At 41.6% G+C, this 72,089-nt stretch overlaps 1 protein-coding gene across 2 annotated transcripts; it reads left to right on the forward strand.

The window, feature by feature from the left end:
• The first annotated feature begins 570 nt into the window (after positions 1-570).
• Positions 571-55,964, forward strand: prkd1 (protein kinase D1). 2 transcript variants are annotated; one of them, XM_064927863.1, is made up of 19 exons: positions 571-1,005; positions 32,145-32,283; positions 38,887-39,018; positions 39,627-39,790; positions 40,240-40,276; positions 40,487-40,717; positions 41,454-41,531; positions 41,942-42,134; positions 46,652-46,775; positions 48,901-48,978; positions 49,494-49,782; positions 50,049-50,101; positions 50,532-50,604; positions 50,890-50,996; positions 51,274-51,435; positions 51,910-52,008; positions 52,853-53,120; positions 54,798-54,883; positions 55,256-55,964. In XM_064927863.1, the coding sequence occupies exons 1-19, from the start codon at positions 799-801 to the stop codon at positions 55,496-55,498; spliced, it is 2,763 nt and encodes a 920-aa protein (XP_064783935.1). In that variant the 5' UTR covers positions 571-798; the 3' UTR covers positions 55,499-55,964. The 2 variants fall into 2 exon arrangements, with proteins under 2 accessions (XP_064783935.1, XP_064783934.1); XM_064927862.1 differs by having other exon boundaries at positions 40,240-40,263; positions 40,513-40,717.
• Positions 55,965-72,089: the final 16,125 nt, after the last annotated feature.

Consider the following 72,089-nt stretch of genomic DNA (forward strand, 5'->3'; position numbering starts at 1 on the left):
AATTCGTCAGCTATTCTGCGCTCTGGCACACTCAGACGAGAGTGCTCTGAAATCGGAGTAGAAAGCCAGTTTGAATTTACGAACGCACACTCAATTAGCCATACTTTGAATCTTGAGCTTTTTGGTGAATTCCTAAACACGGTTGTCAAATTGCCTTATCCTTAAAATGTACTTCTTTATTTGTCTCTAACAGAATGGAAGTCTAGTTGGTGGAAAATTATATTTTAATTGAGTCAATATTTCGGATGTTTGGCAGGATAGCCCAGTGGTACCCAAGCTTAATAAACTTTCGATAAGAAAGCATGAGGGGAAGGCCTAACCTCAATTTCGCTCTTCGTCACCGCTCAGCTGTCCATTCTTCTCCCACCACCCTGTCTCACTGATGAGAGTTATTGCCACGTTAACGTCCTAGTAGGAACTACGAAACTCAAAACATGTATGACTTGCTAACTGGTGGAACACGGCAAGTGTACCACCAGTTAGCAAGTAGGACATTTCAGAGTTCCGACTAGCACATGAACACGGCATAACATCAGCCATCCAGGCAGGAGGCGGGCTCTGATTACATCCGAACGTTCAAGCGTAACTGACGTATATGGCTTCATCATTATCGTATTTCACCGCTCAAAATATGATATTTTTCAACATGTCTTTGGTTTCTATCATTCGTTTTATTAGGCTAATAATCTCTCGTCATAATTTGCATTCATGACACGATCGGATATTTGAAGTTGTGGTTTGATATTCAAAACAGGCGTCTGTTTTGCGGTTAGACAAGTAGATTTACTCACCTACAGTATGTCGAGTCTGTATTGTTTTGACTCTCGAGAGATAAATATGAGTGCTCCGCCGGTGATCCGACCGTCGAGTCCCCTGTCCTCTGTGTCCAATGGCATCTCTTTCCAGATCCAGATCGGGCTGAGCCGCGAGCCCGTTCTGTTGGATTCTGTCGACTTCAGTCTCGCTCAAGTCCGGGAGATGGCATGTTACATCGTGGACCAGAAGGTAACTACAGTATATCCTATCACTTATGTAATGCCATCCTTGTAATTTAATTAGTTTAAATTAAGCACAGATATAGTTCTTAGTGCTTTATAAACTTTTGCACACGTTTGCATTCGGGTATTAGGTATTTAGTTTACTGTATGGCGTGACACAATCCATATGGGATTGAAAATTAGGCTATGTCTGACCCATACAGTAAATTAGGTATGAACTAAAACATTTCAATCGTTGTCGGTTCCATTTTTATGTTGCAATTAGCAACTCAGAAAAGTCCTTGATGTCACATTCAATAATTTATTCCAACAAGCAGGACAACAGTTCTATAAATTACTGTGTTTATTGATCATGGAAAGATGTAGGCCTAACAAATATGGTATCATGTAGAGAAAGGAAAAGTTCAACATAAGCTTATGAAATAGAGAATCCACATATTTAATAAAGTTGTAGTTGATCACTTATCAACAACATGGGAACTACACCATCCAACTACACCATCCTTTCCCTATAATCATCAGGCCTGTAGCCTATACAGTGTATGCATGACCATCTACAAAACATTAAAAATAATGTTTTATTGGCACACACTGGATAGATGCAGTGAAATTTGTTGTTTTACAGGGTCAGCCATAGTAGCACAGCGCCTCATGAGCGAATTAGGAGTAAGTGCCTTGCTCAAGGGCACATCGACCGATTTTTCACCTTGTGGGCTCGAATATTCGAACTAGCGACTTTTTGGTTACTGGCCAAACGCTCTAACCCTTAGGCTGCGGCTGGTGGCCTATAGGCAGGTAGCGTATAAGTTAGGATAGTTGGGCCAGTTACCGAAAGGTCGCTGGTTTGAATCCCCAAGCCAACTAGGTGAAAAATAAGTCTGTGCCCTTGAGCAAGGCACTAAACCCTAATTGCGCCTGTAAGTTGCTCTGAATAGGAGTGTCTGCTAAATAACAAAAATGTATTTACAAAATGTAAGTCTTAGGTAATATTAACCCCTTTCATATCTAAACATAAACCTGTCTCCTTTACCATTCCGTCTTCCTTATACTGAATTTTGTTCATATCTGAAAGGGGCAAGGGTTAAAAAACACGGTACCTTAAATCCGAAATGGAAAATTATATCTCAGACAGTTTTATGTAGGCTTACATATGTTGTAACTTCATAGTTTCATTTGGGGAAAACATCTTGATAGTCTCACTTCATTTGTTTATTTCCGTTTCAACATGATCATGTTTCCACAGGCCCCCCCCAGGTTATTCTAATTGGTATTATACGTTTTGGGTGATACATACAAAGTGCCAGGGTTGCACTTCTGTCATCCCCACTGTTATCCTATTGGTGTGTGAGGGTAAATGAGATTGTTCTTAATTAAGTAACGAACAGCTCCTATATGAACTACAGGTATAAGAGGCTATACCTCAACACCTTGTAGACAAATTTTATCACAGAGAGAGGATATCTTGTGTATAGCTGCTCAGTACACTTAACACTTTAAATAGTACGAAGTGAAATCTTTAATTTGTGTGTGGGTGTGTTTGTTTGCATATATGCTATGTAAAGTGAGACAGCTAGACTGTGAGGATGACGAGAAAATTAGTTTGATTTATACAGCAGCATATCCTGGATGGAATGAGTCAACTTGATAGAAGTTAGGATTTGTCCCTAAACCTTATGATAAAGTGGCTAGAATTAGATTAGTCATCTAATTGCAACTTTACTGAAAGCTAGTTTGGCATGATGATCGCACTTTCTAGGCTAAATTAACTCTTTGAATATGCAGTAGTTGCATCGCGTTTGACAGCTTCAATGTCCAATCAAAGTGTAGAGTACTACTCTGAGAGTTACTCTGGGTCTTCTTTGGATCAAAGTCAGCGGCGGCCAGCCCATTAAGGCGTTAGTAACGGCTCCCCAATTGTGATTGGTCAACAAAAAACACTTGGGATTGGTCCTGATTTTTTTCTTTGTATATATAATCACTACCATTAAAAAGTATGGGGTTACTTAGAAATGTCCTCGTTTTTGAAAGAAAAGCAATTTTTTGTCCATTAAAATAACATCAAATTGATCAGAAATACTGTGGAGACATTGTTAATGTTGTAAATTACTATAGTAGCTGGAATCGGCAGATGTTTTAAATGGAATATCTACATAGGCGTACAGAGGCCCACAATCAGCAACCATCACTCATGTGTTCCAATGGCACATTGTGTTAGCTAATCCAGTTTATCATTTTAAAAGACTAATTGATCATTAGTAAACCCCTTTGCAATTATGTTAGCACAGCTGAACACTTTTGTGCTCCTTAAAGAAGCAATAAAACTGGCCTTCTTTAGAAGTATCTGGAGCATCAGCATTTTTGGGTTCGATTACAGGATCAAAATGGCCAGACTGGTGTTTGTCAGCTGCCAGTTGAGGACCTGTGAGGCATCTGTTTCTCAAACTAGACCCTTTCATGTGCTTGTCCTCTTCCTCAGTTGTGCACCGGGGCCTCCCACTCCCACTAAGTTGACTGTGCCTTTAAACAGCTGGGAAAATTCCAGAAAATGATGTCATAGCGTTAGAAGCTTCTGATAGGCTAATTGACATAATTTGAGTCAATTGGAGGTGTACCTGTGGATGTATTTCAAGGCCTACCTTCAACCACAGTGCCTCTTTGCTTGACATCATGGGAAAATCAAAAGAAATCAGCCAAGACCTTAGAAAACATATAGTGGACCTCCACAAGTCTGGTTCATCCTTGGGAGCAATTTCCAAACGCCTGAAGGTACCACGTTCATCTGTACAAACAATAGTACGCAGGTATAAACACCATGGGACCACGCAGCCATCATACCGCTCAGGAAGGGTACGCATTCTGTCTCCTAGAGATGAATGCACTTTGGTATGAAAAGTGCAAATCAATCCCAGAACAACCGCAAAGGACCATGTGAAGATGCTGGAGGAAATAGGTACTAAAGTATCTAAAGTATCTACATCCACAATTAAATGAGTCCTATATCAACATAACCTGAAAGGCCGCTCAGCAAGGAAGAATTAAAAATCCAGACTACGGTTTGCAACTGCACATGGGGACAAAGATCGTACTTTTTGGAGAAATATCTTCTGGTCTGATGAAACAAAAATAGAACTTTTTGGCCATAATGACCATTGTTATGTTTGGAGGAAAAAGCGGGATGCTTGCAAGCCAAAGAACACCATCCCAACCCTGAAGCACGGTGGTGGCAGCATCATGTTGTGGGGGTGCTTTGCTGCAGGAGGGACTGGTTTCACTTCACAAAATAGATGGCGTCATGAGGTAGGGAAAATTATGTGGATATATTGAAGCAACTTTTCAAGACATCAGTCAGGAAGTTATAGCTTGGTTACAAATGGGTCTTCCAAATGGACATCACAAAGCCCTGACCTCAATCCTATAGAAAATTTGTGGGCAGAACTGAAAAAGCATGTGCGAGCAAGGAGACCTACAAATCTGACTCAGTTACACCAGCTCTGTCAGGAGGAATTGGCCAAAAGTCACCCAACTAATGGTGGGAAGCTTGTGGAAGGCTGCCCAAAACGTTTTACCCAAGTTAAACGATTTAAAGGCAATGTTACCAAATACTAATTGAGTGTATGTAAACTTCTGACCCACTGGGAATGTGATGAAAGAAACAAATGCTGAAATAAATAATTCTCTCTACTATTATTCTGACATTTCATATTCTTAAAATAAAGTGGTGATCCTAACTGACCTAAGACAGGTAATTTTTACTAGGATTAAATGTCAGGAATTGTTTAACTGAGTTTAAATGTATTCGGCTAAGGTGTATGTAAACTTCTTACTTCAACTGTAGATATCCCATAAAAGCCGTTCCCAGCTACAATAGTCATTTACAGCATTAATAATGTCTACACTGTATTTCTGAACGTTAGTGTACGTACAGTCACTGTGGGGACGACGTCATCGATGCACTTATTGATGAAGCCAGTGACTAATGTGGTGTACTCCTCAATGCCATTGGAAAAATCCTGGAACATATTCATATGTCTGTGCTAGCAAACAGTCCTGTAGCTTAGCATCTGCTTCATCTGACCACTTTTTTATTGACTGAGTCACTGGTGCTTCCTGCTTTAGTTTTTGCTTGTGAGCAGGGATCAGGAGGATAGAATTATGGTCAGATTTACAAAATGGAGGGCGAGGGAGAGCTTTGTATGCGTCTCTGTGTGTGGAGTAAAGGTGGTCTCGAGGTTTTATCCCTCTGGTTGCACATTTAACATGCTGGTAGAAATGAGGTAAAACTGATTTAAGTTTCCCTGGATTAATGTCCACAGCCGCTAGGAGCACCGCCTCTGGATGAGCGTTTTCCGTTTTGCTTATGGCGGAATACAGCTCATTGAGTGTGGCTTTAGTTCCAGCATCGGTTTGGTATTGGTATCTATTTTTTGGTATTTTATTAGGATCCCCATTAGCTGTTGCAAAAGCAGCAGCTACTCTTCCTGGGGTCCACACAAAACATGAAACATAATACAGAATGACATAATACAGATAAGAACAGCTCAAGGACAGAACTACATACATTTTTAAAAAGGCACACGTAGCTTACATATCAATGCATTCACAAACTATCTAATAGGTCAAATAAGGGAGAGGTGTTGTGCTGTGAGGTGTTGTTTTATCTGTTTTTTAAAACCAGGTTTGCTGTTTATTTGAGCAATATGAGATGGAATGAAGTTCTATGCAATAAGGGCTCTATATAATACTGTACGCTTTCTTGAATTTGTTGTGGATTTGTGAAAAGACTCCTGGTGGCATGTCAGGTGAGATAAGTGTGTGTGTCAGAGCTGTGTGTAAGTTGACTATGCAAACAATTTGGTATTTTCAACACAATGTTTCTTATAAAAAGAAGTAATGCAGTCAGTCTCTCCTCAACTCTTAGCCAAGAGAGACTGGCATGCATAGTATTTATATCAGCCCTCTGATTACAATGAAGAGCAGAACGTGCCGTTCTGTTCTGGGCCAGGTCTTTCCTAGGTCTTTCCTTGCAGCGCTGGACCACACGACTGGACAATAATCAAGATTAGACAACTAGAGCCCGAGGGACTTGCTTTTTGGAGTGTGGTGTCAAAAAAAGCAGAGCATCTCTTTATTATGGCCAGACCTCTCCCCATCTTTATAACCATTTAATTTATATGTTTTGACCATGACAGTTTACAATCTAAGGTAACGCCAAGTAATTTAGTCTCCTCAACTTGTTCAACAGCCACAACATTCATTACCAGATTCGGCTGAGGTATAGAACTTAAGGAGGGATTTGTACCAAATACAAAGCTCTCAGTTTTAGAGATGTTCAGGACCAGTTTATTCCTGGCTGTCACAGGTCAGGGTTTCTTCCTGGAGTGTACTACCTGTTGTTGCCACTGGAGAGCACCCTTGGGTTTCCTCTAGTATCCAGGTGACCCTAGTTGGACTTATTGGGATAACCTGCTGGATGACTATTTTGGTTCCTCTGTGGACTGGGCCAGTTGCTCAGGTCTCATGTTTTGTCCAGTGTTCTGATGTGCCCCTTCTTTGTTGTTTTGCTATGAAGACCTTCTGGATTTTCCCTTACCTCTGCCTGCTGTGTTTCTCTGCGCCTGGGTCCAAGTTCGTACTACCACTATTGTCACACTGGCCACCCATTTCAGAACAGACTGCAACTCTTTGTTAAGGGTTTCAGTGACTTCATTAGCTGTGGTTGCTGATGAGTATATGGTTGAATCATCAGCATACATGGACGCACATGCTGTGTTTAATGCCAGTGGCAGCTCATTGGTTAAAAATAGAAAAGAGTTGAGGGCCCAGAGAGTTGCCCTGCGCTACACCACAATTTACATGTTTGACGTTAGAGAAGCTTCCATTAAAGAAAACCCTTTGACCTACTATTCTACTAGATTTGACCTACTAGATTTGCAGTGGTCTGATACTCCTTCCATTTCAATATTATCACTTGCACAGTGCTCCTTGGGATGTTTAAAGCTTGGGAAATCTTTTTGTATCCAAATCCGGCTTTAAACTTCTTCACAACAGTATCTCGGAACTGCCTGGTGTGTTCCTTGTTCTTCATGATGCTCTCTGCGCTTTTAACGGACCTCTGAGACTATCACAGTGCAGGTGCATTTATACGGAGACTTGATTATACACAGGTGGATTGTATTTATCATCATTAGTCATTTAGGTCAACATTGGATCATTCAGAAATCCTCACTGAACTTCTGGAGAGAGTTTGCTGCACTGAAAGTAAAGGGGCTGAATAATTTTGCACACCCAATTTTTCAGTTTTTGATTTGTTAAAAAAATATGAAATATCCAATAAATGTCGTTCCACTTCATGATTGTGTCCCACTTGTTGTTGATTCTTCACAAAAAAATACAGTTTTATATCTTTATGTTTGAAGCCTGAAATGTGGCAAAAGGTCGCAAAGTTCAAGGAGGCCGAATACTTTCGCAAGGCACTGTATATAATTCATGGATTATATTTTAAATTCTCATAAACGTGTGTTAAATGTGTATATTTTCTAAACAAGCTGTTCAATAACTTACTAGTCACTACATATTTGTCGCCAAACCCACTGGCTCCAGGTCATCTATAAGTCTATGCTAGGTAAAGCCCCGCCATATTTCAGCTCACTGGTCACCAAAGCAACACCCACCTGTAGCACACGCTCCAGCAGGTATATTTCACTGGTCATCCCCAAAGCCAACACTTCCTTTGGCCGCCTTTCCTTCCAGTTCTCTGCTGCCAATGACTGGAACGAATTGCAAAAATCACTGAAGCTGGAGACTTATATCTCCTTCTCTAACTTTAAGCATCAGCTGTCAGAGCTGCTTACCGATCACTGTACCTGTACACAGCCAATCTGTAAATAGCACACTCAACTACCTCATCCCAGCAAATTTACACTGTTATACAAGCTGTACACTCACTACTTTACATTGTAGCAAAGTGTCATTTCTTCAGTGTTGTCACATGAAAATATATACTCAAATATTTACAAGAATGTGAGGGTTGTACTCACTTTTGTGATATACTGTAGATAATGTGTATTCACTTATTGCATCTGCATGCTTGTTGTGTTCTCCCTTTTACGATCGTTCGTGAGCTGGCTGCAAGTTCTAAATAGTAGAATCTAATCTGTTCAAAACAGTGCCGGTAATGTGCGGCGCAGCAGTGGTCATTCGGTTTTTGATATACAAGTGAAATGGGTGTATTTATGCTGTTCATTTGCACAGATCACTTCATATATCTTCTTAAAGAAACTGCCTGTAGTATGAAAAGTTGGAATCATATTTCTGTCATGCTGCTTTGTTGACTCCAACCACCTCGCGGGTATACAGCCAATCAGCAGCCGCCACTGACCAATTTATAGAGGATCTTACTGTGGCAAAGAGAGAATTAGATCATCAAAGGGCAAAGATGACATTGTTAGCCATGTCCTATGAGGAGTTCCTGGAAAGGATCTTATTATAGAACATAGAAGGATGTCTCTGTCTGATGCTGATACTGTCAAACTGGCCTTTTCAATTATGTAGAGGGATAATTACAGGTACGCAATTACATGCTGAACAAAGATTTACAGTAGTTATCTGTAGTTAAACAAATCGATACAATATGCAGGGATATGTGCGCATGATGCATAACGGATAGTCGTGTCATCCTCCTCTTGACATTCAAGTCCTGATCCAAATAAGATCTTGCAACCATGAACCAGCTTAACCATAACTATTGACATGTACAGTATCTATGAGTTTTGAACAGTCCTTTGATACATTTGCCTGATTTTGGACAATGACACGAGGACGGGCGCTTGTGTGCAGTCAACTCCTTGACATCTTTATCACTTCAACCACAGTTCTGGCTCCCATCAAAATGCTGTTTTACAGATCTAACAGACTGTGAACTGGCCATCTCATTGGAATCCATTAGAGCCAAGCGTTATAAGGACTAATTAAAAGAATGACGCCTTTGTTTGAAGTTTTACCACCTTTTTGCATTACCACTCTTTACCGCTCTTTTCTTTCAAGTGTCCTTATTAATCAGTTGGAAACACTTTGGTTTGTCACAGAGAGTGCTAACCTCCTTGCTCAGTCAGTGTCAGTCCATATGTAGAGCTGTGACGTGAGCAGGGTTCGGATCACTTATGGGGCTTTTCCACTGTAGGGCCGTGCCCTGCCGGACCGTGAATATCACGCTTCCTTATTTATTTTCCATTTGCTCATGGCCAGCTTGACTCCTTGAACCAAGTGAGATATTCAGTGATAGCTCCCCTGGCTGAGCCATAGGCTACACATCCATCCCACAAGTCCTTCAACCAACCGCATCCTTCCACCACCATTTCTTCTTCTTCACACCAATCCTTTCTTTATTTCGTCACCCACTATAAAGTTTAATCATATTCAAGACTGGGATGCTGTCATGCATTCATAGTGTCGTGGATACAGATGACTGCTTGGAAATCGGTTGGAGAAACAGACATAATGTATGTGTTATATATATATATATATATGAAGGTATAGATGGTAAATGATATATCATGATAATAACCAGTTATATTTCCGATTTCGACAGAAATATGGCTGAGACGCAAAGAAAGTTCAAGGAGAGGGGCTACAAGAATGATCAGATTAATATTGCCATTGAGAAAATTCAAAACAAAACGAGACATGACCTTTTTCAAGGTCAGTCTCGCAAAAAGACGCATTCTTGCGTTCTAACTACCCGCTATTCAAAGTGCTCTGAACAAATTAAGGGAATTGTTCACAAACATTGGCACATCCTAAAATCCGATGATAGTCTCGGTAATGTGTTTTCGGACCTTCCCTTGGTCGTATTCTCGCGGGGCAGAAATCTCAGAGACCAATTGGTACACTCTGATTTACCACCCCAAGATATTCCTGAACAACGTCTATTTGCGCCCCTACTGGATGGAAATTACAAATGTAATGGCTGTGCTCAATGCAATGGCACTTATAAATGTAGATCCTTCAAACACCCACAAACAGGGAAATCGATCCCAATAAAAGGTGTTATTACATGCTCCACTAAGGCAGTTATTTATCTTATAACTTGTCCTTGTGGTAAAAATTATGTAGGTAAAACAAAGCGCGAATTAAAAGTACGTATCTCAGAGCATCGTAGCACCATTAGGTGTAAAAACTTGACTTATCCAGTTGCGGCCCACTTTTTGGAGGCAGGCCACTCGATTTCGTCTCTGCGTTATATTGGCATCGAACATGTCACCCTCCCTAGGAGAGGGGGTGACCTTGATAATTTATGTTAAAACGAGAGGCTGCCTGGATCTTTAATTTAAAGACCCTTCGGTCTCAACATAGACTTTGATCTGAAGCCATTCTTGTGATTATTGTGACTTTGCCATTGTAATTGTGTGTAAACAAGGTACAAATTTGTCGTTCTGCCCCTGAACAGGCAGTTAACCCACTGTTCCTAGGCCGTCATTGAAAATAAGAATTTGTTCTTAACTGACTTGCCTAGTAAAATAAAGGTCAAATTTAAAAAAAACAAAAAAACTTGTATAGTCCAATTAATCTATGATCGTATGCTATCCATTTGTTTGTATGCTGTTCTTTGCATGACATTTTAATATTTGATTATTAACCAATGATATTAGGCCACTCCTAACCATGATTACAGACACCTGTGTCCTTTGACACTATATAAACGAGTCATCCCGCAGTGTTTGTGATTATACCCTGATGAAGACAGCTTGGCTGTCGAAACGTTGGTATTAAATTTTTGCATCTGAGCTCCAAGAGTGTGCGGCTTTCTTTTATTTTCAAGTTTCTACTCCGCTAGCCAGCACCTCGTCTTAATAGGTGTGCGTTTCTTTTTCTTCTAGATATTTCCTTTTTTCGCCATGGCTGTGTACGGTATATGTTTGGATAGTTCTGAAGGTTTATTCCATGCGGTTTTACAAATGAGAAACATTAGACAAACATGATCAAGTTATAGTTTACTGTACGTCTCCCCAAGGTATTAAAAATGAATTAGATTAAATTCTGTGGTCTGCTCCCCAACGTTTGTCTCCTAGTTATAGAATGGTGCCCCTGTTGCTTGGCAACTGATTGTGATTGCCTGTGAAGTATCCATTTGAGTGCCATTATCCTGACGAGAGCCATGTGTGGTAGGGTCACGTACTAACACACACACACACACACACACACACACACACACACACACACACACACACACACACACACACACACACACACACACACACACACACACACACACACACACACACACACACACACACACACACACACACCTACCCTTGGGCAGAACAGAACGGCAGATGAATGCTGTACAATGTGCATAGGCCATTGTGGACCAGTTGTTTTGGAAAGCATTCAGAGCACCATGCACCTTCATTAGCATAAGATAAATGTTGTAGAGGATCACCATTCCCTTTCAGGATCATGGCCCTTTTCTGCCCCAGCACTCTGAGTGCTCACTCCTTAGTGTCAGCACCATAAAAAACATATTTGGTCTCATCTGCTAATCAACTAGTAGGATGTATAAATCTATAGGGTCGACTTTGTCCAAAAATAGATGTACCAATCCCGGATTGCCCCTTTAAAAGAGTTGCTATCAGAGATGCAAGAGTTGCCCTCATTACAGAGCATTGTACTGATCCTCACCACAGAGAACAGGTAGAGATAGACAACAAAAGAATCTGCCTCTGCCTGTTAATTACTTTAGTGATTAAGTAAACACTGCACAGCTCAATTATTGAAATGACAAAAAATTTGCTGTGGTTTCTGTCGGTGTTAACGTGGTGAGCTGAAAGGTTAGCTCATTATGATGTCTGTGGAAAGCAAAAGCTCTGAAAACACAATTATCTTTTCCTGCGTGGCAATGATGTTGCCACTGATGCCATTCCAAATATAAATACAGTGCAATGCTGTGAATGTTTTCTCACAAACAACATCCTTGTAAAAAAAATCTAAAGTGAAGTTTGTTTGCAAAAGTCAAACGCTGTAAACAAACACGAATCAAGGTGAAACCTCTTTTAGATTAGAAAAATAGGAAGAAAACATTGCTAATTGGAAATACAACAGAATACTTCTGTTGTGCTGGTAACCCCTCTTTTGTACTACATGTTAGGTGTTAGTACAACTAGATTATGTATAATAACTAGGGTTGCACATTTTGGGGGAAATTCAAAAGTGGAAACTTTCCGTGGGAATTAACAGGAATTAACGGGAATATATGCACATTAATATTAATACCATTTAAATGTAGATGTTTTTTGCATTGGATATATTTACCATTTCATATGGAGACCGAAACATAAACCTTTTTTCTTATCATAAGTAAACACAATTGCAAATGATTAAATCCTTCCAACATAAATAAAACTATTTAGTTATGAATTGAACTTTAATTAAATAAGTTGACTCTTCACATGGATTAATTCACTGAACAACAAAAGAAAGGGAATATTGAATGATCCCCAATGATCCATCGCATCTCCCAAAAAATCTGTAAAATGATAGGAAGACAACAAAAGCTTTAGTTTCTAGACTATCAGGCTTCCATGTCTTCTCCCTCGACCTCCTCAATGTCCACCTCTTGAACATCAATGTCCACCTCTTGTCTCTGAGGCTTCATCTTCACTGTCACTTTCCAACCTTGTTGAGGATGGCTCGTTGTCAGGCTCAAAAAGCCTGAAATTTGCCCGGATGGCCACCAATTTTTCAACCCTTGTATTGGTCAGCCTCTTGCGTGCTCTGGTGTGTGTGTTCCCAAACAAGGACCAGTTGCACTCGGAGGCAGCTGATGTTGGTGGGATTTGGAGGAGGATAGAGGTAACAGGGGAAAGAGCCTCAGATCCACAAAGTCCCTTCCACCAGGTGGCTGATGAGATGCACGACTGCCATATTGCATCTCCATCCCAAAGCCCTTGCTTCGATTTGTACTTCGCCAGACTGCGAAGAACCTTGCCCTCATCCAGGTCAAGGTGGCGAGACATGGTAGCGATGACACCATAGGCCTGGTTGATTTCTGCACCAGACAGGATGCTCTTGCCAGCATACTTGGGGTCAAACAGGTATGCTGCGGCGTGTATGTGCTTCAGGCAGAAGTCTTCACGCTTTTTGATGTATTTCAGAACTGTAGTTTCCTCTGCCTGGAGCAACAGTGAAGTGGGCAGGGCAGTACAGATTTCTTCTCTTACATCTGCAAGCAGAGTTTGAACATCAGACAGGATGGCATTGTCTCCCTTAATCTGTGCAATGGCTACTGCTATAGGTTTCAGGAGTTTCAGGCTGCTTACCACTCCCTCCCAAAATACATCATCCAGGATCCTCTTGATGGGGCTGTCCATATCGGCAGACTGTGATATGGCCATTTTTTGGAGAGACTCCTTCCCCTCCAGGAGACTGTCAAACATGATGACAACACCACCCCAACGGGTGTTGCTGGGCAGCTTCAATGTGGTGCTCTTATTCTTCTCACTTTGCTTGGTGAGGTAGATTGCTGCTATAACTTCATGACCTTTCATGACCCACATACCTAACCATTTCCTTAGCTCTATTGTTGAGTGTATCCATTATTTTCAGTGCCATGATGTCCTTGAGTAGCAGATTCAATGCATGAGCAGCACTGCCAATGGGTGTGATGTGAGGGGAGGACTCCTCCACTTTAGACCAAGCAGCCTTCATGTTCACAACATTGTCTGTCACCAGTGAAAATACCTTCTGTGGTCCAAGGTCATTGATGATTGCATTCAGGTCATCTGCAATGTAAAGACCGGTGTGTCTGTGCTCTTGTAGAATACTGGTTGAGGGGTGGAGATTATGTAGTTAATTATTCCTTGCCCACAAACATTCGACCACCCATCAGAGATGATTGCAATATAGTCTGCTTTCTTTAGATTTGCTTGACCTTCACTTGCACTCTGTTGAACTCTGCATCCAGCAAATGAGTAGATAAAGCATGTCTGATTGGAGGGGTGTATCCTGTACAGAGGACATTCAGAAATCTCATCCGATACACATTGCCTGTGAGCATCAGAGATGAACCAGTGGCATACACAGCTTGAGCAAGACATTCATCAGCATTTCTCTGACTACGTTCCTCCATTGAGTCAAAAAAAAACAACTTCTGATTCCAGGAGGACCATGAGCTGTTGCTATCGATAAGGTGTTTGATTCATAATTTTCACCTTGAATAGAGAGGGACTTTTGTCAGAGGTTGCTTGTTGTGAGCACTGAGGGAACTTTATGCACTTCGCCAGATGATTCTGCACCTTTGTTGCATTCTTCACATATGATTTGGCACAGTATTTGCAAATGTACACAGGTTTTCCTTCTACGTTAGCTGCAGTGAAATGTCTCCACACATTAGATAGTGCCCGTGGCATTTTCCTGTAAAGATTAGAAAAATAATAGTAAAAAATAATAATAATAATACAATTCCATGAACAGATAAATAGTTAAGCAGTTGGGGATAGTTGTTATATGTTATAAGCTAACTTCTTTGATGAATTTAAATTCCCGGGCTTAACTTCCCATGGAAATATTCTGGAAATTTAACGGAAAGTTTACGACCCTTTGCAACCCTCAAAATAACGTCAATAGTTTATAACACTCTCATCACTTCCTTGATATTTTCTGAAGATCACCACATTTAGTCAAATGTAATGGTATATAATTGTCTTGTTATTCAAAACTATACTACAATGTCAGTGATCTCTGCCTATTTACGGTTGATCATTAGTATGACATTCTGTGAGAATGAAGGCACTATAATTCTTCACCATTCTCACAATCAGTGGTGTGTATTCATGGATGCCAAGGGCCAGGCTTCACCCCAAAAACTGAACAATAAAAAAATGAAATAACTTATTTAGTCTCTCTGTGTTTCATAATCTTCTTTCAATTTGCAAGAGGCTCAAAGTATCTCACCGGAGAAAACATCAGAGCGAGCAAAACAGTGCCCCGCTGTCTCTGAAGGCCTGATGACCTGATGCTGACTGGTTCAAAAGAGTGGGACATTTCTGCCGCCCGTAGCATTGAATGCAAGAGAAGCCAGTGAGCATCTGGTCTCCCTTGATTAAAAAAGTAACATAATCGCCAATCAGCATTGAGCTAAACTGAGTGAGCTCAACAGTGAATGGTTCTGGTGCACCAAAAAAAAGTGTCAAGGGAAGCCCGTTTATATTTGGCGCCACTCCTATCAAATCGCATCGAGAGCATACGTCATTGAACAGAAACAACTTGAATTTTTGCATCTCGTTGTGTTGTTGTCCTCCATTGGCTAGTTGGCTAGCTAAAATTGCCCCTTTCTTAAATTGGCCATGGATGGAGATAGGGATTTGGACTTGTGACAAGCATTTTAGCCAGGTAGCCGAGGACAACAAAACATAAAAGTGTGTACTGTATGACAGAGTGATTGACCGTTTCGTCAACTTGAAAGAGAGGAGGATGTCATTGGCGTTTCTCTACAAGTAGGGTGAGTCAACATGTTTTTTCTACTTGCACGAACACGAACACACACACACAGAAATCAGAAACATGGACAGCCACATCAGATTTAACTTACGTTGATTGGACTAAATCGTTTTTGGTATCTTTTCATAGTTTTTTATTTTTTTATTTCACCTTTATTTAACCAGGTAGGCTAGTTGAGAACAAGTTCTCATTTGCAACTGCGACCTGGCCAAGATAAGCAGTGTGACACCGACAACAACACAGAGTTACACATGGAGTAAACAATAAACAAGCCAATAACACAATAAACAAGTCAATGACACAGTAGAAAAAAAAGAAAGTCTATATACAGTGTGTGCAAAAGGCATGAGGAGGTAGGCAATAAATAGGCCATAGGAGCGAATACATATCATATAAGCCGATTAACACTGGAGTGATAAATGAGCCGATGATGATGTGCAAGTAGAGATACTGGTGTGCAAAAGAGCAGAAAAGTAAATAAAATAAAAACAGTATGGGGATGAGGTAGGTAAATTGGGTGGGCTATTTACAGATGGACTATGTACAGCTGCAGCAATCGGTTAGCTGCTCAGACAGTTGATGTTTAAAGTTGGTGAGGGAAATAAAAGTCTCCAACTTCAGCGATTTTTGCAATTCGTTCCAGTCGCTGGCAGAAATATTTTCATTGTATTAGACTAAGCATAGGTGATTTGAAGTTGAAATGTTGATGTTGAAATGGTGCTGGATGAGGGCAGGCAGCTCCTGTTTTCTTTGTGACTAGCGGTAACTCTTTGTGGTTTTAAGTCAGTAGTTTTTTAGTGTTCCTAAATTGTCAGAAACATTAACAGGCTTTTTAGGTCATGGCTGTAGGTCATGTACAGTTAAAGTCAAAGTTTACTTACACTTGGAGTCATTAAAACGTTTAAACCACTCCACAAATTTCTTATTAACAAACTATAGTTTTGACAAGTCAGTTAGGACATCCATTTTGTGCATGACACAAGTCATTTTTCCAACAATTGTTTACAGACCAGATTATTTCACTTATAATTCACTGTATCACAATTCCAGTGGGTCAGAGGTTTACATATACTAAGTTGACTGTGCCTTCAAACAGCTTAGAAAATTTCAGAAAATTATGTCATGGCTTTAGAAGCTTCTGATAGGCTATTTGGAGGTGTATGTGTGGATGTATTTCAAGGCCTACCTTCAAACTCAGTGCCTCTTTGCTTGACATCATGGGAAAATCAAAAGAAATCAGCAAAGACCTCAGAATAAAAATTGTAGACCTCCACACCTCTGGTTCATCCTTGGGAGCAATTTCCAAATGCCTGAAGGTACCACGTTCATCTGTACAAACAATAGTGTGCAAGCATAAACACCATGGGACCATGCCGCTGTCATACCTTTCAGGAAGGAGACGCGTTCTGTCTCCTCGAGATGAACGTACTTTGTTGCGAAAACTGAAAATCAATCCCAGAGGAATGCTGGAGGAAACAGGTACAAAACAGTAAAACTAGTCCTATATCAACATAACCTGAAAGGCCGCTCAGCAAGGAAGAAGCCACTGTTCCAAAACCACCATAAAAAAGCCAGACTTTGATTTGCAACTGCACATGGGGACAGAGATCGTACCTTTTGGAGAAATGTCCTCTGGTCTGATGAAACAAAAATAGAACTGTTTGGCCATAATGACCATCGTTATGTTTGGAGGAAAAAGGGGGATGCTTGCAAGCCGAAGAACACCATCCCAACCGTGAAGCACGGGTTAGCAGCATCATGTTGTGGGGATGCTTTGCTGCAGGGGGGACTGGTGCACTTCACAAAATAGATGGCATCATGACGCAGGAAAATGATGTGGATATATTGACGCAACATCTCAAGACATCAGTCAGGAAGTTAAAGCTTGGTCGCAAATGGGTCTTTCAAATGGAGACCCCAAGCATACTTACAAAGTTGTGGCAAAATGGCTTAAGGACAACAAAGTCAAGGTATTAGAGTGGCCATCACAAAGCCCTGACCTCAATCCTATAGAACATTTGTGGGCAGAACTGAAAAAGCGTGTGCGAGCAAGGAGACCTACAAACCTGCCTCAGTTACACCAGCTCTGTCAGGAGGAATGGGCCAAAATTTCCCCAACTTATTGTGGGAAGCTTGTGGAAGGCTACCCGAAACGTTTGACCCAAGTTAAACAATTTAAAGGCAATGCTACCAAATACTAATTGAGTGGATGTAACTTCTGACCCACTGGGAATGTGATGAAAGAAATAAAAGCTGAAATCAACTATTTTCTCTACTATTATTCTGACATTTCACTTTCTTAAAATTAGGTGGTGATCCTAACTGACCTAAAATAGGGAATCTTTACTAGGTTTAAATGTCAGAAATTTTGAAAAACTGAGTTGAAATGTATTTGGCTAAGGTGTATGTAAACTTCCAACTTCAACTGTAACTGTTACATGCAATATGTTTCGTGGACTTTACTGGACAGAGGTTGTTCTCTAGTGTTGTGATAAAACAGAGTTGCGGTTGAATTTATTCTGCTACTGTGTCTTCTTTTTGTCTCGGCCTATAAATCACGGTCACAAGGTATATGAACAAACAGTTTATAGAGCAAACAATGCAATTATCTCAACACTATTATCTTTTCTAGCTTCCCCAGTGATTTTTACCCACGTACCGCAACTGCTCACGACACACCCTATGAGCCCTGGTCAAAAGTAGTACACTATATAGGTAATAGGTTGCAATTTTCGACGCATACAAAGGTTCCAGTACAGAACATTTTTATACAAACCTTCTTCACAGTTAGAACTTAAACGTCCCTCCCTCTGTGGCCGCCATTTTTAATTAGCACACTGTGGACTAGAGCCTACCAGAGCCAGTGTAGAGTAGAGTTACTGAGAGACTGCACTGGGGTGGTGTGGGCATGCCAGCAGTACTCAAAGAGTTGCAAAATAGTCTCTAATAAAGTGTGAACATACAGCTATTAAGGTAACGATGAGAAACTTAACAGTCCTAAAATAAAACTATAATTAAATATAGTGCACAAGTCAAATTATTCAAAAAGAGCCTGTTCTCTTTGTCGACTCTAGGTGTGAGAGTGAGAGCTGGTCAAGAATACAGTACATTAGAGTGCCGTAAATGTCAGATTCAGGTGTTAAATATCTCAAATACTTGTTAATGAGTACAGTATACTGCATAAGATCAGTTTCGTATGTATACAGTATACGTCCTTGTTTAGCTAAGTGAGTGAGCACTCTATACCATGGTTATTCCCTGTAAACTGAGGTGCAAGTACAGTATGGTAACAGTTAGGAATTAATTGATTTTGTTCCAGTAATTAGTATTCACAAACAATTATTTACTTTCTTTACTGGCCATGGACGCCCACACATTATACCCCATGGTACCAATTATTTCCCAGCTCATTAAGAGAAGAATAATTTCTAGCTTTCATATGAGACATTCTCTTTTAATGCATGCGTCCAATTCTAGGGTTGTAAAATTATTTACAAAAATCCACAAGTTTTCCAGAAATACTGGTTGGAGGATTCTGGATTTCCTGCTTATTCCCTCCTGATTCCAGGAATCTTCCAACTGGTAATTCTGGAAAACCTAGGAACTTTGGGAAGGTTACCGGAATTTTGCAACTCTATTCAATACACCAGTATCCCTGACAATTTCAATAAATCACATCCATTATTTTGTAAGTTAGCAATATGAACTGTGGTAGGGTTAGTCTAGACTAAAACCTTCGGCTTGCAATTGTGTTTTGTGAGCATTTCTCTGTACTGTACTGTATACCGTTCTGAGGGCTACAAGAATAGCAATAGCTGCAGCAAAAGCTCTTCTATGGCCGCCAGTCAGTGTGTCAAATCAAATCAAATCAAATTATATTTGTCACGTACACATGGTTAGCAGATGTTAATGCGAGTGTAGCGAAATGCTTGTGCTTCTAGTTCCGACAATGCAGTAATAACCAACAAGTAATCTAACTAACAATTCCAAAACTACTGTCTTATACACATAAGTGTAGGTGTGTGTGTGTGCGTGCGCAGAGTGAGGCAGAGAAACAAAAGCATGGTCGTTTAAAACAGTATTGACCAGTGGTTGTCTGTCACACCACAGCCAGCTACAGCCTGCAGAATGCACTGTGAGAAACAGTTTGGAGTGGTAGACGTGAGAAACCGGTGCTCATACCACACAGGGATAATAGCCTGGCTGGAGACTTGAGGCTCATTGACAGAAATGCACAATTTTGGTTTTACAATAAGATCAGAAGTAGGCTGCATGGATATGGGCCTAGAGCAGAAGTAGGCTGCATGGATATGGGCCTAGAGCAGGAGTAGGCTGCATGGATATGGGCCTAGAGCAGAAGTAGGCTGCATGGATATAGACTAGAGCAGAAGTAGGCTGCATGGATATTGGACTAGAGCAGAAGTAGGCTGCATGGATATAGACTAGAGCAGAAGTAGGCCGCATGGATATGGGACTAGAGCAGAAGTAGGCTGCATGGATATGGGACTATAGCAGAAGTAGGCTGCATGGATATGGGCTTAAGTCAGAAGTAGACTGCATGGATATGGGCCTAGGTCAGAAGTAGGCTGCATGGATATGGGCCTAGAGCAGAAGTAGGCTGCATGGATATAGACTAGAGCAGAAGTAGGCTGCATGGATATGGGCCTAGAGCAGAAGTAGGCTGCATGGATATTGGACTAGAGCAGAAGTAGGCTGCATGGATATGGGCTTAGGTCAGAAGTAGACTGCATGGATATGGGCCTAGGTCAGAAGTAGGCTGCATGGATATGGGCCTAGGTCAGTAGGCTGCATGGATATGGGCCTAGGTCAGAAGTAGGCTGAATGGAGATTGTCTGCTAATTATTTACGTAAAATGTTCTGTTTGCTTTGAGTGTTCATGCGAAGTGGTGATTTAGGGTTTGAATAATCCAGATTAATTAAGCAAAACTTCTTCTTAACAAAGTGTATTAGTTTACTCTTAAAACATAATGTTACTGAACTTAGTTTTTTTATCAAAATTAAGCATGAATTTCCTCTGTGAATTCTGCTACTTTTTAAAATTTCAATGTGACTTTAGGCATGGTCCAAGCAGTGTAATTTAAAAACGAATGTCCCATCATCTCACAATATTTTTGTCCAGCGCTGTTCTGGCTACACACTAATTGAAGCAAAACATACTTTCAAGGTTGACCTTTTTGTGTGGATAAGATGTTTAAAAATGTATGTGAAGAAACATAATACCATTTTCCTGTGAATCCGTGGTTAGCCTTGGAATTCATCTTTCATAGTTTTTAATTCTTCATGCATTCAACACTAAATGTAGCTGATGAATTTATGAAAACAACAAATTCACATCCCCACTAGCAACAAAGGACCAGAATATTCTTCTCTCAGTCCACCTCTGAAAGTATGCCGTTGTTTTACTACTGGAGTGTTTGGTACCCTGGTCCTCGCCATAAAGCATGTGTGAAATGCAATCAAACCCTGTCTGAAACTAATCCTGGACCTGCATGAGTAGTGTGTCCAAGATCCAGGACCAGAGTACCAGGTATCGTGACGCTGATCACGCTGAACCTTTTTGCCCGTTGTAAACAATATAGCTCGATAACATCATGTAGAATGTGTGTCTTGCTAATCACACCCTGAAACGGTTATTTTCAGGTCTTGTGAAAGCAAAATGTATTCGGTAGAATTCTCACAATCGCTCCGGGACACCCGAACCAGGGTACCGAATGTGAAAACGCCCTAAGACACTTGTTGTTCAGCTGTAGCTGCTGGTGCTCCTGATGTTTTTACATGTTTCTCTGTTCATGTAATTTTATCAGGCACGTACGTATTACATTTTAAAATAAAGGTACCTGGCCATGAGAATACTTGCACTTTGAACTCGACTGAGACACTTATAGTATGGGCTCACTCAAACAGGAATCACTGACAATGTGGAGCTTTACACCGAGGATGCTGCAGCCATCGGGGCGAAAGCAAAGGAGAGGTTGATGTTTCAGAACGGAAGGAAGGACGGGCACCACAACGAGATTGTAATGTATAGCGTAGGCGTGAAAGGACAGAACGGCAGTTACAGCTTTATCGGGGATTCACACAGGCTGAAGCTCTTTCAGAGGCTATTTTCCCCTCAGCCAACGGACCAGGCCACAGCTGCTTCTAGCAGTGTTAAAAGCAGTTGCTTGTTACACCATCCATGACACAACATCAGCTAGCTACGACACTGACTGTGCCCATTGTTTGAGGGAAAAGATGGCCTTCAAATTGATGTTCTTTGTACATCGCACTTATCCATAAAAAACATATACATGTATAGCGGGAAAATAAGTGTTGAAAGGCCATCTTAGTTGAAAGTGCCTCATCAGTCTCCCTAGAGAGGCAATATAACTAGTAACTAATGCCTGTGGAATTCCTGTGCTTTTAAAGTAGCACATCTTCCCCATAGGGGGTAAATGACAAGGATCAGTGTCTCTCTGCTTTTCTTTTGCTGGGAATGACATTCAGCAGATATATGTGCATCCGTTGTGTCAAGTAAATGAATAGCGTTCAATCAGGAATAAAGCCTTGGGTTCTGCTGCCATGACAACCCTACTGTTACATTGGGGCTGCTGTCATGGTGACCTAAGAGTCAGTACCACATTTAGGCCTATGTCTGTATATATTTTTGTACAGACCTCATTAGAGGCTGACAGGGCAGAATTCTACTGCTATTAACTAGGAAGAGAACATTGTGATATACCTGTTCCTGGAGATGTTTGAATTTCAACTTGACCAACATATTACTGCATCGCTATTAAGGTGTATCGTTCACCACAGGATTCAGTTGGAATGCTCCATACACCCAGTTAATATTAGATTTATAGTACAATTGTGAGAATGTTTTACTTAAAAAAATGTACAATCAGTTCAAACTAATAATATGTCATCCATGTTTTGATTACAAACTACAATCAATAAATAGGAATTAGAGCTGAGCCTTCTCAATGTCAACAAAAATACAGATCCACAACACCACGACACTCTGACAACCTTTCCTCCTGCAATAATTACTCCATTAGACCTACTGAGTGTTAGTGTTCATTTGCTGTCAGACACAGCGCCATGTGTGATCTGTATTGACTGAATGGAGCAGAGCAAAGGCTCATGGGGATTTAGAGCATGTGACTTAACAGATCAATTACTGTCTCATTTATTAGTGGATGGAGTCATTGCTGACAGACTATTACAGAGCTAAGCTAGCAAAACTACATGAGGCCTGCACTGCAATACATCAGCTTTGATGGAACTATGGTCATTTCCATGCCACTTAAAGTTTGCTTTCTTTTTGCCTTAGACAATATTTGGTAGGGATTATCATTGCTCATTCTCATAGATTTGTAAAAAATGTATGAGGTCTTCTCCTCCTCTAACTGTTTTTATTGCTTTCTTATCCTCAGGTGCTACTTTTTGTAAAACCAGGAATTATCTCTGAGTTATTACAATACTAATATTATACAAATCAATTCAGTGTTACTAACGAGTTCTAATTTGATTAACAGACGAAAAATGACAATGTCAAACGTGTGTGTGTGTGCGTGTGTGTGTGTGTGTGTGCGCATACCTGCGGAAAGTAGGGGTGCTGGGGTATTACAGCACCCCCTGAAAAATCAGAGTAAAAAAAATATATGTTTTGTTTAATTTTAAGTATTGCACTGGTCCTTTACTAGTCCCGTATTAGCAGACTGGTATAGCCATCTGTAGCGCGGGCAATTTCTTTCTTTCTTCTTCTGCACCCCCTCCCTCCCCCAACAATTTTCTGGTGTGTGTGTGTGTGATGTGAGCTTAACTAGATGGTGAAATAGTGGGATTGGCTACATGTTGTTGTAACCAAGCTCAGCAGAGTAGATCAATAGCGGGTGATGCACAGCAGTGATTCCCTCACCATAGTACACAGGTCAGTCAATATGTTGCTCTTTTCTTTGACATTGGATTGATAAGGGGGATGTTATTCCTAAAATTGTTTAGTAACCACGTACATTGTGTTTAGATGTATAGTGCAAGTTAGGGCTGGGCGATATGGCCAAAATATCATATCAACATATTTTTTAGAATGTTTGACTGTATGACATATGTGAAGGCAATTTTACACTACCGTTCAAAAGTTTAGGGTCACTTAGACATGTCCTTGTTTTTGAAAGAAAAACATATTTTTTTTTGTCGATTTTTAAATAACATCAAATTGATCTGAAATACAGTGTAGACATTGTTAATGTTGTAAATGACTATTGTTGCTGGAAACGGCAGATACATTTAAAAATAAAATAATAATAATATCTACATAGGCGTACAGAGGCCCGTTATCAGCAACCATCACTCCTGTTTTCCAATGGCACGTTGTGTTAGCTAATCCAAGTTTATCATTTTATAATGATAATTGATCATTAGAAAACCCTTTTGCAATTATGTTAGCACAACTGAAAACTTGTGCTGATTAAAGAGGCAATAAAGCTGGCCTTCTTTAGACTAGTTGAGTATCTGGAGCATCAGCATTTGATGGGTTTGACTACAGGCTCAAAATGGCCAGAAACAAAGAGCTTGCTTCTGAAACTCGTCAGTCTACTCTTGTTCTGATAAAGGCTATTACATATGAGAAGTTGGGGGGGTGGGGGCATTTTCATCAATTTCTGAATCTCCTGCACATTGTTATCATTTCCACAAAGAGCTACATTTGATTTGTTGTATTTGTATGCCTTAATTTAGTCAAAAGGTAATTCTTCTCCTATATGACCATGTATTTTCAACATGATATAATAGGAAAACGTCATCCTGGCACGTTATTGCAAAAAGGGTAAATGGTCCCTTGTAGCTGACGTTTTTCTTAATACAGTCAATGAGAAAAGATGTGTCACAGGGTCGATGTATTTCTAATTTATCTCATGTCTGTCATTCATTCTCTACCTCCTCTTTATCCCCTCATTCTCTTCTCTCTCCCCATTATTTCACCCTCTCTACACTCTCCCCCTCCCTCACCCTTTCCATCTCTCTCACCCCCTCCCTCACTATTCCCCTTCTCCCTCCATTCTCTCCCCCCTTCTTTCCCTCCCTCCACCTCCTCTCTTCTATCTCCCTCTCCCTCTCTCTCCCCATTCCTCCTTCACCATCTCCCCTCCCTACTCTCTCAGCCATCCCTCCTTCACCCTCTCCCCTCTTTCCCCTTTCTCCCCCTCCCTCACTACCCCCCTTCTCTCTCCCTCCCTCCACCTCCTCTCATCTCTCACTCTCTCTCCCTCTACTCTCTCCCCATTTCTCCTTCACCATCTCCCCCTACCTACTCTCTCTCAGCCATCCCTCCTTCACCCTCTCACCTCTCTTTCCCCTTTCTTCCCCTTGATACTCTCTCCATGTTCTCTCTCTCCTCCCTCCTCAATCTCTATCCCTCTTTTCCCTGCTTCCCCCTCCTCTCATCTCTCCCTCTCTTCCACAGACAGGTTGACAGATAGGCAGGCACAGACAGGCTGACAGGCAGGCTGATAGACACAGACAGTTTCAAGTCAATCCTCTTCAGTATTAATTCAATAATTCATAGAAAGGCTCTTAGTTTCTAGAACTGTAAGACCATTGTGTCCAATCAAGGGCAAAAATGCTTTGGGTTGGTTGACTTCACATTTTATATGTCGGGTTCCTCGGTCACTCATATGTAAAATATGTGAAGATTAAACCTTTTTAAACCTTCAAAACCAGCTCTATTACCCCAAATTAAGTCACTTCCTGTAATCGCAGGAAGCTGAAATTCAATGTACTGTATGTCCTCCCGGGGACACTCTTTAACGAGTTTCAAGCCTTTATGTTAAGAATTGACTGTTCCACAAAAGATGGAAGACGACATTGAATGTTCCTGAGTGGCCTAGTTACAGTTTCAACTTAAATCGGCTTGAAAATCTATGGCAAGACTTGAAAATGGCTGTCTAGCAATGATCAACAATCAACAGACAGAGCTTGAAGAAATGTTTAAAGTATAATGGGCAAATATTGTACAATCGCGGTTTGCAAAGCTCTTAGACTTACCCAGAAAGACTCACAGCTATAATCGCCTCCAAAGGTGCTTCTACAATGTATTGACTTAGGGGTGCAAATGCTTACAGTGGGATAAAAAAGTATTTAGTCAGCCACCAATTCTTCAAGTTCTCCCACTAGAAAATCTTTGGAAGGAGTTGAAAGTCCGTGTTGCCCAGCAACAGCCCCAAAACATCACTGCTCTGGAGGAGATCTGGAGGAATGGGCCAAAATACCAGCAACAGTGTTTGAAAACCTTGTGAAGACTTACAGAAAACGTTTGACCTCTGTCATTGCCAACAAAGGGTATATAACAAAGTATTGAGATAAACTTTTGTTATTGACCAAATACTTATTTTCCACCATAATTTGCAAATACATTTATTAAAAATCCTACAATGTGATTTTCTGGACTTTATTTTCTCATTTTGTCTGTCATAGTTGAAGTGTACCTATGATGAAAATTACAGGCCTCTCTCATCTTTTTAAGTGAGAGAACTTGCACAATTGGTGGCTGACTAAATACTTTTTTGCCCCACTGTATGTCAATTAGATTTCTGTATTTCATTTTCAAGAAATCTGCTTCATTTCTAAAAACATGTCTTCACTTTGTCATTATAGGGTATTGTGTGTAGATGGGTGAGGAAGAAAAAGATTTAATCAATTTTTAATTAAAGCTGTAACACAACAAAATGTGGGATAAGTCAAGGGGTACGAATACTTTCTGAAGGCAGTGTATGCTAGCAAATAATGTATGCAAAAATACAATTAAACATCACACACAATGTATAAACATATTACAATTGGAACAGGCCAACCATGATTCAACTCTAATGAGTTATGTCATGTCTTTGGCTATGCCGGATTAAGTGATATGACCATGCTATTCTATAAAATCCTTTCTCTGTAATTAATATTACCTGATTGAGCTAATCATGTAAATGTAATTAACTAGAGAGTCGGGGCACCACTAAATAATATTTATAGAGCTGTTATCTTCCGAATAAACTCTTAAAGACCTAGTAATATTTTACATCAATAGCAGTCAATATTAATCGTCACCTTAATTCAGTCTCTGAAAGTTGTAAATTCTTGGTTATCTTCACGAGTTGAATCAGCAATACAAAATTGGGTTTAATTATTTATTTACTAAATATTTTAACTAATCACACAGAATTACACATACACATAATTAATCATAACTTGATTACAAATTACGTCATAAAGGAAAACGTCCCTGGCGGGCGGAACAGATATGACAGCTTGTTACACAAAAGAAAAGGGTCTGGGTTTGAGTGAAAGAGCGGGAAGACTTGTGGAACAAAGGAAGAAGCTGTGCTATCTTAAATACAGTATCTTATGCATTCTAAATTACTGCCCATTTGGAAAAGGAAAATGCAATAAATATTTACTCTGAGCTGCGCTTCGGTATGTTGGTGGTAGATGGAAGGCCGTGTTGCCAAACCGAGTCCTTTGTCCTTTGAAGAATGTGTCTGGTGGTCAATTGGATACGTTGTAATAACGTTGTCGTGTGATAGACAGGTTACTCTGTCTGTTCCTTCCTAACCCTCGTTTGCAGCTGCTGTTGCTAACTCAATGGCTAGGAGGTATCACTTCTGTAGTGAATAAGAGTTCAAAGTTCATACCATTCCCAACCAAAGCTCACGCTGATGTTGGCTTCGTTCTGTAGTTATTATCTGAACCATTCTGACATCGGACCGTCGTCCTCACATCCTCGGAACAAGAGGTTATATTGTCGCCAAGGCTTTGTATAGGAAGGGAGAGGAGGGCGTGTTTGAACAGTTTTATAGCCCAAGACCCTTCACAGGGGCGGGCCACTGATTGAGCAGAGCCCTAACCTTATGAAAACCCAAATCTCACATTTTAGAAGCTAAAATCACATTTCACCCCATCACAAATAATTTCATATTCAAACATTTAAATTGAACAACAATTCCATGTGAATCCGATAACTCTAATGTGTAGACTTTCCACTGTAGAGTTTATGTCATCTTATCATTGATGAGAATGTCTCAGATGACAACCGAACTAACATCATATTCATTAAGTACCACCGCATATGTTCAATTGGTCGGATTACCAGAATATAGTTCATTTACCCCCACCTTCTGATGTTCCCAGAATCTCTATGTTAACCAAGGGGTTTGCAAATGTAACATCAGTAGGGTAGAGAGAGGAAAAAGGGGGGCAGAGGTATTTATGACTGTCATAAACCTACCCCCAGGCCAATGTCATGACAGTTGATAATCAAGTGTGATATTGCTGTGCTGGAATAGAAGTCTGCTCTCCCAGTAAATCAGGGATCAGTGAAGCAAGGTTGGCAACCTTGCTCCACATTTCACCTGAAATTATGCTTTAATAATAATAGCATAGTTACTACTCAATGATCTATTGTTGTTTAGACTAAGAAGTCTAATCTTTACATATGAGTTAGCTTATTTGTACATTTTGAAGTAATGAAGTGTTGATTATTTGAATTGAAGCGTTTAAACTTGTTTTAATTGTTAAACTATTATTCAAATGTGACTAGTGTTGATGTTGATCAATCACATATCACAGTCCTGCAATAAAGAGGGAAAGGGGTTCTGTCTCTGTGCCTGTGTTGTAAATGAACATTTGTAAGATCTCCAATCTGTTTTGATTGTCACTCTCTCTGTTTATCAGCTATGTGAATCCATTTTGCAGCTTATCATATGGCAGGCATCGCCAATACAGCCATAGGCCTACAGTATGATGGTATTACTGGCCTTCATGGGCATCTGTCATCTGAAGCAGACAATAGCTAAACTCACATATTGTTAACATGTTGAGCTGAATGTTCTCAATTTAAAATGATACCAGTAGACAATGTATACGAGGCAAACCATATACCAGATGTTGCTGACATATAATGGTTTCAGTGGCAATTCAACCCTTGTAATTTAGGTACAGCATAAAAATAAGGAGTTGACAATTAGGCTGCCAGAGTATTACAGGTAACTCTTTGAGGTTAATGTTATTTTAGTTCATTAATTTTAGCAATGTTGCATGCTAAATGATTGCAGTTGTTTCCATATATAGACAGTACATGCTTCTATGTATCCCTGACCCTGGATAAGCTAGCGACTGGTCTAACACAGCTAATCTTTTAGTTCAGTAATATGCTGTTTTTATTAACATTTAGTTGGCTTTATAATTGTGAGAGAACTAGCTCGTAAAAATATTGATATGGCCAGCATTGTAGACCATTTCTCCCCTGTTGCTAACGCTTTAGTTCATCTTAAAACCTTATAAAATGTTATGCCACCAGTGCTTGTTTTGTTCAGATTTTTATTCCTCGTGCACCATTGCTCCTACGTCACTAATCCGGTGATCACCTTTGGAGCTCCGGCCAAGCAAGGCATTTGATTGGTTTGACGTGTTGCGAGGCGTAACTGATTTACACCGGCTCAACCCTAAACCTAGCCTCAACCCTATCCCTAACCCTAGTTTCATATCAACTCCCGGCTCAACCTTATCCCTAACCCTAGTTTCATATCAACTCCCGGCTCAACCCTAAACCTAGCCTCAACCCTATCCCTAACCCTAGTTTCATATCAACTCCCGGCTCAACCTTATCCCTAACCCTAGTTTCATATCAACTCCCGGCTCAACCCTAAACCTAGCCTCAACCCTATCCCTAACCCTAGTTTCATATCAACTCCCAGCTCAACCCTAAACCCAGCCTCAACCCTATCCCTAACCCTAGTTTCATATCAACTCCCAGCTCAACCCTAAACCCAGCCTCAACCCTATCCCTAACCCTAGTTTCATATCAACTCCCTGCTCAACCCTAAACCTGGCCTCAACCCTATCCCTAACCCTAGTTTCATATCAACTCCCGGCTCAACCCTAAACCTAGCCTCAACCCTATCCCTAACCCTAGTTTCATATCAACTCCCAGCTCAACCCTAAACCCAGCCTCAAACCTATCCCTAACCCTAGTTTCATATCAACTCCCAGCTCAACCCTAAACCTGGCCTCAACCCTATACCTAAACCTAGCTTCATTTCCACATCCCGGCTCAAAATCATGTTGTGATCCTAATCATCCCCCATTGATGCAATGTATTCCCTTAGGCATCAACCCTGTGACACTCATCTTTTCCCATTGACTGGAATTTATTGACATAAGATTAATTTGATTGATGCTTATCTTTTCCCATTGACTGCAATGTATTGAGATAAAGTCAGCTAGTGTGACATTTAACTTTTTTGATTAAACGTGCCAGGGTGACGTTTTCAGGCTGATAATTGGCAGGTATTTTTTTATGTATTTATTGGCAGTTCATAATTCCACCACAAGGGGCAGTGTGCAGATTTCTGGGGTCCTTTTGGCACCTGCTCTGCTTGTTCGAGTTTTATCTTTCAATTATTACATTTAACAAAGCAACCATTGGAATACTGTTATGTAATGTATAACATAAATCCAAACTGGTCCATGCATCAATACTGGTATAACAAAACACATTTTACCTCCCAGCCCTGGCATTGTGCTTGTTGACCTAAAGCACACCAGAGTTTGACCTCAGACTTTAGATAGATTAGTGAAACAGACAGTTAAAAATCCATGATGTTCTACAACAGAACATGGTGAAACAGACCATTCTCCTTCCATTCTCCTGTTTCTAAATAGCATGGGTGCAACGTGACAGAATGTGCTGCTCTATCCGATGTTTCTATCTGAAACATTCTGAATGTTTAACCTCACTAAATACACCATAAGTTTGTTTTGTATCTTTGCTCTAGGCTGTTTTCTAGTATCCTGGGTCTTTAATTTAATGAAACACAATACATGTTCTCACTGCATTAAAATAGAGTAATTGGCCCCTAGTCTGCATCTGTTAATGTGGGCTCTTTTGCAACGGACTGTGTTGCCTGTTTGGTTAAACACCTACCTTACATTTACCAGATAATAACAATTGTCAAGTCTGTGTCTAGGCTATAGGCTTCTGCCTCTTGGTAAAGACTGTACAGTTGAAGTCGGAAGTATACATACACCTTAACCAAATACATTTCAACTCAGTTTTTCACAATACCTGACATTTTATCCTAGTAAAAATTCCCTGTTTTTGGTCAGTTAGGATCACCAGTTTATTTTAAGAATGTGAAATATCAGAATAATAGTAGACAGAATGATTTATTTCAGTATTTCTTTCTTTCATCACATTCCCAGTGGGTCAGTTATATTTTTGTTTCATCAGACCAGAGGACATTTCTCCAAAAGGTACAATCTTTGTCCCAATATGCAGTTGCAAACCATAGTCTGGCTTTTTTTATGGCGGTTTTGGTGCAGTGGCTTCTTCCTTGCTGGGCGGCCTTTCAAGTTATGTCGATATAGGACTTGTTTTACTGTGGATATAGATACTTATGTACCGGTTTCCTCCAGCATCTTCACAAGGTCCTTTGCGGTTGTTCTGGGATTGATTTGCACTTTTCGCACCAAAGTTTGTTCATCTCTAGGAGACAGAGTCTCTCTAGTCTCCTTCCTGAGCAGTATGACGGCTGCGTGGTCCCATGGTGTTTATACTTGCATACTATTGTTTGTACAGATGAACGTGGTACCTTCAGGCATTTGGAAATTGCTCCCAAGGATGAACCATACTTGTGGAAGTCTACAATTTATTTTCTGAGGTCTGTTATGATAACTTTGGATTTTCCCATGATGTCAAGCAAAGAGGCACTGAGTTTGAAGGTAGACCTTGAAATACATCCACAGGTACACCTCCAATTGACAAAAAAAGAAGCTCCTAAATCCATGACACAGTCAACGTAGTGTATGCAAACTTCTGACCCACTGGAATTGTGATACAGTGAATTATAAGTGAAATAATCTGTCTTTAAACAATTGTTGGAAAAATTACTTGTATCGTCCCCAAAGTAGATGTCCTAACCAACTTACCAAAACTATAGTTTGTTAACAATATTTGTGGAGTGGTTGAAAAACGTGTTTTAATGACTCCAACCTAAGTGTATGTAAACTTTCGACTTCAACTGTACAATAAGACAGCATACGGGCTATTAACAGTCTGCATCATTATGGGGCTCCTTAATCAGCAGCATAGCACCAATGCAATTCCATTTGAAGAGGCATATAACTTTACTGTAACTTACATTGTAACTGAATGGAGGCTGTGATGAACAGCTTTGTAAATATCTCTGAAGAGCCTTTGGAGCTATATTATCGATGGGCAGTTGGGTATCAGTACTGTATCATCATCGGTGAAAAGTTGAACCCTGGACTCTGTAAATTGAATATAGAGACAATATCATTGTTCCTCTGTTATTAGGTTAATCTTCCCTAGTCTGCTGTGTGAGATGCCTCCAAGGGTCTCTATGGAGACAGATTTCTTCTTGTGTTGCCTGAAAAAAAAAAGCAGAGAAGGACATCTTTAATTTGACTAGTAAGATATTGTTTTAAATTGTCTGAAAGGAAATGATTGTAAATTTATTTCCACTTAATCAACAAGCAATAGAACAGCGAATCTGTTTTGGACAGAACTATAGTCAAGCAAACAAGAAAACCTATCAAATGTTAACCAATGCCAGCTACTCTTTTTTCTCTCTCTCTCCCACACAGTTACCTGAGTGTGGCTTCTATGGAATGTATGATAAGATCCTGCTGTTCCGCCATGTCCCAGACTCAGAGAACATCCTCCAGCTGGTGAAATGTGCTACAGACATCACAGAGGGAGACCTGGTGGAGGTGGTGCTATCAGGTAAGACCAGTACTCACCACATGTTACACGCTGCCTGGTTGAGGTGGTGCGATCAGGTAAAACCAGTGCTCACTATACACTACATGTTACACACTACACACTACCTGGTTGAGGTGGTGCTATCAGGTAAAACCAGTTCTCACTACACACTACATGTTACACACGACACACTGCCTGGTTGAGGTGGTGCTATCAGGTAAGACTATAGTACACACTAGAACAGGGCTGTGTTCATTAGGCATCAAACGGAAGAAAATAAACTGAAATGGGGAGGAACTACCCAAATGTGACCAATAAGAAACATTCATTGTGGTTTTCTGTTGCAAAATGTTTCAAAACATTTTGTTACGGCTGCCATGATATAAAACGACCCAGGCCCTCCTTAGGTCACACATGGCACAATGTCTTCCTCTGGATTGAGGTGTTTCTATTCATGCCCTACGCGTTTGAATATGTAACATGCTCCTGTTTGAAGGTGAGTTCTGTTCACCTGTGTTCTGTTTCCATATAGGCTAATCTCTGTTTGCATATGTCGTATACATTCATATGACCTTTTTTTCCACACAGTGTTTTAATGCAATAGAACATAGGCCGCAATAGAACATAGGCCGCAATAGAACATAGGCCTATTGCATTCACTGCTTCTCTTCAGCAGCTTTTTTCTGTTAGTTATGTAGCCACTAGAATGTACCATTTGATATAGGGAAGAGGGGTGAACTCTCCTATGAACCCTTGATTTTGAATAATAGCAGGAAGTAGAAGGTTCCTTTTTGTTTTTGTTCTAAATGCAGAACGTGTTCAAGCTTCATACAGATGGTGAACAGAGTACAAAGCATCTCCATAATAGCAGCTTGAAAAGGAGGAGAGAGATACAATGTTACCCAGCGTAATGGACCAATCAGACGACACAATGATAATAGTGAGGACGTAATGTTACATTTCATAGTATCTAAATGGCATAAGCGTGTATATTGTCTTTGTGCTTAGCTAATAGCATACTGTGTGGTTAATTTTACTCAGTCATCACAACAGACAAGAACATGGATAACTGACTACATGACAAATACAGAGCTAGAGGGCATGTTGGTGTCTAGCTGATATAGCCAGCTACAAAAGATCATTCATTCAGATAATATATTAAAACCACCACAGGGTTAGCTGCCAATCAGAAACACCAACACACAAGTCGTGATCTGGAAATGTGGAACTATGCCAATATGCAAATTAACCAATTACTGTAAGTTCTATCTCAGATGCCCGTCTCTTGTGAAGTAATAAAGCATGTATTAAAATAACCAAATAGTAAGTCGTCACACAAATCTTTAATCATCTTTGCGTATTGAACCAGTGATGTTGCTCTGCTTTGTTTTGGCAGTTTTCTGCTCCCCTCCACCCCCTCCAGTTGTTTGGCTGCCGCACCCGGCAAAAAATCAGGGGTGTGCTTATCCTAGCCCAGGAGTAGGAAGTGATCGAAGTATCGCGTTTGACACTGCTAAAGTGTTTTTACAAACGCTTGGCAGGCTTTCTCTTCCCCCTCTGTGTGTTACAGTATGGCAGGTAATTTAGTTGTGGCTGTGCTACAGAGACGGGGGGGGGGACATTGGGTAGATTGACACCTCCACTACCCCCTGGCTGCACCCCTTGCTGGGAAAGAGAGGGCTCAGGTGATTTAGTGATTTACATGCCCAGATGAACACATTCTCATGACACTTTTTAATGACACACTTGACAGCTGAGAGAGCAGTGAGCACAGAGCAAAAGTAACACAGGAAGAACCTTACAACTGTCAGAAAGAAGCAGTGACGACTAGACTGTCTGTGATTATTAATTGTGATCATTCCCACTGTGCGGCTGCTCTGAACAGAATGTGTCCTCTGTTGACTGTGGTGTGTAAATGGTTGTCTAGTTCTGTCACTGTTTCAGCATCAAGAGGCTGCGCAAAGTGAATCATAACAGAGAATTGCATGGATTCTAATGTGTGGCTATTGTGTTACATTATAAGAGGTCACATGTTGTGAAGGTTCACATGGGTATGTCTTACTGCACAGATGCCGCTAACACTGTCTGTGTCTGTCTGCAGTATTATTTTGTACTACTCTCGTTGTTCAGTTCATCTCAGCTTATGCTAGCACTCACATTTGAGATAGAAGATCAAAACAAGTTATAACCTTGTTCTGTTCTTGGCTCTTGATAAGCTCAGGATGTATGAGTGGAGAGAGCGGCGTGCTAACATAGAGCAGCTACTATAGGAGGCTCACCACAGGGGCCAAATGCCAGGACACTTGTGCTCCACTGAACTCATCAATAAAATCATCAATTCCCTTCACAGAAAGAAAAATGGTAATGGTTGATAAATGAACATTACGGTGTGTTACACTATCCCAGAGAGTTGTTTTCACCAGCCAGTCTTCCTGTCAAAGATCTCACAATTTGTCTTTCCTCGTTTGATCTTTTTCGACTTCTGGAGCAACTTAATGAGTGTGAAGGTGGATAGGATGCCAAGAACACTTTTGCTGTTACCAGCATGAGGGTGTGAACAACGTCAATTTGTTATGCTGGAACAGGATGGATGCTACTTGATGCAAAACGGGTGTGCACCCCAATCTGTAAACAGAAAAATGGTAGTGAGGAAGAAGGCGACATTAACTCTATCCAATGATTTGTACACTGAACCGGTTTGTACACTGACATGTAAAACTCTAACACCATTTGCCGTTGTGAAACAGTAAAATGATCAGTACTGTGCCGTGCTGGAATGCAGAGATACTGTGTATCATGTGAGCTGTCTTTACCACCACAGCGTATCTTTATATTCATCCTTTCTTTTAGTGTTTAAAGTTGTGTAGCGGTAAAAGCAGAACTCAGCAAGCGAAAATGTCACTAGAACCTGTAATGGTTTTCTTCTGGGGAAAGAGAGGCGGACCAAAATGCAGCGTGGTTAGTTTTGTGCATCTTTAATAAAGATGAAAGTACAACAATCTACAAAACAAGAAACGTGAAAAACCAAAACAGTCCTATCTGGTGCCACAAACACAAAGACAGGAACAATCACCCACAAAACCCAACACAAAACAGGCTACCTAAATATGGTTCCCAATCAGAGACAATGACTAACACCTGCCTCTGATTGAGAACCATATCAGGCCAAACATAGAAATAGACAAACCAGACACAACATAGAATGCCCACCCAGCTCACGTCCTGACCAACACTAAAACAAGGAAAACACACACGAACGATGGTCAGAACGTGACAGTATCCCCCCCCCCCAAGATGCGGACTCCGAACATACAACCTAAACCTATAGGGGAAGGTCTGGGTGGGCATCTGTCCGCGGTGGCGGCTCTGGCGCTGGACGTGGACCCCACTCCATAATTGTCTTAGTCCCCCTCCTTAGCGTCCCTTGAGTGGCGACCGTCGCCGCTAACCTTGGCCTAGGAACCCTAACAACAGGCCCCACTGGACTGAGGGGCAGCTCCGGACTGAGGGGCAGCTCGGGACTGAGGTAGCTCAGGACTGAGAGGAAGATCAGGACTGAGAGGAAGATCAGGACTGAGAGGAAGATCAGGCAGGTTGATGAATCTAGCAGATCCTGGCTGGCTGGCGGTTCCGGCAGATCCTGGCTGACTGGCGGTTCCGGCAGGTCCTGGCTGACTGGCGGTTCCGGCAGATCCTGGCTGACTGGCGGTTCCAGCAGATCCTGGCTGACTGGCGGATCCTTGCTGAATGGCGGATCCTGGCTGACTGGCGGATCTGGAAGATCCTGGCTGACTGGCGGATCCTGGCAGACTGGCGGATCCTGGCTGACTGGCGGATCCTGGCTGACTGGCGGATCCTGGCTGACTGGCAGTTCTGGCAGATCCTGGCTGACTGGCAGTTCTGGCAGATCCTGGCTGACTGGCAGTTCTGGCAGATCCTGGCTGACTGGCAGTTCTGGCAGATCCTGGCTGACTCGCGGATCCTGGCTGACTGGCGGCTCTGGCAGATCCTGGCTGACTGGCAGTTCTGGCAGATCCTGGCTGACTGGCAGATCCAGGCTGACTGGCGGATCTAACTGATCCTGGCAGACTGGCGGCTCCTGGCTGACTGGCGGCTCCTGGCTGACTAGCGGCTCCTGGCTGACTAGCGGCTCCTAACTGGCGGCACTGGCGGCGCTGGGCAGACCGGCGGCACTGGCGGCGCTGGGCAGACTGGCGGCGCTGGGCAGACTGGCGGCGCTGGGCAGACTGGCGGCGCTGGGCAGACTGGCGGCACTGGCGGCGCTGAGCAGGCTGGCGGCACTGGCGGCGCTGGGCAGGCTGGCGGCGCTGGGCAGGCTGGCGGCACTGGCGGCGCTGGGCAGGCTGGCGGCACTGGTGGCGCTGGGCAGTCTGGCAGCACTGGCGGCGCTGGGCAGACTGGCGGCACTGGGCAGACTGGCGGCGCTGGGCAGACTGGCGGCACTGGCGGCGCTGGGCAGACTGACGGCAATGGCGGCGCTGGGCAGACTGACGGCAATGACGGCGCTGGGCAGACTGACGGCAATGGCGGCGCTGGGCAGACTGACGGCAATGGCGGCGCTGGGCAGTCGGGTGGCTCAGGCGGCGCTGGGCAGATGGGTGGCTCAGGCGGCGCTGGACAGGAAGGCTCTGGCAGTGCTAGACCGAGGAGCTTTGGCGCCTCTGGAATGAGGGGCTCTGGCGCCTCTGGAATGAGGGGCGGGAGCTCTGGCAGCGCCGGACAGGCGGGAGACTCTGGCTGCGCCGGAGAGGAGGAAGGCTCCGGCCGCGCTGGACAGAGAAGCTCTGGCGCCTCTGGACTGAGGGGCTCTGGCGCCTCTGGACTGAGGGGCTCTGGCGCCTCTGGACTGAGGGGCTCTGGCGCCTCTGGACTGAGCGGTAAAAGCAGAACTCAGCAAGCGGAAATGTCACTAGAACCTGTAAAGGTTTTAAAGGTTTTCTTCTGGGGAAAGAGAGGCGGACCAAAATGCAGCGTGGTTAGTTTTGTGCATCTTTAATAAAGATGAAAGTACAACAATCTACAAAACGGGCTGCCGGCACTGGTGGTATCGGGTTGGGGACACACACCTCAGGGCGAATGCCTTGCATACTACACCAAATCAACTGCTCTCTCTCTTCACACTCCCCCAATTCTATTAACACCTCCTCGAGTGTCTCCTCATCTCCCATCCGTTCACTCTCCTCCATTCTGTCCAATAACTCCTCGACCCTCTGACTCAGCCCTCAGCTTCGCCGATAGCTCCGATAACATCCATGGCTCCTTACGGTTAACAGGGGGAGTTGGCTCAGGTCTGGCTCCTGACTCTGCCACACTCTCCCTGTGCCTCCCCCCAAGAAATTTTTTGGGGTGCCTCTCGGACTTCCAGCCGCTCTGCCGTGCTAGCTCCTCATAATGCCGCCTCTCTGCTTTTGCTGCCTCCAGCTCGGCTTTGGGGCGGCAATATTCCCCTGGCTCTGCCCAGGGTCCTTTCCCATCAAGGATCTCCTCCCAAGTCCATTCTTCCAAATAGTGCAGCCTCTCCCACTGCTGCTGCTGCTGCTGCTGCTTCTCCTGCTGCCTCTGTTGCTTCTCCTGCTGCTGCTTTTGCTGCTGCTGCTGTTGCTTCTCCTGCTGCTGCTGTTGCTGCTGCCTCTGTTTACCACGCCGCTTGGTCCTTGGTTGGTGGGTGATTCTGTAATGGTTTTCTTCTGGGGAAAGAGAGGCGGACCAAAATGCAGCGTGGTTAGTTTTGTGCATCTTTAATAAAGATGAAAGTACAACAATCTACAAAACAAGAAACGTGAAAAACCAAAACAGTCCTATCTGGTGCCACAAACACAAAGACAGGAACAATCACCCACAAAACCCAACACAAAACAGGCTACCTAAATATGTTTCCCAATCAGAGACAATGACTAACACCTGCCTCTGATTGAGAACCATATCAGGCCAAACATAGAAATAGACAAACCAGACACACAACATAGAATGCCCACCCAGCTCACGTCCTGACGAACACTAAAACAAGGAAAACACACACGAACGATGGTCAGAATGTGACAGAACCACTAATTAGACATAGGTATTTATTTAGATTAAGCCTACCTTGCAACCACATTCACATCCACACACTCATCTTCTGAAATATGCAATGACAGTTACAGGTTGTTCAACGTCCAACCATAGTTTTGCTTTTAAACAACAGGCAAAACAATAATTTGAATAAATGTAACTAATTGACCAAGCAGAATGGCTAATCAGAATGTATTCAGCGTGCTGAGACAAGCATGTTGGTGGGAAGATGTGTGAGTTTGATGAGGCAGTCTCATGCTGAGCTCTCCACTCTATCCCATTTGCCCAAAGCAGCCTAACAGCATCAGCCAAAAACCACAACTCTAACTGCAGCAAAAAGCCTTTACCTCAAAATATACAAATACTGTACCAGCCAACGGCCAATAATTGTTTTGTATTCTACATCCATTGTAAACATGGTACCACTACACTACTTCACTAATGGGTCAATATTCATAGAATACAACTCAGCTATTGAGTACTGATTAAATCTGGGGAATGTGAGGAACTGTTGAAATTGAACCCTTGACTATTTTTGTTGATCTGTTCTAGCCTCTGCAACAGTGGAGGACTTCCAAATCCGTCCCCATGCCTTGTTTGTCCACTCCTACCGGGCCCCTGCCTTTTGTGACCACTGTGGAGAGATGCTGTGGGGCCTGGTGAGACAGGGCCTCAAGTGTGAAGGTAGGTACTGTACAGTAGGAGCCAAGGACTGCATCTCGAATGGCACCCTATTCCTTATATAGTGCCAGAGCTCTGGTCAAAAGTAGTGCACTTTGTCGTGTAATAGGGTACAATTTGGGATGCAACCCTGGGCCCATTTGAACACATTTCTTTAAGTTCCAGCCACTCTGACACTGTTAAGGAACTCTGTAAGAGAGAATTAGGGTACATGAGATACAGGCCACCCAGGTGTACTCTAGTCTGAAGAAGTCTCCTCGGGGTTCATGGTGAGCAGCAAAGCCCCTGCTTGAGAACAATGTGTCTTCTGTCAGGCTGAAGTGGTAGTTGGAAAGGAGTTGGATAGGTAGTGCATGGAGTGGATGGAAGCAGACACAATAGCCTAGCATGTATAAAAGTTAGCAAGTACTTCTGTCTGACTGGAATGGTGGCCAGCTCATGAAGGAAACTCTCCCAAAGTTTCAACAATCCATGAATGACTTGGTCCATCAGATGATTCCTACTTAGTTCCATAAAGACAGTCTCTCACCAGTTTGATGCAAGTATAAAAATGACCACATTTTACACGTGAACTCACCTTTGCTCTGAAAACCGTCTGTTTTTCGCCGAAGGTTGTGGTCTGAACTATCACAAGCGCTGTGCGTTTAAAATCCCAAATAACTGCAGTGGTATACGCAAGCGGAGGTTGTCCAATGTCTCTCTGACCGGCTTGACCACCCTGACCACCACACGGTCCAATGAGCCTTCGCCTTTCACCTCCGACGAGGCCTTACTGGTGAGTTTACCCCTGGTTACTGTGGGTCATCAGGAAGAGCCACTCACACATGCCCAAGCTCACACGGGCACGACATCTGATACACACACACACACACACACACACACACACACACACACACACACACACACACACACACACACACACACACACACACACACACACACACACACACACACACACACACACACACACCACAGATCACTACATGCCCTATGCATTCCCAACCTCCCAATGACAAATTGTTGGATTACAATGAGAGTCATGTTCCTACTATAAAGGACTTGATGTGATTCTGCAAGGCCTGTTGCTTGTGTTCGTGATGAAATCTGTAGGAGCAGCTCTTTACTCAAGCAGCAGTCAGTCATGTGTGTGAATATCTGTTAGGTTTAACTATGAATTCTCTCCTCCCTGTGTGTGTCCCTGTCCTCTCCTCGCTGCATGCTCAGTCATCTGTCAACTCCGGCATGGAGGTAGGTACCCCAATACCCTGTCCCCATTTACTCCTGTATTAAACCCAGCCATCACCTACTGCAGTGTGAATATGCCTATTCTCACCAGAAGCACTCTTTCTCTGTTTTTCCCTAAAGTGTCATATGCCCAAATAAGACAAAGAAGACAAAGAAAGGGGATTGAATTATATAATTGTAGTTTACGTAGTTGTTGCTTGTCATCTGTTACCTCCATGCCTACCATGTGCCTTGCCCTGCTACCCTCTGCAGCAGAAGGCACAGTCAGACATCTTTCCCGGCAGAGAGAGAAGGTCCTCTTCCTACACCGGCCGGCCCATAGAGTTAGACAAAATCCTCCTGTCCAAAGTCAAGGTGCCTCATACGTTTGTCGTCCACTCCTACACACGCCCCACCGTCTGCCAACACTGCAAGAAGCTACTCAAGGGTCTGTTCCGTCAAGGCCTGCAATGCAAAGGTACAGTAGGACCTGGAGAAAGAGACTTGAGATCATGAGAGGTTGACTGGTGGTGGAGGAGGTGGTGATGCTGTAATAGTGTGTGACTCACTTGTGGGCTTTAACCAGCTCAATAGTTTCAGGTGGTATTATTTTGGGATATGTCGAGACTTGGTTGTCACAGAGTTGGCAAAGCTCACAGATTTTCAGATGTTTCTCCCTCAAGCTTTATTTGTGACATCTTGAATAACTATTATGGTCTGATTATTAGATAGCCCTGTAACTGTATAATTACATGGTAATCACAAATGCAGCAACAGTGTTGTTACTACCGTAGAGATTCCATAATTCACAGATACTCTGCACTGTAATTCTATGGTTACTACAGTGTAGACAAGCAGTCATGTTGCTTTCATTTATTTTGCTGCCAAAAACATTTGTCCCTGAAATGATGGCTGGGATTTAGTATTTTTTTTTAGCAGCCGTTGTTAGTGTATGTGTAGAGCTGTACTGTATATATATATACGACAGAACAGGGTGTAATAGTATCATATGAGAGACAGTTCATGGGGTACTCTAGCTGACAGATAACATGTTGTTTTTAGTCACAGTGCTATTATACAGGTTTCATGTGGATGTGCCAGCTATCTCTCTCTTTCCTTTATCTCTTTCCCTCCCCTCTTGCACACACTCTCTGTCTCTCTCTCTCTCATACACATTCTCTCACACTCTCTCTGTTTCTCTCTCACGGTTACAGATTGCAAATTCAACTGTCATAAACGATGTGCGCCCAAAGTGCCAAACAACTGCCTTGGAGAAGTGTCTAAAAATGGAGGCAAGTCTCACTTTAGATAGTCATTATTTTGCTTTAAGTGTGTCAGATCTTTCCAACTAAGTGGTAGTTCATCTCATACATTTTTAACAGAAATGTCACAGGATTGAGATGTTTTTCTTTCAATTCTGCAGCATTTACTTCAGTTGTCAGAGACTGTAGAAAGTCAATCAAATAGAATACCAGTTAAATTCCTGGAAGTACCAGAATGTTCCTTGTAAATATTGACCAAATTATGACTGTGAAATAACTTTACTGTTTAATTTTTTAAATCTCTTCGACTCTACCATTCTGATATTCTTAGTATTGTCCTCTTTTGTTTCTTCTTTCTTCTTCTTTAAAAAACAGGTATTCTTTGGCATACTTCAATTACAACTCCTTGTGTGTGTTTCCACTTGCTCCTCCTCCTCCAGAACTACTGAGCCCAGGGGCGGAGTCTGATTTGGTGACGGGGCAGGGTTGTGACGACCACGACAGTGACAGGAACAGTGGTCTCATGGATGACATGGAGGAGGCCGTGGTGACTGACACTGGCCTGCTGGAGGCTGGCCATGGGGAAATGGGAGAGCTCCACGACCCAGAGGACGACTCCAACAGGGCTATAAGGTGATTGACTGGACCTAGGACTAGGATTAGGCCAGAGGGACACCCCAATGGTCATAGTTCCTCATACAATATCTACTCTAACATACTGCTTAGAATGAAGCAATGTATTGGGAATTAGTATGTTGGTATGGGCGTTGGAAAGTACCTTACTCTCAGGAGTGGTTAGGACAATCATCTATCCTCAACCACAACTCTAACCCTAGCTTCAACCACATCCCGGTTCAACCCTAGCCTCAACCACAACTCTAACCCTAGCTTCAACCACATCCTGGTTCAACCCTAGCCTCAACCACAACTCTAACCCTAGCTTCAACCACATCCCAGTTCAACCCTAGCCTCAACCACAACTCTAACCCTAGCTTCAACCACATTCCGGTTCAACCCTAGCCTCAACCACAACTCTAACCCTAGCTTCAACCACATCCCGGTTCAACCCTAGCCTCAACCACAACTCTAACCCTAGCTTCAACCACATCCCGGTTCAACCCTAGCCTCAACCACAACTCTAACCCTAGCTTCAACCACATCCCGGTTCAACCCTAGCCTCAACCACAACTCTAACCCTAGCTTCAACCACATCCCGGTTCAACCCTAGCCTCAACCACAACTCTAACCCTAGCTTCAACCACATCCCGGTTCAACCCTAGCCTCAACCACAACTCTAACCCTAGCTTCAACCACATCCCGGTTCAACCCTAGCCTCAACCACAACTCTAACCCTATCTTCAACCACATCCCGGTTCAACCCTGGCCTCAACCACAATTTTAACCGTAGCTTCAACCACATCCCGGTTCAACCCTAGCCTCAACCACAACTCTAACCCTAGCTTCAACCACATCCCGGTTCAACCCTAGCCTCAACCACAACTCTAACCCTATCTTCAACCACATCCCGGTTCAACCCTGGCCTCAACCACAATTTTAACCCTTGCTTCATGTCTACCATGTCTACATCCCGGTTCAACCCTAACCCTTGTTTCATGTCCACATCCCGGTTCTATCCTTACCTTAGCTTCATGTCCACACCACTGCGTAACCATAGCCATAACCAATGTTCCCTCTAAGCTGCGCGCAGTAGCCCCGTGACTGCCGTGCACGTGCACGATCAGAAGAGATGTCAGTCCGCAGAGAGAAGCACGAGATTGAAGTTCACTCAACTTTTTAGAGCAATGGTAACCAACCGGTCGTCGTGATCGACTGGTCGATCTCCAAACATTTCTGTAAAAAAGCCAACTATAAAGCCTTTTAAAAAATTATTTTGGTCTCGGGCTGTCAGCTGCCCTACGCACCGGGTAGGCGGGCCCGGAGAGCAAATCAAGTGCACTATAGGCCTACCGCTGGCCAATCAGATGGTTCAGATTACCGTGTCTGCAGTAACTTAGCAGGCATAAAAGAAAGCTACAGAAAAGTTGATACTATGAGATTTCAAAATGTTTAAAACCATGACTAGAGACTGTCAATGAATACAGAAAAGAGCTGCTGTTTTTATGACTGAGTTCATGTTGAAGTTCTTACTCAGCCATGTCAACACTGTATTCAACACTTTTATAAACCATAAAATGTGTGTTCTTCCTATTTCCACTCAGTGCTACAACAATCAGTAATGAATGAGTAGGAACGTATGGATAGGTTTGCATTGTTATTATAAATGGCTTGGGTCTTTTTTAATATTGAGGAATATTTCACTTTCACTTTTCATAGGAGTAACAACATGAATTTGTACATGAGGCAGAAATAATGAGGTGCAACTCGAATTTCACTATCAGCTGGAAGACACTGACATTTTTGGTCAGTGTCAGTGAAAGGAAGGGAGAGCGGAGGGATGTTGAGAGACGGACCCTTAGTCTGCTCCTCTCTCCCTCCACTGAGACTGATCATCAGATGCAGGCACCATCAGCCCAGTAAAATAAAAAGAGAATTATTTACATTTTCACTCAAACCGCTGTGCCTCACAAGTAATAAAACAACGGATCTATTACCGGTGTGATCATATAGCCTACCTCAAATTTTGATATATATTTTAAAAAACGTCCCGAACAACAATGCATTGGCAGGGCATTTCAAGCAAAGCCAATATGCCCTGGTAATATATTGGGCCTATAGCATACTGCACAAACCTCATTGCTACAGTACTGTTTTTAATTGGTTAATGTTGCATAGGCTTACGTTTATTAAGTAATGTAAAAAAAAATAATAATCTGAGCGGTAGCTCTCGTCTTGCATTTTGACTCAGAAAGTTATCTTGACTCTTTACTGTGATAATTGTGATCGAATCAACACAATATTAGCCACTTTCAATGCAACATACCGAAACAAAACGAACAATGCAAGAGATTTTGTTGTAGGCAGAACGCATCAGAGTAGGATTTTAGTGCATTGACATACATGACTCGTACTCTATGCAGACCGGTGTGACATAACCAATCTGTAACAATCCGGGTGTCGTGGGTGTGGAGTCAAAGGCAAGAGACAGAGAGTACAATGCTGTGCTCTTTAATTGCACTAACGCACCACAGGGTGCTAACCATAATCACGGCCCCAAAACACAGGGAATGACAAAATGACGACTGAAAAATGCACGACGAGGAACTAACACGTTCCTCTGATACAGAGCCGAAGGTTACAAAGAATAATCCCACACAACAACCAGGCGGGCCGGCTGTCTAATAAAGACAAACTAATCATCACACACAGGTGCTACCAATAAACATACAAGGATGGGGAGGAAAGACGATCAGTGGCAGCTCATAGGCCGGTGACAACGACCGCCGAGCGCCACCCGACCGGGAAGGGAAATCACCCTCAGTCGGACTCGTGACACAATCAGAGCTGCAGTAGGCCTATATGCAAATAAACCATTGCCATATATGGATCTGCACCATTCCCTTTGAACTGGACTGTGTTTACAACATGAGCGGTCATGAGTAGATGCGCTTGTTTGGAGATAAAAGCAAGAGCTGCATGTAGTCACGTGTACACATTTTGTTAATATCTTTTGCTAGTTAGTGAGTTATCAGCCCAGTTATAGATCATTTGTAGTCAGCAGTAGGGGAGTGATTTCTTCCTACAATAGCACAAAATATGTACATTTCTAGACATCTTTGAAAAGCGAGTCAGGTAAAAAGCTTTTCTTTTGTCTTAAATGGGCAGTGTTGTATTTTGAGACAAGCTTGAATAATTTAACCGTTATTTAACTAGGCAAGCCAGTTAAGAACAAATGATTATTTTACAATGACGGTCTACCCCGGCCAAACCCTCCCCTAACCCGGACGAAGCTGGAGCAGTTGTGTGGCGCCCTATAGGACTCCCGATCACAGCCGGTTGTGATACAGCCCGGGAACGAACCAGGGTCTGTAGTGATGCCTTTAGCACTGAGATGTGGTACCTTAGACCGCTGTGCCACTCGGGAGCCCAAGTTCCCCTTTAACCCCAAGCTCTCGAGTGTTAAGTAGCCAATAGTCAGAGGGTAACATCATTTGATTCTCTGTAATAATGGGAATAAAAATGCATTTTATTTTGTAACGCAGTTTCTTGCATCAAACAACACAACATATTCAGTCACCTCTTTGTCTGAAGGACAAGTGGATGAAGAGTTTAATGTCAAACCCTGCATGATTTTTCAATGTAGGCCTACATTGAACACCACACATTGGCTGCTAATGTAGGCTGAATGACAGAACAGCCATTTCCATGTTAAAATGTTGTCACACTGGTATAAAGGATTTGGAGACAAGCGCAGGAATACACAATAGGGGTTTTTAATACTCCCAAAACAAACACGTATACAAAAACACTGGGCTGTACCCAAACAAAAGAGCGAGGGCAAACCTCATTGAACGACATGGGACGATACCCGTAATACACAATATATAAAGCATGCAGCATAACAGCTACACCAACACATAGGTACTCACACAACCAACGGACATGGAAAGAATAACCGACAAAGACAGGGAACAGAGGGCACATATATAACATTCTAATCAGGGAAAATGGGAACCAGGTGTGTAATCAGACAAGACAGTCTGTGGTTGATGATAATGGAACCAGGTGTGTGAAATCAGACAAGACAGTCCGGGGTTGATGATAATGAATCCTGTTTAGTGAAGCCTAGAATGCCGGTGACATAGACCTCCGGAATTGGTGAACAGAATGAGCAGCAGTACCGGGGGGATCTGTGACAAATGTTATGTGATGCATTTTCTCCATTGTTTTTTATGGCATGCCGCTCTGGTAGGCCTACATTATGATTAAAAAGCCACAGTAGCCTACTTGGCCGCTGATAAAACTGTAACTTAAAGCGAGTACAGCCTCAGTGTTCACAGTTAAACTGTAACCTAAAGTGGGTACAGCCTCAGTGTTCCCAGTAAACACACAGTTTGTGCTCATCAGACCTGAAATTTGCTCATTGCCGAAAGAATTAGAGGGAACATTGGCCATAACCCTACCTGAGTCCTAATGTTAAGAAAAGCATTCACACCGCCAGAGTTTTATGTTTGACTCCCTTCATTCCAAAGCCCATCTACTAGCAACAACATCCCGCTGATGCGAGTGGTCCAGTCAGTCAAACACACCAAGAGGAAAAGCAGTAATGTCATGAAGGAAGGTTGGCTAGTGCACTTCACAAGTAAAGACACTCTGGTAAGTCTGATTGTCTTAATGTATTTTTGTCACATCAACTAATCAATCTTATGTAGAGTGGCAAAATACCAGGATTTCTGTAAAAACAGAATTTGCGGGAAATTACTGGAATTTTGCAACACTAATCTGACAACATTTTATAGACTTGATCATCTTTTCTGTGCTGTTTTTCTTTAATGTCTTGTATGTTTTGTGTATGTGTATTTTGTGATTGTCGATTGAATTTTCCCGCTGTTGGTATGATAGACTTTACTTGTTACAGGGTTATTAAGATAGTGTTATTACTGTGAGTCAACACTGTGGTACTTGTTACAGGGTTATTAAGATAGTTTTATTACAGTGAGTCAACACTGTGGTACTTGTTATAGGGTTATTGAGACAGTGTTATTACTGTGAGCCAACGCCGTGGTACTTGTTACGGGGTTATTAAAAAGTATTAGTACAGCCAACGCTGTGGTACTTGTTACAGACGCGTTTCATAAAGTATTGGTCGGTACCCAAAGTGGGTTGCGGACGTGTTAAGGGTGGGCGACGTAAATGTATAATTATTTAATTAATTACTGGAATTTATTTGGCCAAGTGCAACTGCGCTCTCGGTTCAGTGCGTTCTCTGCTTAGCAGCGGTGTCTGCTATGTTTGGCAGCTGCGCGAGTGAGAAAGGTAGAGGGAGATGCCCGTGTGCCTCGCGGTTTACCGGATATTTTTCCTACAGTTTTGTTGAAGATCACTCCGCGACCCACACGCTGCTGCGCTGTCGTTCAAGCCACTGACTTGTTATTCCCACTCGCCATCTCTCACCGCTGTCAAGAAATGGACTCATGCTAGCCACAAGTTCTGACTGAGCTCAATCGCAAATACAGTGATTACTTTTTGTCTCCTTCATACAAACTTTGAGAAATAACGAGGAGCGCCCACAATGTGTTTCGTGTGTGGAAGTGCAAACACTCACACGTTTCTGGGTTGCTCATCTGCAGCAAGAAGCAGTCTCCTGCCTGACTGATAAAGCAGTAGATGTTATGATCCAGTTTGGCACCTCATACCTATGCAAGTCATGGTTCTCAAGTACAGAAACAGTGTCAATGCTGAGCATGACCTCAGTGTTACACTATCAAAAACGGAGCCCAGAATAGACATGCTTGTTGAAAACTTCAACCAGCCACACACCTCTCATTAGGATTGTGTGTTTTCTGGTCTACATCTGTGTGATGTGATCAATCATTTTACTCCAGTTCAGAATGAAATTACTTATTGTATTTTAACAGCAACAGTTTCAACCTAGACAGATATGTAAGAGTGTTTTTAATGATGAAAAATAAACATGAAAAGATATTTATGGGTATTTCATTGTTATTTGTTTTTGTCTATATTGCATTTTTTTTAGGCATAAAAGCAATGAAATGTACCGATATTTACGTATAGTTGCATATTTTCCTAAGCTTGGGTCCCAGGAAACCACAGAATTTCAAATTTGGGTCCCAGGCTAAAAAAGTTTTAGAACCCCTATGTTACAGGGTTATTAAGATTACTGTGAGCCAATATTGTGGTACTTGTTAGAGGGTTATTAAGACAGTGTTATTACTGTGAGCTAACACTGTTACTTGTTATAGGGTTATTAAGACAGTGTTATTGCTGTGAGCCAACACTGTGGTACTTGTTACGGGTTTATTCACAAGACAGTATTTGTACTGTGAGCCAACACTGTGTTACTGTAGGTCTATAGAGTACTGCACAGTGTGTGCCAACCAACAGCCCATGTTTAATACATGCTCCATTAGTGTGTGTGATTGTTTGATAAATAATGACCAGCAAAGTGTCAAATTCAGTTGTAGTACAAGAACATGGGCACCTCTCCAATCTGTTGTTCAATCTCCCAGGTGATTTTATTGATACAAAGTTTCGACCATTTGGTCTTCACCAGGCAGCCATGTTTTTCACGAGTTTACCTGTAACTCTGGCACCTGCAAAAACAAGTTCCTCCAATCTGCTATGGGCACTGACCTACGGCATAATAGATGCATAGTAGATGGGGAACCCCCAGAGATGGAACACACCATGAACATATGGAATGTTGTCCCAGTCTGTGACAGCGGTAGTTAACAACGCTCTCGATCTGTTTCCACTACAGAGGAAAAGACACTACTGGAGACTGGACAGCAAATGCATCACGCTTTTCCAGAATGACACAGGAAGCAAATACTACAAGGTTGGAAATCAACTGTTTTGAAATTGATCAATTGAAATTGTATGTTGTATAGATTGTTATGGGTGAGGAGTGAGTGAAATTCAAGAACTGAAGTTTATGCAAACAAATTTACTGTCATTTAGGGTTTGAATAAGACAAGGTTAACAAGCGCATGCAGTTTTATTCTGGGATAGATTAATGCAGAATGAATTGCCTAGATTCTGGGATAAAGCTAATAGAAATGATAAGCAGATAAGCAGGTTGCAATCACTTTGTCATATAAACATTGATGGAGAATTGATTTACGGTATAATGTCATTTGTAGTGGCAAGAAATAGGCAGCCTGGACCATCAACACATTGATCAGATTGAAATATAAGTACTCTAACCACTACTGTTAATTAAGTGACTACATCAATCAGTCACATTTATTTCAAAAAGCCCTTTTTACAACCGCTGTTGTCACAAAGCTCTTTACAGTAACTTGACCTCGACCTCAAACAGCAAGGAGCAATACTACCTCTGTTGTGTGGCAGGAAATTCCATTGTCAGAGGTGTTGTCTCTGGACCCAGCCAAGACCTTCAACCTGCTGTCTGAGGGCTCCAACGCCCACTGCTTTGAGATCGCTACAGCCAGTCTGGTCTACTACGTAGGGGAGAACCTGGCGAGGCCCGAGGGCCCGGGGAGCATGTCGGCCCACGGCAGTATGCTGGTCAGTGGGGTCGGGCCGGACGTCGCCCGTATGTGGGAGATCGCCATCCAACACGCCCTCATGCCCGCCATCTCAAAAGGACCGTCGCACGGGTCACGCCACGGTGGCCACAGTATGTATATGAATTGACTAGATTCTGGGATAGATTAAAGCTAATAGAAATGAATGGATTTGAATGGAAGCAACCCTGTCTTACTCAGCACTAGGGTTGCAAAATTCTGGTAACTTTCTCAAGTAAAGCTGGATTTCCGCAAAGACTGGGAATTTTTAGGGAAAGTTCCCAGAATTTGGCAAACCTACTCAGCACTAGGGAGGAACACTCAAGGTTAAAGTATGGAATACTCTTAAAGATGTGATTAACACCTCTTACACCAACAGATGATGTTTCCATCAGCATTTCAGTGTCCAACTGCCAGATTCAAGAGAACGTGGTAAGTAGGATTTGGTCTTACGTTATTTGAACGAGCCTTTGGATTTCTTTACATTTTCACTCAGATTTAGTGTGTCTAATATTGCAGTAATGGAAGGTACATTTATAGTCACATTTGGCTCCACATCTAGTTTATGTCTGCTCCTCGTGCATAGTTAGATTTCTCCGTTGAGATCATCCCCTAAGTAGCTCAAATGGTGATTATTTTGATTACCCACTCAGCGAAGCAGTTGCCATAGCTACTGTCAATAATTAGTCACAGTACCACTGGTTGTAATTGTATTTCTGGGAAAGTCTTCCAGGCGTGTATGGGATTAGTGGATATTAAGTTGCCAGATGAGAAGAGATAAAAGTGATTGTAGACAAGTATTTCTGACAGTATACACTTGAAGCTTACATTTAAACCATTGACTGGATTTTTACACCTACAGGATATCAGCTCAGTGTATCAGATATTCCCGGATGAAGTCCTAGGATCGGGGCAATTTGGGATAGTTTATGGAGGTGATGCATTTGTACCACCGTGTCACACCGATAACCTGTAAAAAATCAAATGAGGAACACATCCTTGATATCAATTCTCTCCTGATCTTATCCTAGCAAAATATTTGCATGACCAAGGAGGTGTGTATTGCATTGAGTCATACATATAGTGCATTGCTATTAATCAGATTAAATTTCATCTTTTTTTTAAGTATTTGAGATAATCATTAATTATAAGAAGTCACACCTGCATAAACATGTAACTTGACTTTGATTCCTACATAATATAATGTCTCCATACTACAGGAAAGCACCGAAAAACTGGTCGGGATGTAGCAATTAAGATCATTGACAAGTTACGCTTCCCCACCAAGCAGGAGAGCCAGCTACGCAATGAGGTCGCCATCCTTCAGGTAAACACACATCAGCATACATGGCCCAGTGTGCTCCTATGAAACATTTTTATTAGAAACATTACTATTTTTCTCAGATGTTGCCAGACACAAGTTATGTGGAGCACATGACAAAACAACACCTAAAGACAAAAATAGAGCGAGGCTCTTGATATTTTGTCAGTACGTAGATAATGTAAATAATGAGGTAGTTATCATGCCGTCACAGTGGGTGTTTGGAGAACTTGTCAAGCTCTCGGCCTGCTGCCATTAAATGCTTCCTGTGTTTCCTTACTAGAACCTGCATCACCCTGGGGTAGTGAACCTGGAGTGCATGTTTGAGACGCCGGAGCGCGTCTTCGTCGTCATGGAGAAGCTCCATGGAGACATGCTGGAGATGATCCTGTCCAGTGAGAAGGGGAGGCTGCCTGAACGCATCACCAAATTCTTTGTCTCACAGGTAAACCTGGCTGACAAGCGTTGTTGCTTGCAGACAATGGACAGCCGTGCAGTAGCGGTGACACATGCTGTATACAAACACCGTCAGTGAAGTGCAGCAGGTAGCCTAGCAGTTAAGAGCGTTGGGCAAATAACTGAAAGGTCGCTGATTCTAATCCCAGGGCAGACTGTGAAAAATCTGTTGACGTGCCCTTGAGCAAGGCACTTAACCACAATTGCTCCTTTAAATTGCTTTGGATAAATGACTATAATGTATGTGGCTTACAGGAATGCTTAATGTATTTTTCTAATGATAATGTGTGTTTAATAATGTGTTGTTGCACATTTAATTATGACATGTAATGTATATATTTTTATTCATGTTTTGTGGTATATAATTGCAAATTACCAGATTATATTTTTTATTATTTATAATCCCTGATAATTAAAAACATAACAAGCCAAAGAAATAATTTAGTTTCACCTCATATTTTAGATTCTTCAGGCTCTTCATCATCTCCACTTCAAGAACATCGTCCACTGTGACCTCAAACCAGAGAACGTCTTGCTGGCGTCCTCTGACGCTTTTCCACAAGTAAGAAAACCTCCAGCTCAGCCTCCAAACAAGCCAAAACAGAAACATCAATTTCACAGACATAAACAGACGTAATCTCTCCTCTAAGATAAAGTGGCTGATTATGGCTACTGTACGCTCAGTGCCTCTACAGTGTTCTATCCTCTTGATTTTAATGATACACTTTCAATGATGGTCCCCTTCTCTTCATAGTCCTGTACTGTACTGTATCCTCCCTGCCAGGCGGAAATGGACTCTGAGTCACTGCCCTTTAGGAATTTCCAGGCATCTGATGGGTATTAAAAAATATATGACATTTGTGTTATTTACAGCAAATATTTTCTGAAAAGGAAGGAGTCAGTTCTTGTATATCTGTTGTTCATTTCCCAAAATATGCTCTGCCAACATCACTGGCATCATCACACTGCTAAGAACTGCCATCTTGTGCAGTCTTGCCGAAGTCACTGTTTTGGTAACCTTCTGATGACATTCTGTAGCAACAGTAAATCGAATGTAGACCATATCATGTCCATGTTAAACAGACAGTGATAATTTGCCTTTTGCGTAAACCTTGCCAGCTGGTCATTATAATGTCTGGAACAAACTGTGTAGGTGGATCAAATGCAGGATGTTATGAATTAGCTTTCTCCAACACAAGTCTAAGTTTTGCTAGACAACTAGAGTACTGTTCCTCTAGTGTGGAACCCTGGATTACCACTGTGTTTGAGTGAACACTGTGGCAGCGTAAGATTGACTAGCGGGAGGTTGTGTTGTGGTCGACCTTCAAACATGGCCGTGTCTCAAACTACACCTTATTCCAAATAGAGACACACCTCATTTGAGGCGCAACTTATCTGTGTCTCAGGTGAAGTTGTGCGACTTTGGCTTTGCCCGCATCATTGGAGAAAAGTCTTTCCGTCGGTCAGTGGTGGGCACTCCGGCCTACCTGGCCCCTGAGGTCCTAAGGAACAAAGGCTACAACCGCTCCCTGGACATGTGGTCTGTGGGGGTCATCATCTACGTCAGCCTCAGTGGTACCTTCCCATTCAACGAGGACGAGGACATTCATGACCAGATCCAGAACGCTGACTTCATGTACCCACCCAACCCCTGGAAGAAGGTGTCCCAGGAAGGTGGGTGTCTGTCGAGCAGCAATGACTCATGCATTACTGCGATAACTGCATTACTGTAAACTAACATTTTATATAGTTGTATGAGAGAGAGAGAAAGAGAGAGAGAGACTCTTTGACTTTTTGTCTTTTCTTTAATGAAACATTCTCATTTCATTAAAACCTCACCCCCCAAAAACTAAAATATCTCCTGTACTGCATACCATACTCACCTTACAAAACAACACCACACATCACAATGGCCAAAAACCTCACCACTTCTACAACCGTATGTACAAATCATCTTCCCCAGCTGTACAGACAGCCCCCACCAACACCATATCTCCTGAAACATCTCCACACTGTTTGTCATTTTATACAACTCAAATTCCACCCTAAGGCACACAGAGACCATCCCATTAAACAATCGTAAATGGTCTGTTATCCCTCCACCTTTGAACCTGTTCCTCCTTGTTAGCCAAATCGCCAACTTTGCCTGAGCAAACAGAAAATTCAACAAAACACATTTGGCCTTCTCCGAATACCTGTATCTCATTATAAACATTGCAGCAGTAAAACCCACCCCTAAACATCTCACACAGATATTAATGGCATTAACCTGGCTCACACAGAAAACGCATGAATCACAGTTTCACTCATAACACAGAAAGGACACCCCTGTCCAACTCCCGGTTCAACCCGTGCCAACCAGCTGTTAATGGCCAGGGCTCCATGTAGAACCCTCCACTGGAGGTCCTCTGACCTCTTTGATAATGGGGGTTTATAGAACCCCCTCCATCTAAAACACACCATTCTCTCCACCCCACATACCACCTGCCACCGATGTGCCTTCACTCCTGTTAGGCTGCTAATGTTCCTTATCTTAATGCAGAGGTTGTAGAGGACTTTATCTCCCACCCCATCAAATTCCCCCAGGTTCGGAGTGTTAAAATCTAACAAGTCCTCCAGACCCCCTTGCCAGTCCCCAGTCACCTGCAGATTCCTGGTGCCCCCCCCCCCCCTTTGGCTGCTCAAACACCCCCCTTACCAGCTCAGACAGTGCCTCCTGGACCTCCTCCAGGAATCTCTCCAGCAGCCTAAGATACTTTATTATTGTTTGTTGTGCCAGGACTTCCGGGGTTTTCCACCCCTCCTCTCCCAGCAGTTGCAGGTCACCCAGTAAACCCGCTGCCTTATCAGTTGCCTCTGCAGGGTGGCCGACTGAACTGATCTCAAAGGGATGGCTGGGTTGTGGAAGATATACCGTAGAAAATAAAAAAGAGAAAGAGTGTGTGGTGTGGTGTGTGTGTGTGTGTGTGTGTGTGTGTGTGTGTGTGTGTGTGTGTGTGTGTGTGTGTGTGTGTGTGTGTGTGTGTGTGTGTGTGTGTGTGTGTGTGTGTGTGTGTGTGTGTGTGAGAGAGAGCGTGTGTGAGAGAAAGAGTGTGTGTGTGTGTGAGAGAGAATAAATTCTTGTTGCTGCCTATTCAGGTGCATAATGCCAAGCGATCCCTGGTACTATAGAGGAGGACCTCAAGGTCAAGAATCCCAACTGGGGCTCAGAGAGCCATGACCCCTGAAATAATCTTAACATGATGTTTGCTTTGCTCATTAGCCCTTACATGGCTCTGAAAGGGGCCTGCGCTAAATCCTCCAGGTTTCCCACCATGAGTTATCCTCTGACAGCCTGCTTTGTTGTTCTAGCAATTGACCTCATTAATAACTTGCTGCAAGTCAAGATGAGGAAGCGCTACAGCGTGGACAAGTCTCTCAGCCATCCGTGGTTACAGGTAAACCTTACTCTGAACTAAACTAGACATTTAACAGACATTATTACAGATTTGGAAACAAGTCTCTAAGCCATCCGTGACTACAGGTAAGCTACCGCTCATCTCTAAATGAGAGATTTAAAAGACAATGTAGAAAATAAAAAGGTACTGTATATATCACCAAGGAGTAAGAAGAGTTAATACATTTGGCAAGTCTCTTAGCAAGAGGTTACACGTATGCCCTACAGGAAGAGAGATGTGAGAAAGGAGTTTGTCCTCCAACAGCTGCAAAAAGTCTCATTTAAAACCCAATTGACCCAATCACATGAAAACAATTGATGCCGTGGGCTAATGCTAACTACTGTGCCCCTCTGCTAATGATGTCCTTCTCAGGGCTACCAAATGTGGCTGGATCTGCGCAGCCTAGAGTGGAAGATGCACCAGCGCTACATCACGCACGAGAGCGATGACACCCGCTGGGAACGCCACGCCGAACAGCACGGCCTGACGTACCCTGCCCACCTGGTCAACCCGCACGCCGACGTCAGCGAGGGGGTGGAGTCGGAGGAGGCGGACACCATGACGGCCCTCAGCATCAGGGTCAATAGTGTAAACGCTGGGCTGCTGCCCCATTAAGAGTCAGCATGCTGCAGTACTGTACACTGCTGCTACCGCCCCCTTAAGAGCCTGCTCACTCCCTTCACAACACACCACAGCACAACGGACTGACTGACCCCTCCACTCCCAGCCAGGAACTAGGAGCTCGAAACCCTGCTAAACTAACTGCCTAATGAACAAAGATTCTCATTTCCAATAGTCTGTATATCAGTCAACCAGGTGTATTGCCTTACTGCTTAATGTAAGTGAATCTAATGACTAATACTGTAATACTCTGGGTATGAGGGATCATCCAGGTGTACTGCATGTTAAGTCAACAGCAGCAACCAATCACTTAAAAAAAGCATTTTTCGTGTTGATGTGGCCTGGGACACTTTGCTTCTTGAATGTCCAATATCTTGAAAACTTGACTGCTGACATCCAAAACATTTTGGGACTAGTTTTTGAGTGGATTTCCACTTGAAGTCAACAGCAGAAACCAATCCCCCCCCCAAAAAAGCCTAATGATTTAGTCAAAACTAAATTATGTGATTGGGTGCAACCCAACGAGAGAGCTCAGGACAAACCTGTGCTACTCAGTGAGAACGGATATTATTATTATTATTAATATTACTATTAGTATTACTAAAGTATGATGAAAATTCACAGAAAACTAGTAAAGCTGGATGGTGGAAAGACAAAGACCGAGGGGGGTGATACCCCATTGTAGGCTGGATGTGTGTGGAGGCAGAATCTCGAGGCCTGGATACAGAGAAACAGTGAAGGTAGAATACCTGTAAGCATCTGACCTCGTCAACAGCTAGCTGCTTTTCTAGTCTAGTGTTGAAACTGTTCATGATGTGATGCTGAATGTTGAATCGTATGTGGCTACTGTACGGTATGCTTGTGCTCTTTGCGCAATTGCAACCAGCCTTTAATGCATTATTGCCTGCAGGGAAGAAATTATTTTCTCTGGCTACATATTTAAATAAAGATGTTTCAAAGCAGATATTGAAGTTTTTACTAACTCAGTTTTTGTTTGATTATTTGTGAGTTTGCTTTAGTATACACCCTTATTCATCGCCTAATGCCTTATATTCTGCCCTACATTTTTAGGATACTGGGCACGAGTTTTTAAGAACATTGTTAACAAATTGCAAGTTATTTTAAACTTGTCACCCGTACTCACGCTGCATCTTCATCCGTAGTTTAGGGGGACTGCATGAAGAATGAGAACGGGAGAATCATGGAGAAAGATGAGGAAATAAGACCCCCCCCCCCCCTCACACACACACACACACACACACACACTCAAACTGGAAAGGGAGAGTAAAGCTAAAGGTGAGACAAAACCATATGTACGTTATCTGAATGGCGCTGGTCTAAGCGAAACCATTATTAACTTGGAGATCCATGTTGAGATTACGTTTATCTGATTGAGAGGGAGGACAATCAAAATTGGATGGTTGATTTGATGTATAGACAAAGGCCTAGGTCGGTTGGGTGATTCATTTGAAGGGACTGATACATAATCACGTTACAAAGCGAGATATGTTATTTTGTATTATTTCAAGTATCGAAGTTATCCATTTCATACTGTAGAGGCAAAGGCAAAGAACACGTAGGTGGTTTATACAGGCACATTTAGAAGTTACACGCACTGTTGAATGTACAAACATTTCTATTCTACCAGGAGATGGCGCTCAACACAACATGTTTCCAGTTTTAGCCAATGGATCAGTGTCCATGTATACCAATTATGTGTTTATTTGGACAACAAGGGCCACAAGAAAAACATACAAAATTAAGAAATACACTAAATGAAAACAAATATGTGTTGATATTAGCCCCATGCATTCCATGCATGACAAAAACAATATTATATTTTGACAAAACAAGTACCGGCCTTGCACCATATTTGCGTACCATGGCATACCATTGTAGGCTATACTCAAATAGACAACTGCAAAAAATAAGAACGGCAGTGAATACTTCAAGTAAAATAATTTGCAAACACTACGCCATGTAGCCTATATTTCTATCGAAACAGCATTATTAACTCAACAAGAGCGAAGTGCATCCTTCTATAATATTGGTCTACTGAAACTACCATAAACTCAAATTACCAAATTCATTTGAGAGTATGATAACCATGCAGCGCCATTCATTTGCTTTATTTCATATTTCTGTTGAACATAAACGAATGCAGTAGGCAATCTGTGTGCACTTCCCTCGCATATTTGTCCAAATAGCGGAAGAGGTTTCACACCTTGCCATCTGAAAGCTATAGATGCATGATTAGATTAAAGATTTGCAAAATCATCATTAGCTATGTGGCCTATCGAGAGAGAGAGAGAGAAAACGGCAGCAGCCCTCTTCTCTTTATAAGATAAGGTTGGCTTTTGAACGCATTAATAATTAGGATCATTGACTTATTAAGAACATTATTACAAACATATCACAAATAGCATACTGTAGCCTATATCCAATAAGAGCCCATGAAAATACAGCAATACATATTTGGAAAGGCAGGATATTCAATTGTTATAGCTGTAGGCTGTAGCCTACTTTGGGTGTGCATTATGCACGATTTCGCTTGTATAACCCAAAGTAAATTTCAATTTAGTCTCAGCAGTGCTTGACTTGGACTGAAATAGGTTCCGGTACTCATTTTGGGTGCCGTTACTGTTTTTATTTAGGTTCAGGAGCGTCACACTACTTTTGAGCTAATATTCTATTAGAGGAACAGGAGCTCAAGCAGTAGAAAATGTGAGGTGCTGGTACTCAGCTCCGGTGAGCTCCTGCCCAAGTCAAGCAATGGTCTCCGGAGGATTTAATTAAACGCCTAAATGTTCAGTATGACATTTTTGAATGTACTAGTCTACTATGGTTCTTATTAGCAACTGTATTATCGTTAGTGTTATTATTTCTAAATAATAACTGATTGTATTTATTATTATTAGGCTACTTTATTATTAACATTGTTATTTTTGTTGCTGTTATTAGAATACTATTATTATTATTATTATTATTATTGTTATTTAAATATCCTAATATTCATAGTATTAATTTTAAATAATATTTCCTAATACACAAAAAAATCCCTACATTCACAATTATAACATGATAATTATATTTCTATGGCGGGAAAAAGCCACAAATGAACAATAATTGTAATATTGTGTCATAGTCTAGTCGTAATCACAGCGCGCGCGCAAACCAAATAAAAGAGAACCAAACAGACATCTCAATAATGATAATCAAATCAAACCGGGAAAGTGTAAAAAAAACATTTTTTTATAACGATGAGAAGGACGGAAACAATTTATAGACCCTACAAGTGACTGAAAATGTCACGTCGAATAGCCCTCATATGTAATGGCCCCGTGTCTGCAAAAACACACAAATCAATCAAATTCACATAAAAGTCATGTATTAGCTTAATCTGCATATTCTGTTTGCACTGCAGAGGTTTGTCACATTTTATTCAAAATAGAAGAGAGCTGTCGACAACGTTTATTTTCTAGCGGGTTGTATGATGGATTTGCAGGAGAAGAAATGTAGTCGATATGCTAATGAGTAATCACAAGTTCTACTGATGATAAACCATATGTTCTGTTTCCAGAGAAAACATGGGATTGTTGCCTTAGTAACTCGTTTATTCATCCTGTCACTGTTGGCACAAATCATTCTACCAATAGGAAAACAAATGTAAGAACAGTTTACCACATCTAAATTATTTTGTACTTCTGTAAGACGACAATAAAGAAAACACAAATACTTCTACTCCACCCAATTCCATGTTTGCACACAGAAAACAACCAAATTAAAGACTCTACGTGCATAGAGTAAATGAATAGCCACAAAACGTCCTTATCGTCAAATGTGGAATTGTTCAAATAAAACATCCATTTGCAAGACGAGGAGGGCATGTCCATTTTGAGAACATAACCTACCAACCAAACGACACTTCTTCATGTAGGCTAGGCTACACTAAACTACAGCAGGTGGTCTGTCTTTCTCTCCCTGCACCGTTTAGTGATGGCTTTGATTCCTCCTCTGATATTGATTTTGTGTCAGGACTGTTTTCCTTTCCATGTCGGTCCCAAAGGGTCATTTGAAAAGAGTTTCTCAACTTTGAATATAGAATGCTTGGTGACCATTAATACGTCCGTTGGTGTTTATTTGACACAACAACACACGTACATTTATAGATCTGTTGTTTCCCTATGAGCGCGGGACTATAGCGCCTGGGCTCATGAGCCCATGCGGACGAAGCGAACCCATTAGCGCGCGGAATAGTGTGGTGTTGAGTAGATAGCAGGTTGCGGTCTCAAGAATGTACACCTGCAGTTGTACTCTGCCATCCGTCACTCTGAAAATCCAAACACATTCCTTACAACAACCGTAGCTGCACCGGCCAGTGAGCAACGACAGCATGAGACAACTTTTCAAGCGAAACTAATTCCGCTATAAATAGCCTATCACAAAGAACAAATATATTTATTTAGCCTAATGAAAGTTTTTTTTTCATCTTCTTTCTTTTCGTTTGTAGGCCTAATTCATGTCAACAATTTGCACCCAGACATACATAAAGTGAGCTCCAGAAGTATTGAGCCAGTGACAAATGTTTTGGCCCTGTACTCCAGCACTTTATATTTGAAATGATACAATGACTATGAGGTTAAAGTGCAGACGGTCAGCTTTAATTGAAGGGACTTTCATCCAAATTGGGTGAACCATTTTGAAATTACAGTATATTTTGTACATAGTCGTCCTTCCGCCCCCCTCACACAATTTTAGGGACCAAAAGTATTGGGACAAATTCACTTATGTGTAAGTAGTCAAAAGTTTAGTATTGATCCATATTCCTAGCATGCAATGATACATAAAGCTTGTGACTACAAACTTGTTGGATGCATTTGCTATTTGCTTTAGCCCAAAATATATAAATGGTAAATAATGTATTGTGTCATTTTTGAGTCACTTTTATTGTAAATAAGAATAGAATATGTTTCTATGTTTCTAAACACTTCTACATTAATGTGGATGCTACCATGATTGCAGATCGTCCTGAATGAATCGTGAATAATGATGAATGAGAAAGTTACAGCCTCACAAATCATACCCCCAAGACATGCTAACCTCTTATCATTACAATAACGGGAGGTTAGTTACTTTTGTTGGGGTAACGAACAGAGCCAAAACAACAAAAAATATGCCACTGTCCCAGTACTTTTGGAGCTCACTGTATGCCTATTGTACGACTGTAGGCCTGTGCTATTAGCCGATGTCATAGATTGCATCTGTTGATGTCTGCTATACAGTTATTAACTCTATGTAATTTAGATATAGGCTCTAAAACTGTCACTACAGACCCTGGTTCGATTCCAGGCTGTATCGCAACCAGCCGTGATTGGGAGTCCCAATAAGGGCTGCGCACAATTGGCCCAGCGTTGTCCGCGTTTGGCCCGGGGTAGGCCGTCGTTGTAAATAAGAAATAGTTCTTAACTGACTTGCCTAGTTAAATAAAGATTAAAGAAATAAATCAAGCTTTTATTATACCCATCGGCATATAACTTCCTGAAAATGCCGACATTTGATAGGGATCTGTCTTTATACATAATACACTCATTGCCACTTTATTGGGAAACAAAAATATAATGTTTTAACCTGTTTGCATTTGAAATATTAAGTACAATATGACAACACACATGCTTGCATGGAATAGGCCTATTTATTTATTTGTCTGCAGAAGAGGAAATATATTTGTTTCACAAATGAAACATACTTTTCCAATAACTATAGCCCTAGATGTTGCTAGGTCGTGCACAAGGAATATATAAAATACATATCTAAAGTATTATAGACATTGGGTTCCAATTGAAACCAGAATTAGCTCAACTAAAGGACCTGACATTGAGACAAATTGAATTAATAACCTTACAAATCACACACTCCACATGGGATGTTCTCAATCAAAATATACTACATCAATTAAACATTCCATTCATTCCAATTATTCAGCAGAATCAACTAAATAAAATGACTCCTCCAATGGCCCTGAATCCATTTACTCTCTCAATGCTTGTGTAATTTATGCCCTAGCTCTGGAAAAAGAGTGCCAAATAGTTTTTAATCTAATAACGACAATTAGTTATTACAATTAGTAGAACTTCGTAGAATACACAGATGGAATACCTAATGCCATTAGATGGAGCCTGAGGTTTGTTCAAATGGGGTTGGGTAAGGGGAGGGGCACACAATACACAACGGCACATTTTTTTTAAGCTGAACCTTGCACTTTGCTTCACACCCACTGAGAAGCCCTTCAGATATTGGAGTTGGAGGGCTGAAGTCTTTGTTCCACATCCTGGTCAGCCCTCCGTCCCGACGGCTAGGCTGCCAAATGATTGTTGGAGTGTCTACTCTCTTTAATATTTAAGCAATATTGCCATCCCCTTAGTCAAAACTTAAACATAAAACAATAAATGTATCCTCTGGATGCCCCCATAGGGAGCAGTTCAAGTTCTACAAATTAGGATAGCTAAATATTATGATAACCTTTTCCGTCTTAATTTGCAGTGGAGTCTGAACACATGTTAGGATCAACATCAATTACTGTGCAACATTTCAAGTGCATGGTTCATGGAAGTGTCAGGGAGTTACCGGCGCGGTAAGCGGGGTCCCGGGATAGGGGCTGGGATGGGATCAACCTTGCTGCACCGCACTGTGCCAGAGAGCATCATGGGAACTTATTTAGGCCAAACACAAATGTGCTGTTGTCTGTATCCACTGCAGGCTATTGTCTTTGTGTGGGTAGAGAAAATCTGAAGTCATGAAGCAATTTTCCTGTCAATTCATCTTGAGACAGATTCACATACGCATGTTCACAGGCTTTCTCTCCCATCTCCCTCAAGGTCTGTTTGCCTGAGATTTCACACTTTGCCTGTTTATGCTCATATCATTGTTTGTTATGTTACTGCTAGCTGTTTGGTAACAGAGTAGTTAAGAGGCTCACATAGAATTTCCGTGCTGATCGCTCAACGTTCACTCTGCTGCAAAATGTCTCTGTGTCTGACTCTGACTAGGAGAGAGAGAGATAGGTCTATAGATAAAAAGCCCTGATTATTCCACCGTACTCTCCTAGAAGTTGTTGGACTAAGTTATTCTGAGTCATCACTTCTCTCTCTCTCTCCGGCTGCCAGTGCAGAGCCACCCGGGCGAGCGAGAAGCCCCTCTGTGTCTGAAATGCAATAGTTGGCATCAATGGGCACACCCTGCCTTGCACGCAAGGGGCCAGGAGCAGAAGTGGTCGAGCAGGGAAGCATTTCCCTTATTGCCCCAACCAACAACGTCCACCACCACTACAGCAAACTCTGTGCGGTCACAACACCAACACTGCAACGTCCTTGTGTGTTTGTGTTAAGGGTGGTTTGCCAGACTGACCAAGCAAGCGGGTGCATTGTGCTGGGATTGAGGGAGACAGGCATTGGATGCCTAGCTGCTGAGTCTCTGCTTGTTCTTGGGCAATAATGGTGGAGATTAGTGGGATTACAGGCTTGGCAGGGGGAGTCAGGTTTAGGGTTTTAACAAACCTTCCTCTCTGGCAATCCATCGACACAGCAGGTCAATGTTAGTGTTCCTCTACGCTACACGGGTCTACCCGGGTCTTCCCTTAGTGCTGTCTGTTGATCATGCTTCCTCTCCAAAGCATGTTATTCTTCTAATTAGCAATTGAGAGGAATGTAAATATTGGTCTTAACTCTAACTGGGCTGGGCCTGCTCATGTTAAGATGCGTACTTAGCACTCTGAGCAGCTTTCTTTGTGTCACTGATGTGCCGTTTCTGTCTGTCAGTCCACCCACTCTCTATCTCCTGCTCAGTCAGTCAATGGTTATATCACGGAACGATTTTATTCAGATGAATTATCCGTCTGCGTGCCAGTTGCCGGGGAATGTAGGTCAGATACTGGTTTGGTTTCACGGGCAGTAGAATGTTGATGAGAGCTGGACCTTGGTGAATTTGTCTGAAGGAAAAAAAGAAGCAAAAACATACAATCAGCTTATCATGTACAGCAGGATAGCAGTTTCTGTTTTTTCACATGTTCATGTAATGTTTGAACATGTCTCTTTTATAGAAGAGAGTTCATGAGAATAATCTGTAGAATCAAAAGTGAAATGAAAATATGTCATATCCTGTGTCGAATAAGAATGCTTTGAAAATACAAAATAACATATCCATTTTATTTTCCAGACATTCTTTTTTTGCTCTTGAGTGCTAGTGTAGTTTCTCCCTACCCACTGAGTTTGACAGGCTTTTGACTGACCTGTGTGTGATTACCTAAATAAGATGGAGGAACTCCTTTGTGTCTCAGACTTGAGATGAATGCGAATGTGTGTATGTTCTTCTTGGATAGCTCTATCTGTGCCACTGAGTCTGGCTTTAATTCCAGTTTGTCTACAAATTAATAATTCATATGTTGGATTCACGTCTCTATTTCAACCAAAATCTCGATTAAAGAATAAGACTAAATTGAATCAAATTGAACTGCAAATGAACTTTAAATACAGTTTGATTTGATTTAATCATGTTGTTTAACTTTTACTTTTGTTTGAGATGTTTATTTATTAACTTGTAGATTCCATTTCAAATCAACCAGAGCTTGAATCCCTAGGCTTATATGTATTGTCAAATTTTTAGTTGAATCCTGGGCTGAATTGAAACAGTAGCTGTTGATGACTTCCCAAATGCTATATAGGCCTAAATAGCATCATTGATTGTACATGATTGATAAAGGATGGTTTCATTTCATTTGCTCTGTTGAACCTGTCCTTTGGAATGACTTGGATAGCAACAGTCTATTAAGTGGAGAGTTCTCAAGAATTATTCTCACGATAGCACATTGGTAATAGTCAGTGACATATCAAAGCTAAGCAGGGCTGGGCTTGGTTAAAATCCTGGATGGGACACCGAAGTGATAGCTTGTAGATAGATCAACTCTTCAGTAGGAGGGGCTGCCAAACCTATTGTTTTTTTCTTTTCTTATAGTGAGTATTACGTTGAAAATCTGACATTGTTTCAAAGGTACAAATTCAAAATATTTTATACTAGGTCTGTCTAGGTTGAAAATTGGTTACGATCAGGGTTGGGTAGCTTCCTTTCTAAATGTAATCCATTATAGTTACTAGTTAAAATAATTAATCAGTAACGTAACTTTTGGATTACCTAAACTCAGTAACATTATCTGATTACATTCAGTTACTTTTAGATTACTTTCCCCATAAGAAGCACTAGAAGAAGACAACAAATATATGTTACCAATTGAACAACATTTATTGTATGATAAGTCAATGTTAAAGTTTACATAGCTGCCCATATATGGATGTTAAATGTTACTTTATTAACATTTTTTAAACTTGTTTAAATGTATATATTGAAAGGTTTCTGGTTTGCTCAGTTAATTTATTACATTTCTTTGTTTCTCTAAATCTAAATGTTATTTTGCCTATTTCTCTTTTCTGTCTGGACAACTCATAGATGGAGGACAATCTATTCCTAGTATTTATGGAATGTCTGTCTCTTACCAACTGAATACCATTGTGAATAGAACTTGGCCGTTTTAAATGATGTATATTATGAAGTAAAATAAGCATGTTCCTTTCAATTATCTTATCGAATAATGACCAACCAAGAACATTGCGCATGACTGCAACAGAAGAACCATATCTCCACCTTAAAACAATCCTTGCTGCTTTGTTCTGTGCATTCTGCTGTCTCTAGAGAGTTGAAAACAGCAGGTCTGAGAAAGGTAGCACGTCCGGTGAACAGGTCAAGGTTCCATAGCCGCAGGCAGAACAGTTGAAACTGGAGCAGCAGCATGGCCAGGTGGACTGGGGACAGCAAGGAGTCATCATGCCAAGTAGTCCTGAAGCATGGTCCTAGGGCTCAGGTCCTCCGAGAGAGAGAAAGAGAGAATTAGAGAGAGCAAAATAAAATTCACACAGAACACCGGATAAGACAGGAGAAATACTCCAGATATAACAGACTGACCCTAGCCCCCGGCGCATAAATTACTGCAGCATAAATACTGGAGGCTGAGACAGGAGGGGTCAGGAGACACTGTGGCCCCATCCGATGATACCCCCGGACAGGGCCAAACAGGCAGGATATGATATAAGAATAGGAATTGGAAATATGGAAGTATAGATTAGCCAAATTGCTTTACCTGAGCATAAACCCAAACTAAGGACCATTTAGCCAACCCTACTCTGTTGATTATGATTTTGTTGTCGTGGAGGACTGATTGGGCTCATTGATTTGAGTTTGAAAATAAATACAGCGCTCATGGAATGGATTGCTTTGAGCGCTACTGAAAAGTGCAATTTACATGTGAAAAATGACTGCCATGTGCTGCATTTGCTATAGGCCAATTGTTTACCTTTTTTTAGTGACACTTTAATATCTTGATAATATGCAGCTGTTTTAAAGGGCAGATCCACAGATGAAACATAACAAAACGGCCAACCTGCCTCTGTTTTGGTAAAAGCTGAGGAATGTGCCTGGAGAAATGTAACCACTCTCAGATTAATAGACAGAGCTATAGATGCAAGGACTGACCATCCATGATATCAACATGATTGTTTATGAGGCTATATTATGAGGCTAAACAATGTTTATTTACATTTACAATGTTTACAAACATTGGAGATAAACAAACTTATATTTTGGGTTCTTATGGAGAGTGAAAGTCGATTTGAGCTACTGAAGCATTTATAAGATATATACATCCAGTACCAGTCAAAAGTTTGGACACACCTACTCATTCAAGGGTTTTTCTTAATTTTTACTATTTTATACATTGTAGAATAAATGTGAAGACATCAAAACTATTAAATAACACATATGGAATTATGTAGTAACCCAAAAAGTGTTAAACAAATCAAAATATAGCCATCATTTTCCTGGATGACAGCTTTGCACACTCTTGGCATTCTCTCAACCAGCTTCATGCGGTCGCTACCTGGAATGCATTTCAATTAACAGGTGTGCCTTGTTAAAAGTTAATTTGTGGAATTTCTTTCCTTAATGTGTTTGAGCCAATCAGTTGTGTTGTGACAAGGTAGAGGTGTTATACAGAAGATAGCCCTATTTGGTAACAGACCAAGTCCATATTATTGCAAGAACAGCTCAAATAAGCAAAGAGAAACGACAGTCCATCATTACTGTAAGACATGAAAGTCAGTCAATATGGAACATTTCAAGAACTTTTAAAGTTTCTTCAACTGTAGTCACAAAAACCATCAAGTGCTATGATGAAACTGGCTCTCGTGTGGTCCGCCACAGGAATGGAAGACACAAAGTTATCTCTGCTGCAAAGTATAAGTTCCTTAGAGTTACCAACCTCAGAAATTGCAACCCAAATAAATGCTTCATCAACTGTTCAGAGGAGACTGCATGAATCAGGCCTTCATGGTTGAATTGCTGCAAAGAAACCACTATTAAAGGACACCAATAAGAAGAAGAGACTTGCTTGGGCCAAGAAACACGAGCAATGGACATTAGACCGGTGGAAATCTGTTTTGAGATTTTTGGTTCCAACCGCTGTGTCTTTGTGAGCCGCAAAGTAGGTGAACGGATGATCTCCGCATGTGTGGTTCACACCATGAAGCATGGAGGAGGAGGTGTGATGGTATGGGGGTGCTTTGCTGGTGACACTGTCTGTGATTTATTTAGAATTCAAGGCACTCTTAACCAGCATGGCTACCACAGCATTCTGCAGCGATATGCCATCCCATCTGGTTTGCGCTTAGTGTGACTATCATTTGTTTTTCAATAGGACAATGACCCAACACACCTCCAGGCTGTGTAAGGGCTATTTGACCAAGAAGGAGAGTGATGGATTGCTGCATCAGATGACCTGGCCTCGACAATCACCCGACCTCAACCCAATTGAGATGGTTCGGGATGAGTTGGACTGCAGAGTGAAGGAAAAGCATCCAACGAGTACTTAGCATAGTACTCAAGTACTCAGCATATCCTTCTAGACTGTTGGAAAAGCATTCCAGGTGAAGCTGGTTGAGAGAATGTCAAGAGTGCGCAAAGCTGTCATCAAGGCAAAGGGTGGCTACTTTGAAGAATCTCAAACCTCAAATATATTTGGATTTATTTAACACTTTTTTGGTTACTACATGATTCCATATGTGTTATTTCATAGTTTTGATGTCTTCACTATTATTCTACAATGTAGAAAATAGTAAAAATGAAGAAAAACCCTTGAATGAGTAGGTGTGTCCAAGTTTTTGACTGGTACTGTAAATATAATTTATTAGTCAAAAAATGACTGTAGCCTACAAACGCCTATTCCTGCTCCTATCCGCAATCCATCAAACACATTTGGTGTGTGATCATAGTGGTCTCTGTCTTGTCAAACTCGCTCAGGTGGAACAAACATAAACTTTCATATTTTTTCAATGCTGATTTGAATGTCATTGAGAAAACAGAGAAGTGTCAGATTTTTTTTCGCAAACATCCTTTCTGAATTTAAAAGTAATCCTCCAAGTAATCATCTAGTTTGTCAAAAGTATCTGTAATCAGATTACGATATTTTTGCTAGTAATGTAACGGATTACAGTTGCCGGGTTTTTGTTACTTCCCAACCCTGGTTACGATGATGACATAATCCTGTGGTTGAAATTTTACCCTCAAAACAAAAGTGTATTACTTTTTTCAAGGCCAATGTATTTTCCACATAGATTCCATGTCACAATACATTGAAAAATGATATTGAAACAACATTGATTTAAGCTGTTTGTAATGTTTATTTAATAGTATAGTGTATATATACAGTGAGCTATCAAGTAATGCATCGACTCCAAACACAAGACTCACAATAACATTTCCTAAAAAGGATGGAACATTTTCTCCTAAACCAGCTTCTTCCAAAACCTTTAAACTGTATCATTTAGATGGCAAGTAAAACACCATCAAAGTAATTGTTCCTATATGAAAAGCAATGGGGGAAATACTTACATCCTAATTTAATGCCCTTAATTAATTCCATCTTACTTTTAATGTCCTTTAAAAGGAGATATAGGGTGAGAGTGAGAGAGAGACAATACAAAAATGAGGGGCCGGATCATAATGAAGGGTATGTTCAGCGGTTGATTTAAAGAATTAGGAATTGTGCAAGCATCCCTCCAGTTCGCTGGATTTTTTAATGAGTAAATATTAACAGTAATGGCATGCAATTTTCCCGGTCGTACTCACCTTGCTCTCTCTGTTATTCACCACGGTGACACCAGTGGTGTAGGCTGAAGCTGTGTATAACGTCACCTTGGTAACCATAATCATAAAAGACCCCTAAGTGAGAAAGACAAAATTAGAGTCCAGAGCTTTAATAAGGGCCCCTATGACAAACCAATGTTCTAAAGGCATAAAATGAGAGTTACTTTCATATGAGCATCATCATCTCAATCAGAGTGAGGGAGATTGGATAACTGTCCATTACAGAGACCCCAGGATAGCTTCAATTTGAACAGGAACTAAAGGAAAAATAATAAAGTCCCTTGATTGGTTTCTCTCTCACGTGTCCTTTGGATAAAGAGGTTTTGTGGTAAAATACCTGTTAAGCATGCAACAAACTTGTATAGTTCTGAATGATAATCTCAATGTTCAGTATATGATGGATTTTGTAATGTTCTACTTTCTGACTGAGAGAGTATTACTTTGACCTAAATCAGAGAGAGAAGAAAATTCTCACGACATTTTAGAGGTGTTGAGAGCAAGTGGATTTTGTGATTTAATCTTAGATTCTATCACCTCTAATGTGTAAATGTTTGATAGGAAAGACATATTGCAGTCTCACAGCCTGTAATTCTACATATATGTAAAACATTTCTTTTCCTAATGTCATCCAAGACTGATTTCATTGGGATTCCTCTTTCTGATTAAATAAATATATATATATATTGATGGCTGGTTCAACTCAAGGTGTCATAACATTTTTTTTATCCAATGTTACAATATTTTCACATGACCCTCCCCTTGTACTGTAAAATAAATTGCACCCCCGTCCCCCCTTAGAATGAACTCAAAATAATGTTTACGGCCACTAGTAATAATAACTGTATCAATCCTGTATTTATAAACATGGATATTGACTTTGCTACTTCAGCATGCTTTTGTGGCACGGGTGATGTCACGCAGGGCTATGGGCCAGAAGGTTGAGGGTTCGCCGAACACCATGGACGAGCTCACTCGCACTGGCTGTTTCATTACTATACGATCAGAGCCAGTTGTCATCAATGATCAACTAGGGGGAAATATTTTGATGCCATATTTATAATTATATAAAATATATGCATAGAATTTTCCACCAACAGGTTTCTGTGCCAATGCACCAGATAACCAATAAACAAAGCATACCGACTTTGGGCATTTCATTATCATGGTTTACGTTTTCAACACCACAATAAATAGACTATGTCAATCTTGACAAATATAATATACATACCTCTCTACCTTGTAGACGTATCCAGTATCGAAGACTTGGCTTGACAATCTCCGAATGTCATTCAGCTTTTTGGTGTTTTGTAACAGATGTCTCTTTCCATTCATCAAATGGCCGCTGCACAGTTTGGATTGATTGATTTCTTTTATACATATACGGTGCCTTAAGAAAGTATTCACACCCCTTGATTTATTCCACATTTTGTTATGTTACAGCCTGAATTCAAAATTGATTAAATGTTTTTATTTCTCATCCATCTACACACAATACCCCATAATGCCAAAGCAAAAACCTGTTTTGAGACATTTTTGAAAATGTATTGAAAATGAAATGCAGATAAAGATCACCCCTGAGTCAATACTTTGTTTAAGCAACTTTGGCAGCTGAGAGTCTTTAAGAGTTTTCCACACCTGGATTGTGCAACATTTGCCCATTTGATTATTTTCACATTTCTTCAAGCGCTGTCAATTTGGTTCTGGATCATTGCTAGACAACCATTTTAAGTCAACTGTAACTCGGCCACTCAGGAACATTCACTGTCTGAATTCATCTCCCAGTGTCTGGTGAAAGGAGACTGAACCAGGTTTTCCTCTAGGATTTTACCTGTGCTGAGCGCCATTCCGTTTATTTTTTATCCTGAAAAACTCCCCAGTCCTTAATGCTTACAAGCATACCCATAACACGATGCAGCCACCACTATGCTTGAAAATATGGAGAATGGTACTCAGTAATGTGTTGTATTGGGCACAAAATAATCTGAAACAAAACCAAAACAGACAGCAAATGCATCCAACAAGTTTGTATGGTCACAAGCTTGATGCAATCATTGTGTGCTTGTAATATGGGACCAAATAAACTTTTGACTACACATGTAAGTGAATTTGTCCCGACACATTTGGTCCCATAAAACAGGGGGACTTGGTACAAAAGTGCTGTAATTTCTAAATGGTTCACCCGATATGGATGAAAATACCCTCAAATTAAAGCTGACAGCCTGCACTTTAACCTCATCCTCAACCTCATCATTTCAAATCCAAAGTTGCTGTAGTACAGAGTCAAAACAACAACAAAAATGCACTGTCCCAATACTTTTGTAGCCCACTGCAAGTGGCCACATTATTATAGGATGACTTAGTAGAATGATGATCTGCAACTGACAGCACATCTCAGTATCAGAAGTAAAAAATTCCAGCCAAACTGGCCTGCTACTGTGCCTTTCACAAACTGTTCAAAGTAGACCCACAACTGATCCAAATGGAATGAAACATTCATATCACAGGGCTTCTGCACCAGTATTCAAATAAAATGTCCACTGTAGCCTAGAGTAGAATTATATACTCACTTATGCGAACAATAATGCAATTATTCATTGCATTGTGGTGTTGTAGGCTAGTGTAGTTGGGATAATTGTTTTGTCTCTAAACGAGACCAATAGGGGAGCTTTTTGAGCTAGACAAACGATCCACCTACCACTATTGTCACTATGACTGGTGGATAGAGGGCAGGATAGACATAATTGCATAAGGGATGTACCAAAACACCTTCATATAGAGGAGGTGCATGAAGCAGATGAGTGAATTTGGCTAGGATGGAAGAAATGACATAGTAAAACCTGCAAAAGAGTGAATGTAAACCAGGGGGAAAAACGCATTACCCTCTCCTGTGCCCAATAAAACAAATACACACAACCCTCCCCAAAGCAAAAGAAAAGAGTTTGACAACCCTCCCCTATATTGGAACCTCCTCCAGGATCTGTCCCTTACTGGTTGTAGTGTCCTTTACCATCCATGTGGATTACTGTATATACTATAGGAGAGGCTAGACGCCTGGATCAAGGTTACTGGAGTATCTATGTGTACTTCTGCTGGGGGCCAATAGGGGACACTATACACTGCACACTCTACTGCCCCAAAATCTACCTTACAGTGACAAGAACACTGGTGTAGAGGCCACTGTCCACTAACTAATCTCCAACTTCCATTTACCTTCACCTAAGGCCATTACATCAGAATACTTTCCAAGTGTATTTTCAAATACATTACAATATTCAACTGCTTGAATTTTTTAAGGAAAAATATCCAAAATCTTACTTCAAAATGTTTTTGACAGTAATTGAAA

Source organism: Oncorhynchus masou, chromosome 21 (assembly GCF_036934945.1).
Source record: "Oncorhynchus masou masou isolate Uvic2021 chromosome 21, UVic_Omas_1.1, whole genome shotgun sequence".
NCBI classification, from domain to species: Eukaryota; Metazoa; Chordata; class Actinopteri; order Salmoniformes; family Salmonidae; genus Oncorhynchus; species Oncorhynchus masou.

Excerpts from the sequence above, each read along its gene's own strand:
- prkd1 (XM_064927863.1), top strand. The coding sequence starts at position 799 with ATGTCGAGTCTGTATTGTTTTGACTCTCGAGAGATAAATATGAGTGCT. Across the intron at positions 32,284-38,886 it reads GGTGGAGGTGGTGCTATCAG|CCTCTGCAACAGTGGAGGAC; the intron begins GTAAGACCAGTA and ends GATCTGTTCTAG. Across the intron at positions 39,019-39,626 it reads ACAGGGCCTCAAGTGTGAAG|GTTGTGGTCTGAACTATCAC; the intron begins GTAGGTACTGTA and ends TTTTCGCCGAAG.